At 32.7% G+C, this 54,930-nt stretch overlaps 2 protein-coding genes across 2 annotated transcripts; one reads left to right on the forward strand and one right to left on the reverse strand.

Moving 5' to 3' along the window:
• Positions 1-1,534: 1,534 nt before the first annotated feature.
• LOC129232551 (uncharacterized) lies at positions 1,535-23,456 on the reverse strand (the record flags this gene model as incomplete). Its single annotated transcript, XM_054866685.1, is given in 5 exon segments — positions 1,535-1,595; positions 9,333-9,476; positions 10,458-10,586; positions 19,030-19,246; positions 23,061-23,456. Coding segments are annotated over 5 exon segments (622 nt in total), but the record flags the coding sequence as incomplete, so codon positions are not given.
• A 228-nt stretch (positions 23,457-23,684) lies between these two features.
• On the forward strand, positions 23,685-46,592 carry LOC129232550 (COP9 signalosome complex subunit 5-like). Its single transcript, XM_054866684.1, has 6 exons — positions 23,685-23,931; positions 31,038-31,272; positions 36,733-36,861; positions 39,236-39,301; positions 42,206-42,403; positions 46,268-46,592. The coding sequence occupies exons 1-6, from the start codon at positions 23,798-23,800 to the stop codon at positions 46,502-46,504; spliced, it is 999 nt and encodes a 332-aa protein (XP_054722659.1). The 5' UTR covers positions 23,685-23,797; the 3' UTR covers positions 46,505-46,592.
• The last annotated feature ends 8,338 nt before the right edge of the window (positions 46,593-54,930 follow it).

Here is a 54,930-nt window from a genome sequence, read left to right on the forward strand (position 1 = left end):
AAAATTTGTATTTATTATCTTCAAAAGATTTCTGAAGTTGACGAACAACATCTTCATTGGTATTTAAAAAAAACATTTAGAAAAATAAATAAATATTAGCCGCTATAATGCAACGAAACATTAAGTTTACGAACATGCTGATTCCAAGGAATATAAGGCATTACCGTAATACACAAAAATAGGCCTAAAGGTGTTTTATAACTTTAAAATTGACATCAGGTTGTATAACGCCCTGCCAGGAGTAAAGAGCACTGGCAGACATCACGAAATCACGATGAATTACTACGTGCAACACATTGTGGCTATGTGAGGTGAGAGAGAGCGAAAAAAATCGCTAGAAGTATTTAAAGTCTTCACATGGCTTTCAAATTAAGAATATGCAAAATACAAGATGTGTTGCCAATGAAAGAAAGTTAAAGATATGTTGCCAATCAAAAAGTAACTCAATCAAAAAAAAACTTCACGGTTATAAGATACAATGAACTTGTGACTCGGTTTACCCAAAAGTTCATTCATTTGACTGAGTTATTGCAACCGATCGCACACATGACGTCACAACGTGATGCAATGTTTACATCGAAAAAGGATTGATTCTGCATGAGGCAAAAACATATTTTTAATGTTTTTTTTTTCCAAATTAAGTGATTCTTTCACTTTTGTGAAAGTTTAAATTAAAAATCTAACATACAAGTTATATCCGAATGCAGGCACATTTTTCCACATTTATCAAAATCTGTCATATCGAAGCTATTACCACTTTGATTTGTCAATGAAAAGTAATAACATAATGATGTATGTCTTTTCAGTGTATGTCATTTAACAGTGTGAGTAATAAAACGCATTAGATTTTTTTTTCTTTTTTGTAGTTTATAAACCCTTTGCTTTCTCTTCTAAACAGCTTAGTTCCTTTATTTTAAATCATCAATTTGATGCATTTAATTTTTAAAATACCTCCAAATGAAGCCTTTTAATGGATAAATTAAAATTAACAAAGAGCAAATAAATGTAATTGAATATTGTAATGCTTTTAGGTCTTTGCATGAAAATTCCTTATTGATGATATCGTCTATAACCTGACCTGAATAATGCCAAGAATCATTCTGTAACTTTTATTTAAATAAATGGATAAAACATCTCATCACGAGAATAACATTTTCTATAAAATGAAACCAGAACGAAGTTTCTAGGATGAAAGGTTTTGGTTTTAAAGAGGAAAAACTACGATTTTTTGCTAAAAATCGCTGTTTTTCTTAACTTTAGCCTCTTTGCGGCACGTGTTAATATTATCGGATTAAGCTGAAACTTTGCAAATCATGTTTTCTAGTCCATTGGCACATTTTAGGGGGGTGCCGCGGAAGAAATTCGAAAATCGATTTTTTGTGACCACCCTAATGTCACAGATTTAGCTCTTTGCTAAGATTATGTACTTTTAAGTAAACAAATTTAGTTCCCGACATTACTATACATTTTTTTTGAAATTAAACGACTTTTAAAGACATAAATAGCAATGAAATGCGTAAAAGTATACGTACGCTAGCTTGAGTTAAAAAATCTTGAAACTGCTCATCTGAATAGTCAACAGCACAATTATTATGCTGAAATAATATAAAATGTCAGATTTTTGTTTTGTTTTGTTTCTTTACAGACTAACTCAAAATCTAACAGAACCTTATGCAAATTACTGATTCACAACACAACTAGACTAATAATTTGATAATTAATACAATTAAGTTAAAAGAACTAAAATAATAATAATAATATTTTAAAGAATAAGCCAATTTCAAGTGGCACAAGTTAAAATAACTTCCATTTTACAAAATAATTGAAATATTTTCAGGATTCACAAGGATCGAAACTTTAAGCATGGCATGCAGTTTTCTGTTGAGTTGATGTAGCCATGTTTCCAAAACATAGGTTTTACTCATACAAGGTAGAAATTCCGAAACTTTAACTTGATCTTCTTTAAAAATTCATAAAAGTTATTCTAATCCAATTTTGAAAAGATACTTTCAGCAAAATATATATAATTTCTTGCTTAATTCAGTTATTTCATTCACACATATGAAATATGATGTGTGAAAGGTTCAGAGTTTGTATGAATTTAGAAAGAAAAAAAAATATAAGGAGTTCAGAAAAAAAAAATGAGTGAGAAAAATTAAACAGAGCACGTGCAATAAGTAATAATTGTATTTTAATCACTGTGAATAAGGTTACACAAATCTTTAGTTTTCTTAAAATAGCACACTAACTTCTATACAATTTGTTATGTTTTCCAGACCCACATATTTGAAACATTTTTAAAACATATTTTGAATAAAAATCGGGAAACATTTGTGATAAATTGTATTTGGCCAAAGCAAACACTTGCTGTAATTAAAATTATCATTGACTGGTTAAAATTCAACATGTAAGTGAGAGGCAAATGGTTATGGTCATATATACAGTCCCAAAATCTATACGTAAAAAAAATGCTAAATAACAATTTGGGCACTCTATGCCTAAACTAGAAGGTACTCAAACTGACCATCCAGATTTTTACAAACTTTCAAAAATCTTAAACTTAGACATCCAAAATTTATATTTGACAACTGATTTTCAAAAAAAAAAAAAAAAAAAAATCTATCATTCAATTCATGATTTATGAGTTATTCATTTTGTAATTTGCTAAAAAACACTCAATTATAATATTTTAAATAACTACTTGCAGACAGTGCTTTAAAAAATTATAACTTTTTTCGCTACTTAAAATGTATTACCAATCATTCTGCATGACTGGGGTAAAAGACGCTTATCAGCACTCATTCACGTTGGTCGAATCGACCGAATGTTTGGTTTCACTTTCGTCTACCTTTGGCGGAACTCCGTAGTGGATGACGTCACATGGAAGCTTCTAGAAGGAATCTGATAGCACGTGTGCTTAATGACAGCAGTGACGAGTGTCCGTTCACGTGACTCCGATATGCTCATGACATGGGGGATATTTAAACTGCTCGGGGCTTACGTTCTTTCTCTTTGATTATCTCTCATCATCATAGGCGGTTGCTAGGCCGGCATTCGAACTTGCTTGTTCGTGCCGCTCGCTTTTCTTGAATATGATGAGCTTGTGTTAGCTTATTTCCTAAGGGTTTTTTTCGTCGAAGTACTTAGTCGATAGTCATGCAGTTTATATTTCATCATTGCTGTATTAGTTATCTCGTGCATTAATAGCATATATATATATATATATATATATATATATGTATATATATATATATGTATATATATATATATATATATATATATATATATATATATATATATATATATATATATATATATATATATATATATAATGATTATGTTTTTGGCATATTTTTATCATTTATAGAATGTTTTAGCTATTTACATAATAATTGTTTAATAAAACGTCATTCAATTTTGAAATAGTTTGTTAGTCTTTTTTCAGAACTCACTCTGCAAGTATTAAAGGAAATATTGGGGAGATATTATTATATTAGAAATTCTCCGCAGCAATAAATATTCCTTTTCCTCTTTGCCTCCTCACTGCACAAGCTTCTTAGCAGACGTTGAAATCATTTTTTCAACATTTGGTGTGATTCGCTCTAAACTTTGTAATTGAGAAACTGACAATGCTGAGAACTTGTTTTTCGTTTCAAATATTTTAGTAATAAATGGAAACTAATTCAACCACATTCATATTGCAACTCACAATAATCAGTATTAACTTGATTTTTTTTTAAAAGCAGCAATATTGATCTTTTGAATGAATGCTACACAATTTGCAATTCAAAATTTGCATTCAATCCAGAGGGATGTAGGGTGGTTCAAAAATACATGTTAAAAAAAGTTTCGCTTAGATAACAAGACACCCCTCAATATTTCTAGACTTGTAGATAACAATATCCTGGAAGAATTTCAGCTTCCCATTTCAACTGAAAGAGGGCGCTCGACCCCCTCCCCCAAAGTTCATAAGTATGGGGATGGGGATTAAAAAATACATTGAAATGAAAAAACAATGCTACTTATTAAAATATACACAATTAATATTGCAATAAAATAATTATTTACATATTGCAATAAAATAATTATTTACCAAAAACAGCTGGGGAAATGAAATGTTTCTAAATTTGTGACATTTTCTATGCTACGGCTAGTGTTAAATTGAGGAGTCATTGAGCAACCTCTTAACATTTGAGTAAGAAGCTAAAACTTTTACAGCATAATGCTATTAGTAAGTCTAAAACAAATAGGTGGGTCTTGGACTCTAGCTGAAAAAAAGTTTTTTTGAACCACCCTAATGGGGTGCTTGAGCTATGGCACACCCAAATTTTCTGAAGTATCTTTAAAAAGAGAGACAGAAAACCAAACCTCCTAAAACTTAGGTAAACTTGAAAGTTTCAATGGCAGCCACACTATGAACCTCCAGATGCACCGTTATCCAGAGTGTTAGATTTTTTTTTAAATATCACATAAAACTCACAGTACTTATCCTTAGAAACCTTAGAAACGTTTAATTCTTTTTTTTTTGTATCTATTTTTTTTTTATTGTAAAATATTTTTTTTTTTGAAATTTGCAAAGATAATAATTTGGCAGAAAAAAAACGTTTTAGCTTTTATAGTAAATATATATATATATATATATATATATATATATATATATATATATATATATATATATATAATGATCAAAATTGATGTAAAATATTCTACATTTAAACAGCGCATTGCAGCTACAGTAGTTAAATGTATTGAAAATATAGTAAAGTATGTAGTTTCACATACACGGGTAGCACAGAAATAAGTGTATGTAACAACGAAGATAAACAACAATAACAACAACAATAATGAAAATGGAACATTAAAAATAAACTAGGAACATTGAAAACAAGAATTAATGAAATCATGGGTATTAAACTGCTGCTACGTTTACGAAGAGCTGGAGCAGCTGGCATATTAAATATTCTGCAAGGTTTCTGTGCGGGTCATATCATACATGCAGCAAAAATTAAAAGTAAAAGTATGTGTATTTGACTTAACGAACTTATATGTGTAGCTACTTATTAGGCTTAATACAGTAAGCAGGAAAATTATAAAAGGTTGTATATGCTTATTGTTTGGATAAAATGCTATAAATTTTACACGTATAAATAGTATGCGTAAGGTTTATTAGTAATATGCTGTCATGTATTACCAACCCCCCAGCTCTGACCTGCAAAATAAAAGAGAAAAATTACATACCACATCAGGGGCGTAGCTAAGGGGGGGGTTTTGGGGACAACCCCCCCCCCCGAAAAGTTAGTCTCAAAAAAAAAGAGAAAAAGAAGAGAGAAGAGAAAGAAAAAAAAAGAAGAAAAGGGAAAAATTCCAAGCGATTATATATATATATATATATATATATGTTATATATATATATATATATATATGTTATATATATATATATATATATATATATATGTTATATATATATATATATATGTTATATATATATATATATATATATATATATGTTATATATATATATATATATATATATATATATATATATATATCGTCGACAACGTCTATGTTGTTGTCGACGAACTAAAACTAAAACGAAACGACTATGTTGTTGTCGAAAATCAATTTTGATCATTATATTATATAATACTTAGCATTTAATGCTGCTATTGCGCTTACGCTTTGTATTATTCTCCTCACCTCACATTGGGTTTGCATAGTCTGAGTGTATTTTGTTCAATGTTCTTTTCGCATGTTAGGTTACACCTACAAAAAATTCTTTAAAAAATTTTTCACACAGAACTTTTTCTCATGGCTGCTAAATGTAAAAAGAAAAATTGTAAAACTTGTGCAGTTAGTGGAGACTCTGTCGTTGTTGTATCTAATAGTCACACCCCATTTTGAAAATTAAATAACGTGATATATAAAATTACATGTTTAACTTGCTTTCAATGTTACATCGGACAAACCTCTAACGAACTGCATTTACGCATTAATCTACATCGTTCACAAATTAACAAAGCAGCCCGGCCCTCTTTCGAAATTAACCATTTTAAAATTCATTCTTTTGAAAATATCAAAATTGATATACTTGCACATCATGAAGATACAAATGAACGATTAAAGGCTGAAAATGATCTTATACTTAAAAACAAATCACTCTATCCATATGGACCGAATACCTATCTTAATTTTTTTAATATGCAGGATATCAAAAACATTTTCAGACTTTTTTACAATTTTAATACTAAAACTCGAATTTCCAGAGGCCACAGAGTCTCACATAAGAACAGTAAAATTATCACTAGCATTAACCTGAACCTTTGGTGCAAAGAGGTCGAAGATTCGTTTCTCAAATTATCTAATATCAATCACGTCAAAAACTATATTTTCAAGTTAAAAACTTCCACTTTGAAAAAATTGAAACAGTATCTTTCTAAATTTAAATTTGTCAATGAACAATGTAGAGATTTGATCTCTGGTCTTATAAACTACAGAATCGGGTTTGAATTTACAGTTAAAGAAAATATTTATTTCACTATTTCCTTCCAACAGAAAAGTTTCGATAATATTCCATTTCACAAAATTATTAATAAGCTGGCAAATTATTTTCCACTAAAAAATAAACAAATCATAACTGCCTTTAAGTATTGCAAGCCTTTTTGCAAAAGTATTTACAATTACCGTGATGTTGCTTTTTCGCATACTGCTGATGATTTTCCATGTTTATGCAATCAGGACAATTTTAAGGATTTTGTCGATGCTGATCACAAGCACGTAATTACTGGTAATTTAGATATTATAAAAAACACAAATGTCAGATATTTGATGAATCTTGGTGCAAAATTTAGACTCAATAGCACTTGCAAATTCAGTAAAGCAGTTCATATTTTTAAAGTTAACATTCTTCGATTCATTAAAAAAGTTGCTTACTCCCACGCAATACCTTTTGAAGCATTCCAAGAATGGAAAGATCTATTAATCATTGAATTTAAAACTTTTTTCGCTAAACAAATTAACAACGCAGAACACCAATATCAAAATTTGAAAAAAGATGAAATCGAATGTATCAACAATTTAAAAAAATTCTTTGTCTTTGTTCCAATTGATAAAGCTGCCAATAATTATGGTATCATTTGCAAACATTTCTACGTTAAACAAGTCTTACAAGAACTTAACTCGTCTCTTTATTACGAAAAATCGAATCTTTCTACAGATGTGATTATTAAACAGTTTATTGCATACAATAAACTTTGCAAATCGAATTTTTCATACAGTTTTACAATTTCAAATTGTCAAACCCTGCCTTTCGTATTTATGACGCCCAAATTCCACAAATCACCAGTTAAATTTCGTTTCATTTGTTCTACTACAAAAAGTTTTGGTAAAAATATCAACATCAAATTACAGTTTATTTTGAAAAAAATTTATGATTTTCTGAAGGTCAAATTTATGCATACGAGCTATTTCTGGTGCATTGACAACAGTTTCGAAATCATTAAAAATCTACAATGCACACCTAAATCAATTTACACATTTGACTTTGAGAATCTATTCTGCAACATTCCCATCGAGGATTTATATACAACTTTGTTAAGACTTTTTGACGTATTTTGCATTGGTGAGGAATTGGGCATCGACAGGAATTTTTTCAATAGTCTTTGTCATTTCTGTTTCTTTAACAATTTCGTGACTTTCAACAACTTTATTTTTAAACAAATACATGGAATTGGCATGGGCACCAACTATTCCAGCACAGCTGCTAATTTGTACCTTTTTTTCTATGAATTTAAATACACAGTACATTATAATAAAAAACATGATATTTTTAGGTATATAGATGACATCCTTATCTTCAACAAAAGTATGGATGACATTTTCCCTTTAATCTTTCCACAAAATCTACAACTCACTAAAGCCAATGACAACTTTCTGTCTGCAGATTTTCTGGACATTTCTTTCAAGATTGTTGATTCTAACCTTATTACAGATATTTTTGATAAAAAAGATAACTTCAATTTTTACACAAAAAGTATGCCACATTGGTACAGCAATTTACATAAAAAGACCTTCATTAATATTATAATTGGACAGCTCAGCAGATTTTTTAAAATTTGTAGTAACAATTCTCAATTTAATAAACAAATCTTCAAATTTGCTGCAAATCTCTATTATTACAATTTTTATCCTGCCAATTTCACATTTTATTATCATAATTTGTTCAAGAAATCTTTTCTTCAACATGGACAGATTTAGTTTCCAACCAAACAACTGCGATTTGGCAACAGTGTTACTGGGTAACTTTGATGATAAAGAGCGCTGAAATCCTTTCGACAGGAAGGTGCTTTTTGGATGCCCTGCCCCAGCGACCTGTTCGATTGGCGAGGCATCGGATTTTTAGTCTCTGGCAAATGGATACCTGGACATAGACATTGTTGTCGACGAAATGTTTGAAATCATGTGGTATGTAATTTTTCTCTTTTATTTTGCAGGTCAGAGCTGGGGGGTTGGTAATACATGACAGCATATTACTAATAAACCTTACGCATACTATTTATACGTGTAAAATTTATAGCATTTTATCCAAACAATAAGCATATACAACTTTTTATAATTTTCCTGCTTACTGTATTAAGCCTAATAAGTAGCTACACATATAAGTTCGTTAATTCAAATACACATACTTTTACTTTTAATATTTGCTGCATGTATGATACTGACTCGCACAGAAACCTTGCAGAATATTTAATATGCCAGCTGCTCCAGCTCTTCGTAAACGTAGCAGCAGTTTAATACCCATGATTTCATTAATTCTTGTTTTCAATGTTCCTAGTTTATTTTTAATGTTCCATGTTCATTATTGTTGTTGTTATTGTTGTTTATCTTCGTTGTTACATACACTTATTTCTGTGCTACCCGTGTATGTGAAACTACATACTTTACTATATATATATATATATATATATATATATATATATATATATATATATATATATATATAACTTTACTAAAGGGTAAGTTTAAGAATACTATAAGATACTAAAATAGAAAATTATTAAAAAGTACTCAATGTAAAAAAAAAAAAGCAAGTGCTCGTCGCAATTGCTTATTTCAGTTTTCAAAAGCATAAAAGATCATTCTAATTAAAATACCATTAATACTGCTAATCCTTTGATATCTATTTTTTTTTAAGTTACTGCCTTCAAAATAGTTTAAAAAATATTTTTTTTTATTGGTTAGGATTTCATGTTTTTTTTACATATATATAAATGTAATGTAATTAACATCTAAATCCTTGAAATCTGTTCTTAAAAAAATAAAGAAAAATCTCAAACCTTATTTAGAAGCACATCTATGAAAGTTTTGCGTGAATTTTTTGTTGATTCATCTAATGAAGTTGATCCTTCAGATGTGGGTGCGCAACTCTCCTCACGACTGAATGATAGGGACTTAGTGTGATATTTTTCATTTTCTGATTCCTAAGAAAAAAATGAAAGATAAATATATAAACATATATAAATCAAATGAATCGAGTCATTCTATTTTTAAACATACAATGTTTCTCAGTAGAAACAGAATGATTTTCATTCTTAAGCAGGGTTGGCAGGTTATTATAACATATCAGCATGGCTGCAATTTAAGTGATGCTTCTAAGACAGAAAATATTTGCCCTGTCCCCCCCCCCCCCCCATAAATGCTGAAGAGAAAAATAATAATTAATATATGTTGCTGATTTAGATGCGTTAAAACTGGGGGTTGAGCTTTATTTAATTTTTAGCAGTAAGAGAATAGTTCTAAGTGTAGAATTGAAGCAAAAATCTGCAGAGAAGGATTTTTCAAAATTATAGCTCTGAAAACGTAATTTTAAACTATCTTTGGTAATGTGTTAGGGTGATAGGAGTTCAAGGTTTTCCCTAAAAATTCAGCAAAAGTGAAGGCTATTTTTGATGATGTTAGGGAAAGCAATTTTATATAAATGTTCTAATTTTATTTACAACAAAAGTACTTTGATAAGAAAAATTTAATCTTACATTCATTTTTAAAAAAAATCTGAAAGTATATAAGATTTAAAACACTACAAAATATGAACAAAATGGTTGCAATAAACATGGGCAACCTGATTAGTGATAAACAACTTAACTTCTTGAATTTTCATTTATCAGAGAGAAATTGAGCAATATATGCTAATGGAAATGTTGAAGAAAAAATGGAACAACACCAAAATCATCCTTCAAAACTTGCTGGGTAAAAGATTGCAGATATACCACTGGGTGACACAAAGGGTTAAGCATTCAGTGTTTCTCATACTTTATGGTTTAGGATTAGACCAATACTGCTTCATTTTCAGTCATATACTTCAATTAGGAAACCTTTCAGGCTTTGCATTATTCCCTAACTGACATTTACATATGCACATTAATGTAAGAAAAATTTATTCTACAAATGTTAAGAAAACTTACTGAGCTTGAGCTATTTTTCAAAAGATTTTGTGAAAGCTCGTCAGAAGGAATGCAATCTAATTCAGTCTCAGTTGACTGCAAATGATCCATGTCATTATTGTCCAACTCTTGAATAAAACTTTCACGCTTCTAGAAATTAAAAAGAAATGCTTGGAAAAGTGAAATGGACCATAAAATATTACCTTTTACTAAAGCAATAGATACCTGTTATTAACTGACTTCAGAATGAAGTACAGTCCTTAAGCTTTAATTTGATTTAATTTATTTCAGCTATTTTAATTTTAAAAAAGAAAAATGTTTCAATAACCAGAAAATTTGGAATAGAAATATTTTTTAGGTAATAAAATGATAAGGGTTCATAAAATATAGTGTTCCCATGATATATGTACAAGCTACATATATTTCCTTTTTTTTAATGAAAACATTTTGAAAGTTTACAATGAACACATCATGATTAAAAGAATTGAGCGTATTCATCAGCAATAATTATAATTTTCTATGAAATGTGACTTTCTTTACAAAATAATTCAAATGTTTTCCAATGTGCAGTTTCCAATGTTCAGTGAAAATTTTTGAAAAGCTAGATTTTAAATAGCATAATAACTTATACAAAAATCTTATTACAGGGAATACCAATACAATGAAACATCAGTTTCAATGAAATAAATGTTTTGTCTAGTTTTAATTACCATTACATTGTTTTAATTCTATTACAATGAAATTCTTATTACAACATACAAAATTTAATTATAACGGGAATTTCAATTTGTAGAAATGCAATTGTGCTATAGCAGTGATATTGCAATAGCAAAATTGCAACACTTCAATTTTAGTTGTAGACAGCTATGCAAAACTCAAAAGAGAAAAGTATAAGTAAGTACGTCAATAAAATAAATATTGTTACAAGTTCTGTAAATAGTAATTATTGTAGTAACGTAACCTGTAAACAGTTTCCCGTAATGAATATATAATCCTTATACATTCGGCTAAAGTATACGACCCCCCTATTTCTTTTTTGTTCATTGATAAAATTTGATAACGGTCTACTATTTTCGAGAAGCGTTTGGAATCTTGTGGAATATTTGAGAGATTTCTTTCGATGTTTATAAAAGCGTCCCGCGTGATAAAAAGTTAGTTTCAATTGAGAATTTGTACTGAGAGTTGATTAGCTCTGTTTATTGCGGGGCATTTCGCTGTGTTGTTTTCGTATTTGAAAGTAAGTACATGTGTAACCGTTGAGTTTACGGTGTTGAGTGATACTTGTTTAATTGCTGATGATTAATTTAGCAGTTGTTGACGCTCTTTCCTGTACATAGTGTAAATAAATTTCCTGTATTTTTAATCAAGAACTGTGTCGTCCTTTCAAGAAAGTTGGAAGCCGCACCGGATCCGTTACAATTGGCGCCCAACGTGGGGCTACTTCAGGACTTTCTTGGAGTAAGTGTGACTTTGGACATTTTTTCATAAAAACTTTTTGAATTTGGACTTTATTTTTATGGTGATTACTCGCGCAATGGATGAACAATTAAAACAACTTCTTGACGCAATCAACTCTGTGAAGAGTGATATGGCGGCTAATCAAGAACAATTAAAAAATGATATGGCGGCTAATCAAGAACAATTAAAAAATGATATGGCGGCGAATCAAGAACAATTAAAAAATGATATGGCGGCTAATCAAGAACAATTAAAAAATGATATGGCGGCTAATCAAGAACAATTTAAAAAATGAATTGGCGACTAACCAGGAACAGTTAAATAGTGATTTAACTGCTAAAATTACTACAAGTCAAGATGAAATAAAAAGTGACCTAACGTCGATGAAAACCATGATGGAGAATCAACTAACCACCATGGGAGATAAAGTTGATGCTCTGGAAGAAAAATTTGATACTGTGGAAGAGCGCATCGCCAATGTGGAAAATAAGTTGGAAGAAGAAGACAAGAAATTTACTTCATTTAAGGAAGAAATAATTAAGGACATGGAAAGGAGATTGGCGACCGTAGAAAGCAGCTCTGTACAGTTTGGCGCTCCCACATCGGTTGCTCGACCGTCCATTAAACTTGCCACATTCAATGGGAAAACTTCGTGGCAGGTTTACAAAACTCAATTCATGATAGTGGCGGAAACGAACGGATGGGACTCTGCTACCAAGGCCTGCCATCTTGCAGCATCCTTGAGAGGTGACGCAGCGGACATTCTTCAGACCCTTTCGGACAGCCAGCGCCTGGATTTCGCCGCCCTCACATCTGCGCTGGAGCTTCGCTTCGGTGAGAAGTGCCAGAAAGATTTCAGGCGACTCCAGTTGAAGTCCCGTTTCCAGAAAACCGGGGAAACCCTGCAAGAGCTAGCGGTGGACGTCGAGAGACTGTCTCATCTTGCTTTTTGCGACTGTCCTGCGGATGTTCGAGACAACCTGGCACTCAACTACTACATCGACGGGGTTCGAGATCCGGAAATCCAGAAAGCTCTACAGATGGCGGATGTCAAAGTCCTGAATTCTGCTGTTGTGTATGCGATGAAGTTGGAGGCCACCCAGCAAGCAACCCGCAAGGATCGTCATTCAATCTGCGGCGTGAAAACTGATGAGTCTGATCCGGTTTTGTCACGTTTGCTGAACTTGAAAAGCAAATAAAAGAAATTGCAGGAACCCTCAAAAGGATTTCGGCTCCCAAGGACCAAAATCGACAACCACTTAAGTGCTGGAAATGCGGCGGCGAGGGTCACGTACGAAGAAACTGTGAAGCTCGCCAAGAAACCAGAGGAAAGAGCACCTCTCCCTCTCAGGTCCAGGAAAACTAAGCCATGGCAATCTCGAGGGGCGGAGGTCGCCAAATTGGAATGAGCCCCATCTTAAAGTTTCCAGATTTCATCGACAAGTGGCGGCAGTAATGAACTGTTTGTTTACGCATATGTAAACGGGTTTCCCTGCAAACTGATTATTGACACTGGAGCCAATGTTACAATCATTAGAACAGATGTGGCTCGTCAATTTGGACTCAACATTCTGTGGACGCCGCCCTGCGTTACCCTCCAAACTGTGACAGGTGACAAGATCGAGATTGAAGGTAAAGTGAACTTAGAAATTGTGTTTGGAAATACCATTGACCATCATACCGCATTCGTTGCTGCTATCACAGACCCCTTCATTCTCGGATTGGACTTTTTAAAGAAGTATGACTTCAACCTCAACTTCAAGACTAATGAGCTGCACTCGATGAGAGAAGACATAGCCGTTTTCCCCACAGAAAGTGATGTAAAATCCGCTTATAAAATAATAGCCCAAACAGATTTATCGATTCCCTCAAGGTCAGAATCATTAATACCTGGCTCCATTGAAGAAAGCAATAGTTTTCGATTTGGACTCATTGAATACCCCCACTTCAGCAATAACCCAAAGGAGTGCTGGTAGCATCTATGCTTGTGGACCTTTCTAAAGATGTAATTCCTGTGCGAGTCGTCAACGTGAGTGAAAGGCCAAGGAATATCCGGAAAGGTGAAGTGTTGGCAACTTGTACTCCAGTAAACTGCATCATTAGAAGAATCAATTTCCCCAAGACTGTGTCTTCTGAGTCCTTGACATCGAAGTTAATTGGGAGTTTGCCGTTATCGAAGATCAAAGAACTGCTGCGGAACAACTGGTGGACGACTTCAAGCATCTGTTTTCATCTACATTGGAGGATGTTGGCCGTACGAATTTAAAGCAGCATAGGATCTACACTGGCGAATACCCCCCTATTAAACAGCATCCAAGACGACTACCGTTCGCCAAGAAGGAAAAGGTTGAGACCCTCCTGAAAGAGATGCAGGAGAATGATGTAATCGAACCTTCATCCAGTCCCTTGGGCATCTCCCATCGTCTTGGTCAGAAAGAAAGATGGTTCCACCAGATTTTGTGTCGATTACCGACGGCTGAATGAAATCACCAAGAAAGACAGTTACCCTCTTCCACGGATAGACGACACCCTGGACACTCTTTCCGGACACAAGTGGTTTTCGACCCTGGACTTGAAGAGCGGCTACTGGCAGGTTGAGATACATCCTGATGGCCGAGAGAAGACAGCGTTTACAACTGGACAAGGCTTATGGCAGTTTAAAGTGATGCCCTTTGGCCTCTGCAATGCACCAGCTACGTTCGAGCGTCTTATGGAGACAGTGTTAAGAGGACTTTCCTACGAATCCTGTCTGGTCTACTTAGACGATATCATCATCGTGGGACGCAGTTTCGAAGAACATCTGGCAAATCTTAGAAAGGTGCTGCAAAAGCTTAAGGAAGCCAATCTGAAGTTAAGCCCATCCAAATGTAATTTGTTCCGCCAGGAAGTGAACTACCTTGGTCACATCATCTCTTCTGAGGGTGTACAAACCGATCCAGAGAAGGTATCTGCGGTCAAGTGTTGGAGTCGTCCCGAAAACATCCATCAGCTGCGAAGTTTCCTGGGGCTCTGCACGTACTACAGGAAGTTTGTGAAGGGTTTTTCCAACATTGCACGACCTTTGCATCAGCTGACAGAAAGCAAGCAAAAGTTTGAATGGTCCAAAGAATGCGAAGATGCATTTCTACGACTGAAAGAGGCTTTAACATCAACGCCTATTCTCAAATATCCTCAGCCTGGAAAATCCTTCATCCTAGACACTGATGCGAGCCACGAAGGCATCGGAGCTGTTTTATCCCAAGAAATTGACGGCAATGAACATGTCATCGCTTACTGGAGCGAATGCTTATCAAAGTCGGAGCGAAATTACTGCGTCACCAGAAAGGAGTTACTGGCCATAGTGAAAGCTGTAGAACACTTCCATCATTACCTCTACGGCCGAAAATTTCTGCTTCAGACGGATCATGCCTCGTTAACTTGACTTTTGAACTTCAAGAATCCAGAAGGCCAGATAGCCAGGTGGATACAGCGGCTCCAGGAATATGACATGGAGATCAAGCACCGAAAAGGGTTGTCTCACGGTAATGCAGATGCTTTATCAAAGAGACCCTGTCCTGAGAACGGCAATTATTGTTCCCGAATCGAGAAACAGTATGGAACGACTAGCCCTACTGCCTATCAGGTGACAGTGACTCCAACATCATCAGAACCTGATCCATGGAGTGACGACCAAGTTCGAAAAGATCAACTTGAAGACCCCGACATAAAACCAATTTTGGAGTTCATGGAGAGTGACAGTCGGCAACCTAGCTGGCAGGACATTTCCATCTTCAGTCTTGCAACAAAAAGATACTGGGCTTTATGGAACTCGCTCCATTTACGGAACGGCGTGCTACACCGAAAATGGGAATCTGATGACGGCAAAAACATCTAGGAGGCAGTTACTACTTCCCCGATCAAGGATTTTAGATGTTAGTAGTGCGAATGGAGGACATTTTGGTGTCTTGAAAACCCTCAATAAAGTTCGGGAGCGATTCTTCTGGAGCAAAGCGAAGTGGTGCCATTCTTGTGATGCCTGTGCTGCTCGTAAAGGACCGAAGAAAAGAAGCAGAGGGAAGATATATCTGTACAACGTTGGAGCTCCTTTCAAACGAATTGGGATCGACATCCTGGGTCCTCTACCAAGAACTGCTGATGGAAACAAATACATTCTTGTTTCCATCGACTATTTCACCAAATGGCCCGAAGCGTATCCCATTCCAGATCAAGAAGCTACCACCGTAGCAGAGACTCTAGTCCAACATTGGATCTCGAGATATGGAACACCTTTGCAGATTCATTCGGATCAAGAGAGGAATTTCATCTCTGCTGTGTTTAAGGGCCTAAGTCAAATGCTCGGAATTGAGAAAACTGGGACAACACCACTACACCCACAATCGGACGGCATGGTGGAGAGAATTAACTGCACAATCCTGAATAATCTCTCGCTTATGGTCTCCAGAAATCAACAGGATTGGGACAAGAAGCTACCTTTGTTCCTGCTGGCCTACCGCAGTGCTGTCCACGAGACTACCCGATATGCCCCATCTCAGATGCTCTTCGGACGAGAGCTTCAGCTACCTTGTGATCTCGAGTTCGGTTGTCCTCTGGATGCGTCTTCATCGCCTGAGGAGAACATCCAGGATCTCCAGGCCCGGTTGGAAGACGTTCATAACTTCGCACGAGAGCGAATCAACATCGCGGCGGAGAAGATGAAGACCCGATACGACACAAGGTCTACTGGACATGAATTTAACGAAGGCGACAAGGTTTGGTTATGGAATCCCATCCGACGGAAAGGTCTTTCACCCAAATTGCAGTCGCATTGGGATGGACCCTACAAAGTCCTTAACCGACTGAATGACGTCGTAGTGAGGATCCAAAAATCACCTAATGCAAAACCTAGGGTTGTACATTATGATCGGTTAGCCCCATACTATGGCCATAGTTCATGAGTATGACGTAAACAACCATGGTTGATAACATAAAAGTTGTAGATAATTTTTTTGCTTTTAATGTTTAGTAATATTTCTTGTTATTATTGTGTTTCCTATGCATTATTGGTTATTATTTAATGTGTATATTTGTGAACTTGTGATAGAAGTTTGGCACCCTTTCTGGGGATTGTACTGCCTTGGACGTGCAGTCCTTAAGAAGAGGGCAATGTTACAAATTCTGTAAATAGTAATTATTGTAATAACGTAACCTGTAAATAGTTTCCAGTAATGAATATATAACCCCTGTACATTCGGCTAAAGTATACGAACCCCCTATTTCTTTTTTGTTCATTGATAAAATTTGATAACGGTCTACTATTTTCGAGAAGCGTTTGGAATCTTGTGGAATATTTGAGAGATTCCTTTCGATGTTTATAAAAGCGTCCCGCGTGATAAAAAGTTAGTTTCGATTGAGAATTTGTATTGAGAGTGTATTAGCTCTGTTTATTGCGAGGCATTTCGCTGTGTTGTTTTCATATTTGGAAGTAAATACGTGTGTAACCGTTGAGTTTACAGTGTTGAGTGATACTTGTTTAATTGCTGATGATTAATTTAGCAGTTGTTGACGCTCTTTCCTGTACATAGTGTAAATAAATTTCCTGTATTTTTAATCAAGAACTGTGTCGTCCTTTCAAGAAAGTTGGAAGCCGTACCGAATCCGTTACAATATTAAGTACAAAAATATTTATTTTGTGGCATATAATTTTAACGAATGAAGAATAAAGAACATAAAGTTCAGAAGAGACACAAGATGGTCTTCTGTTTTTATTTAAATTATTTTTTAGAATACAGTAAAATGATGTTAAATCAAATATCAAGGGACTGTTAATTTTGTTCCTTGCAATGGAATTTCTTAGTAGTGGAGTTCAATTGGAAATTAAAAATAAATTAAAATGAATAGAAAACTTTGGCAATATATGTAATTCTGAAGCAGGAATCTTCAAAGAAAAATGTTTTAAAATCGTACAAAATATCAATATTACATAATCACTAAAAAATTGGCAGCATAAAGTTTGTTTTTTATTGACTGAAAAAATTACTTACTATCATTGCAATGATCTTCAAATGGTACAACATACAAATTTATCGCGAAAAGTCCGTATTTGTTAATTTTTTTTTGTACAAGTGGGTTTGTAGTTGTTCATAATAAGAAGTTGAGTAGTTAAATAATATCAGAAAAAATGTAATGTGGTTCCTTTCTCAGAGAGGAAAGAAAATTGCGCCATTTCTAAACTTGCCAAGACTTCAACAGAGATAATTTTAAGAGTAAAATAAAATAAAATAATTATAACATCACATTTTTTCAGACTAAGAATGTGGGGTAAGTTGGTATACTCTTTGTGGGGCACGTTGGACCAGACCAACCTACCCTACATTATTTAAAAACTTTTTTTTTCTCTTAAATCTCAATAATTATAACAATATTCTAAGTAAAGGTTTGTCTTAAGTCTGAAACTGCAGCAACAAAAATTAAATGGAATGTGAAATAGAATAAAAATACAACAAAATTCTGTCTTAGAGAAGATCTCCCCGACCCTCCAACCAAAGATTGTTGAGATCAAATGCATGAAAGATTTTAACAGATTCATACCACATTTCGATAGTTTTGAACATTTGTTTCAAGGGAGTCTGCCTGCATAACAACAAATTGATACTGGATTTTACATCTCATTTTCGGCAACAAATTACCACAAATCCCCAATTTATGACATTACTTTGTTTGAATTGAAATTAACAATGATTTTCCTATAAAAAAAACTAAAAGAGTTCTTAACGAATAACCTTTGTGCTTGAAAATTAAATGAATGAATTATCATCATTTTAATGCACAAAAATTGCAAATTACGGTTGCAGAGACGTGTTTCGGGGTTAAAAAGGACCCCTTTTTCAATGCAAAGAAGTGGGAGCTTTTGGATGATAAGTCATTTGAGGAAAGCTGTCCTCGGATGACTTGTAGTCCGGAAACACGTGTCTGCAGTAATTTGCAGTTTTTGTGCACTTAAACGTTGGTAAATCATTCATTTAAAGAATTCTTTTCGAACATTGGATAAAAAGGGAATTTCGGGGTGAGTAAAAGGTAAATTTAGGCTGAAATTTGATAGAAAAATTTTCAAAAATAACAACTTAATTCACTTTATAGAAAGAAGTAAAATGTTTACCATCTGAAGGTGCTTTGGAATCCCATCAAAAATTTCTGGAACAGCATTTTTATGAAGTCGTATCTTGGCTGTAGATGTGCGGTCAAACATCTCTTCTGAAAAGTGTTTTGAACAAAGTGCGCTGTTTGTAGATGGTTGCCATATTTCCCCAGTAGTTGGATCTTTGCGACAAACAGCTCTAATCCACATCATCCTAAGCTTTGGATCCTTAGGAAACCTATAAAAAATACATTTCAATTAGGTACGCTGACACATAACAACTAATATGTATGCATAGAAAATATTTAGTTTTGCAATACTTTGATTTGTGAACACTTTTTTTTTTAATGCACGCCTCACTTGCTCTGATTATACACGCCGTGTACTTCTGAACATTTAGATTTTCCAAACCCAAACTATTTTTTGACATAGCTGAGGACCTAAAATTTCACTCCTAGCTAATCTTTGAAAGACTTAAAATTTTGTGAAAAAAAAAGAAGAGCTTATTTACTGAATAACTCAAATAATTCTGCTTTTAAGACAGAAGTAGTACTTAAAACTGCCTTAAGAGCTTTCTTTTTTTTCAGGGGCTCTCAGCTGGTAGCTCATTGACCTTCCAAAAAAAAAAACCCCCTCATTCAGCAAATTATGCTGATGATTCGGCAACTTTGGTGAAAATATTGCAACATTGAGATTTTTCCTTCTTTTTGAAAAGTTTTTTAACGATGCTAGTGTTCCTTCTCATTAAATGTTATGCATGTATTGTATGATAACCAGGGGCGCACATAAGGGAGGGGTCCAGGGGGTCTGGACCCGTCTCATCGCTCCTGATTTTTTTCCAGAATAATTTTAGTTTTCATAAATAAAAAAATTTACTTTCTTTTCTCTCTTCCATCCTTGTTAACATACAACGCCTTCTGACTCTCATTACTGAACTATTCATCGACTTCCTATCGTACAATTGATAAAATCAAAAGAATGCTTGGCAGCATACTGGTATCTAATAGGAGAATAGGGTTTTAACTCTCTCGACCCTCCCTTTGAAAAACTCCTGTATGCACCACTGGTGATAACGTAACATTCGGGGGGGAAAAAATCCCTATCAAAGATTAAAATTTGAAGGCACCTCTGTGTGGTTTCATAAACAGCAATGATAGCAAAGCTTTAGGGACAAAAACAGGATCATCTTCAGTGGGGGATACATGGGGGGCTCATGACCCTCCCCCCCCCCCAAACCCGCAACAGTATTGGAATGTCTGCTCAAAAAAACAAAAAACTTGACGGAAACCATAAGAAAATGTAAATATATTTTTGAATTCAATTTTTTGGGGCATTACAGGAAGGGCTGGATACAAGGAAGGGGAGGATTATGGGGGGTTGAGCCCCCCACCGTCTCAATCTGCTACAATACTTTGAAATTCGTTATAATTTTCATTGCATTTAAGTAGAGAAAATAACTGCTCGAAAAAATGAAAGAAAAGCCTGACCGATACCATATAAAACTTGAGCTTTCGCACAGTTTCAGAAATTTTCAGTCTTCAGAAATTTTTGCTTTATTCCTCTATTACCCCTGCAAAATCAATATATGAATTTATCATGTGCATAAAACATTTTTTATTAGATTCGTAGTATTTATGTATTGTGTTGGCTGGTGTGAATACTGATCTAGAGCATGTTCAGGTTGGGTCGATCCAGGTTTTATTTTTTAGGTCTGGATTTTGTGAAAAAGTAAAATATTTTTGTGAGTTTTCTTTATTTTTGCAAAAAAGAAATTTTCATGAATTTTCTCTTTTTTTTGGAAAAACGTAATATCAAAGCATTTTTAGTCTTCATACTTTATTGAGAAAGCCCTGTATGTATAATAAGTCTAGTAAGAGCAAATGATGTAATGCATAAAAAATATGCTTAAAATTCTTGGATTTAATCAAAGATCTTAAAAAGTGATGCATTCAAACAAATTTTAATAGCAGAGTATCTGTAGGGTCACTTTTACGACGCGGAATTTTTTGAATGGGGCCGCTCTTATGATGCAGACTTTTGTGAATGGGACCACTTTTATGATGTGGAATGTTGTGAAGGGGCTGCAAAGCAGACCCAATTTTGACCTATATCCACTCTGAGGTTGTGATACAATTTAACAAGAAAATTGTAGCACACATGACTTCATTCTTGAGCTTGATCCCCCTTAAAATGAAATCCTGCATTCACCCCTGATCATCTTGAAGTTTTTTTTATGTGCATTGAGCAGAAATGAAAGGTACTTGAATATTAAGAAAAACGTAACTGAATCCTAGTTCTACGAAGCTTATGAGAGAGTGGCCGTGGAGAGTCTGCTAGTACAGATTCTGATGTAGAATCACCTCCATTTAATTGGCAAACATAAAATTTTGCAAATATTTTACTGCAACCCCTAGAAAATTCTGAAGATGAATTGTGCTTAACAAACTGATGTTTAAAGATGGGATAAAAAGAAATATGAGCAGTCAAAAAATGTATATTTTCAAAAGTTTGTTTAATAAAATTTATTCTCTGTAAAGATTTTTTATAGTATTTAAATGTATTACATACAAATAATAAATTTTACCAAGCTATAAGTGTTATAGTCTACATCTATGACACACAGGGTTGGCTTTTTGCCGGCAGAAACTGGATTTTGCCCTGCCAGTGGCAGAAACTGGTTATAACCGGCAAAAACTGGTAGAAACTGGCAAAAACTAGAAAACGTTATTAATAGCTCTAGTAATTACTTAATGACAGGTAATTAAGTAAAATGAAAAATAGAACTCCATTTCGTCATTGCAAAAACTTAATATAATAGTTATTTAATAATTAGTGTAAAAATATATTAAATAACAAAACTGACATTTCCAAAGCAAAGTAAAATTTATCATAGTTGAAATTGCTATGTGTTAGAAATTTTAGCCTTGTAATGTTGAAAGTAACAAATTTTTCAGTTTGTTGTTTACAATTATTTTGTTTTCATTTAATATAAAGTGTAATATATATAACAAATATTTAAGTAAAAATACAGATTTGTTTTATTTCATTAAACTCTAAAATACAAGAACTTGCCATTTTACACTTAATATAACTGAATAAAGCTATTCTCAAAGAACTTAATCAAGCAGTTACTGATAATCATTTACTCGCCTATATGCTCCATCCAAAGTATTTGGGAGTAAATTTATCATGTAATCAAGAAGAAAGTGCCCGCACTTTACTCACAAATATTAACCCTGATTATGTACCTCATACCATTACTTTACAAAACAAATCGGTCCTTTTTCCCAAAACCTATTTTTCCAATCACGTTGTAACAACTACTCCAAATACCGCATGGTGGTCCAGTTTGAAAAAATGTGCTATAGATGAAAGTTTTGTGAATCTTGCTTGTTCTTTGAGGATAATGCCAGCTAGTTCTGCTGGGATTGAAAGAATCTTCTCAAATTTCTCCATTGTGCACAACAAATTGGGAAATTGGTTAGGTTTAGAAACAGCGTCAAAACTTTTATTTTGTTACAGGCTGCTGCAGTGTGAAAACAATGTAAAATTTGATTTTGAATGGTGATAGTGTTGTAAATAAATTGTATTTGGGTTAATATTTAATTAATTTTCTTATACATTTTCTACTGTATGTCAGGAATTGCATTTATGTCATTTTTTGAGTTTCTGCCATAAATGTGGCAGAAAGGGGTTTTTGCCATGCCGGTTTCAACCGGTTTCTACCAGTGGTTTTTACCGCCTCGGCAGAAACCTGCCAACCCTGATGACACACTATTACTGAGAAAGATAATAAAACTTATGTTTCAGCCCTTGAAACTTCAAGTTATCAAGAGTTGACTGCATTCAATGCTTCCCCAATACGTAATAAACAAGTACCTTTTTGCAAAAAAGGAAACGGTAGCAACACAAATTTATAAATGCACAAATTAACGAAGAATTGCAGTTTTTTCGTAAACTTGTACGTTGTTTCATCATATTCCAAACCAAATCAAATATTCTGCAGTATTTTGCTCGATGCCTCATCTACAAACTCGATGATTTTTACGTACCTATGAAAAGTGATTCCCGGATCTCTCTTGTTGATTTTACTAGAACAACCATAAGCTTCACATTCACCCATTACTTATTGACAAATGGGAATTTAGATTAAATAAAATGCTTCCAAAATGCAGCAGTTAAAAAGAAATAGATAATAGCGATTGGATCGTTATTTCTTGTTAGAATGAATGTTAATCCCGAAAAGTAAAAAAAAAAAAAACAATTTTAAAGAAAATTTTCAACACTAACAAAATTTGTTTTCCTCCTCCAAAATTATGGAAAGCATGCCTTTTTTGATGAAAAAGTTGAAGCTATAAAATTTTAAATATTAGTGACATTTTAAATTTAAAAAAAAACAGCTTCTATTTCTAATTGAAATCTTTGAACTCCAAAAAATGAAAAGTGAAACATCAACATCTTTGAGTCAGTTGCAGTTAAATAGAAAATCGTTTTTACTTTGCTTTTATTTCTTTTATATGATCTTCAACATGAAAGTTTAAATAATTATTAGATGAAACACAGCATTTGAGTTTTAAGTAAAGCTTGTGTTGATTTTAATTACAGAAATCTTGCGTTCTTCTGAATCGACTGTTGAATCGCTAAACATGTTCATTTCACTGCAGCTGTAACTGATTTTGGTTTGTTTTCGTTTTTCGTACTCGAATCCATTTTTAACAATTTCATTTAATAAAGATTCGTATGTAACCTATTATTTGCGTTGTGAATCTGAAGAACTTATAAAAAAATCATGGATGCTAATATGGCTCAGAGAACTTGGGAAATGGCCAACAATATGGAAAGTATCCAAAGTATTGATGACATTTATTGTTACGACAAGAAAACGCAGCAAGATATACTCACCGCCAAACCTTGGGATAGAGAGTAAGAAAAAGATTTAAGCTTTCATTTATACGTTATCTTCGGCATGGAAATTTTTTATTCAAAATAGTACTAGGTTTCAATTTTTTTTTTTTTTTTTTTTTTTTTTTTTTTCCCACATTGACTATAAGCAAAAAATATTTATTTTAATTTTCCCATTCTCGCTAAAAATTTCTACTCTTATTTTTTATTAAATGCGTGGTTTACATTTTATTTATTGAATAAAAGTATAGACCCATTTGTGTGATCTAAAACATTTTTAAGAACTGGTATGCAAAAATTTTATTTGGAATGGAGGAGGGCGGTTATAATAGGGAAACCTATAAAAGTTAAATAGGGAAAACTAGGGAAACTTGACCCAATTTTTGGTTTTTTATTTCCCTTTTTTTTGTGTATTCTAAGTATAAATGGTAAAAAAAATTATACGCATCAAGTCTGCAAATAGGTCAAGTGTCCCTAGAGCTAAGGAGACTTGACCCAGGGAGACATAACCTCCCTCATTAATGTAAGAAGACTCATAGATATTGAAATCAAAAACGCTAGTTTGATGGTAATTTTTTGTTTAAATAAGTGACACTTGAAGTGAATATACAAAGTGTTCACTCTTCAGGGGAAGCGTTATATATTTATTTAATTTTTAATTAAATCTTTTTCCATCAGCAGGAATGCTCATAGATATTGAAATCATAAATACAGGTTTGATGTTTTTTTGTTCTAATAAGTGATACTTGAAGTAAATATACAAAATGTTCACGCTTTAGGTGAAATGTTGTTATATATTTTTGAAAAAAATTGTTTAATTCCATATCTGCAGAAGAGCAGAAGTCAAATTCAAAACTTAATCACATCAAACCTAAGTAATATTTTAGTTATTTTACTAAGTAACAACTTATTGGGCTCTAAGATTATTAGTATTTTAGCAGGGTTGGGTTTTTTGCCGGCAAAAAGGTATTTTTGCCGGGACAGTGGAAAAAACCATGGCAAAAATGGAAAAAAACGTCAAAAATGGCAAAAACCTAATTTCAAATTAAGTAGCATTATATTGTTAATCAAGAAATAGTGACAATATAATATAAATAATGGACTTTAATATTTTAATTATGTCTCTCCATGTTACTTCTAATTTATAAGGTGAAAAATAAATAAAAAAGAAATGTTGGGATTGCAAAACTTAAGATTTTAAATGTTTGCTAAAACAATTTTTTCAGAATGAGTCAATTCCTTCAATGCTAAAACAAAGAATGGTTTACTTAACCCTTTCAGACGGAATTTTAAAATAATTATCCAAAAGTGTTTTATTTGGTAGACAGTGTACTATGGTAAAGAGTATCTTATAGACAAAATTTCAAGTTTATAGGTGAGGAATTAAAAGAGTTATGACACGTCCAATAATCCGGACATATGTTATAGAAATACATATTTCAGATAATAAAACGATGAGATACATCAAAAAAACATGTTTGTAAAATATTCTCTAAACAATAATAAGACATAATGTAAGCATTTGAAATGATTAATATAAGATTATATATATTTTTTTAAGTTGTAAAGAAACACTCGCTTTTGCGACGAGAATCCGTGGTTGGAAAAATAAGCAAATCCCATTCTCTTAACCCCTATTTCTTTATGTTGTCAATCCAAAATGAAAAATTCTTGTACAGATAATAATAATCAGACTGTGAAGAGTCAAATACGAAAAAAATCAAGTAACTTATTCAATTAAAAAATGATTAGCAGCTGTGTAAAGTTCATGTCCGGTATACCGGACGCCACGTCTGGAAGGGTTAAGCTTAGTAAATTAATGAAAAGATTGCATTCTAATTATATATATATACATACATTTAATTAATCACTTTTTTCTTTATCTCACTAAGATTTTTAAGCTATTCAACTATTAACAGAATATTTACTTGAATATAGAAAAATATTAACTTTTCCTCACTAAAGAAATAATGCATTTACATGCAGTACCTAAAGATTTCTGCACACTAGTCGCAACTCTTCAAATGTGTCCTGCAAGTTCTGCTGCAATAGAGAGATATTTCTCAAATTTTTCTTTTATACAATCAAAAATACAAAACCCTTTGTCAGTTGCTTCTCTCGCGAAACTAGTTTATTGCTATGCCATGCTTAAACAACAAATAGGTTTTGATGAAGATGGTACAGACGATGATGATTTAAGTGATATTTCAATCTAAAGAAATGTGTATTTTGCTTTTTAATAAATTTTATTTTATAGTTTTATCTTGATTAAGTATATTTTATATAGATATTTAGTATTCTGTAAAAAATGCTATAATAAACAAGCTAATTACATTTTCATTGTAAGTTAATTATTTTTCTTAGATGCTACAAACTGAAATTTTATGTTAATGTTTAAAAATTTAGAAGTTAAAATGCTCCATAACTTTAAAAGTAAGTTTAAACTATAAAAATAATTAAATTAAAATTTTATCAAAATCTTTACATGCTTTTACTTTTATATAAAAGGAAAAAAAAACTGTCCGTAAGTTGTTAACACAACATCTATTTTTGCCACTTTGGCAAAAACTGGCAAAAACCTATTTTTGCCGGGCGGTAAAAACCGTGGTTTTTGCCATGGTTTTTTCCGCCCCCGGCAAAAACTTGCCAACCCTGTATTTTAGTTATTTTTTTATTTGTCAAATAAAAACAATTTTTTATATCAAAATATTGTTATATAGTTATTTATCAAAAAAATAAATAAATAAAATCATGCCTTCATATTCACAAAATTAGAGTTATTGCCTAAACAAAATCAAATCGTTAGGCTTAAATCACAATATTTTATCAATTCACAAAAATAAAAGTTCAGTGAAAAAACATCAAATTGAACGAAAACATATTAGTCTTTGGATGAAGTCTTTCTAAGTTAGCTTGCGTCAAAACTCTCTAGGTCGCTTTTGGGGGGGGGGGGGGGGGGGGGGGGGGGGTGGGAGGGGGGAGTCCTCCCATATATTTTTAGCCACTAAGATTGAAGTTATACAATGCTGTATATCATTTTATATAGCTAAAAAAGTAACTAAAACCTGTAACTTTTAAAATTCATTTCCCTCAAAACTGGAGGTTAAAACCTTAAAAATTATAAAATCTTAAAACTTTACTTTTAAGGTCTAGTATCATTTAACACAGAATTTCTTGAAAACCACATGATGATTTGAAATGGCTTGACCCTGCAAAATACTGTTGTGTGACTAGTCAACCATTAATATTTGAGTTAAATTTTTCCTAAATATCATTTTCATGGAAAAAAAATCCTTATGGGTCAATTTCCCTACACTTGAAACCTCCCTAGTTTCTCATAGATTTTAAATACAAATGTTTTTTAAGAGATTCCGCCCCCCCCCCCCATATTTATTAATACTAGTACCTGTAGGACTGAGCCTCCCTTGGTTTTAAAAGAATTTTTTTTTTGTCCACTCGGGTTTTTCTAAGGTTTGATACTTTTTCAAATATACTTGAAAAACATCATGTAAATGAAATATTAATGTTCTCACCAGTCATTGGATATGCTTCCGAGATAAGAGAGATATACACGTATACACTTCATCAGCATTATAATTATTTCAGCTATAAGAAGCTTACTACTGAATATAGGGATCCCTTCCGTCACAGGACCTCTAGGAAAACTGAGAGCTGGTTGTGTTTAAATATTTAACAAAGTTTTGCCAAAAAAGTAGCTTCTTTGACCAAACATGGCGACAATAAATAAAAAAATTTAAAAAAATTAATTTGAATTTTGTCATCTTGAATTCAAATTATGTTTTTCGCAATCACGAGTGTGTGTTTGTATGTGTGTGTGGTGGGGGGGGGGGAGAGGGGTATGTGCATGTGTGTTTGTGTCTGTGTGCAGTCATGAGTGTGTGGGTAGTTGTGTGTATGAGTGTTTGTGGGCGTGGGGGCTGGGTATGTGTATGTGTGTGTGTGTCTAAGCATACGTGTTTGTGTCTGTGTGCAGGCATGAATGTGTGGGCAGTTGTGTGTGTTTGTGTATGTGTGTGTATGGTGGTATTTGTATGTGTTTGTGTGTGCATGTGTGTTGGTGCGTGTATGTATGCGTGTGTGTGTAGGATATGGACGCAACCTGGAGACGGTTTTCGCTAGAGGAGCAGCATCCTGAGGCCAGCTGACGCGACGGGTGGTGCCGCGCCGGTGGGAAAAATGATAGGACATCAAAACAGTCAAGTGAAAGCAATAAACAATCGTGATTGCTCAAAAAAAATTGCTAGAATTGAAAATGCACTGCGACCTTCTTGTAACACTAAAGTACCAAACAAAGAAGATTCTGACTGCAATTAAATCAACATTTTGCATCAAACTATCTGTTACATTTTCGTTTTTTCCTATATACAAACTTCCTGTCATTAATTAAAAGATTTTGAAATTGGAGCCAATTTTACTGTGGTAAAATCAGTTCTTTAACCCAATACTTCCTTCCATACTATGTTGCAATTCAAGATTTTATCCCAATCAAGGTTTTCATTTGGAATAAGTACTTTTAGTATAGTTGGCCACTTTTACGCCGAGAAATGCTAGCCATAAAAACTGCTGATCCACAAACCACTCCAACAATTTCAAAAGTGTCCAGATATATGTTTTTTGAAATAAAATTTAGATGCCTAACATTGACTTACATAATGCTTTTGAATTTGTTTTTAGCCAAGTGTGATTGAAATTAGCCAAAGTGGTTAATATCAGCGAAGCCTGGCAACCCTAAGCAAGTTTAAATTTTAAAGCGAGCAATGGACAAATTTTAATTGTTATAGTAATTGCAAATCGTCTGTTTTATGTGTCAATTAAGTTTTTTTCAAGACTTAACTTAATTAGACTTTTCATTAAAAAAAAATTTTTTGTAAAAAAAAACTGTGTTTTTATTGAGAAAACACTGATGTAGATGAACAATTTAATCCAAAATTTCATCTAAATTGTTAGAGCCCGCTTCCCATATATGAAATATAAATATATGTACATAGGCACACTCCCACAAAAATTGCTCGTTTAAAGATATAAGATTATTTTATGAATACTTCTAATTGCCCAGACCTGTTCATGAAGGTCGGGCAAATTACTTATCGAATTCAACATTTTTCGTAAGCTTTCCACACGATATATCTTGATTTGCTAGAATTTTAGATTTTCTTCTAATTTAAAGTAGTGTGCAGCGTTTCTGCAAAATTCTATCTTGAGTTGGAAGACATTTGTAGAAAATCTGCAGTTTCTGCAGAAATCTAGACTTCCTGCAGAAAATTTGTCTTAGTTTTTCTGGAACTGATGTGATATACCCCACTCTTGGCGACTTTTTCCTGTTGGCGCCAAGAAAGCATCGCCAGGAAAACGATGTATGACGACATACGTCATACATAGTTCTTAGCGATGCTTTTTTAGTGCCAACAGGAAAAAATCAGATAAAAAAACATGATCAAAGCACTTCAGAACACAATATATATAAAAAACAACATAAAACCACAACAAAAAAACATCACGAATATACGCTTCAAAAATACCAGAAACTAGAAAGTTTTTGTACACAAAGAACAATTGCTAGAAAGTATTTAAAATGATTAAATTAACAAATTACTATAATAGCTCACCAATGAGATATGTACCAATAGAAATAAAAGCTATTTTTCCGACATGCATTTCATCGGACAAAAACTTTTCTCATACTCTGCTAGAAAAAGAGCAAAGCTATTCGAATTGCGATGTTTAAAGCGGAAAACATCTCCAAAACCAATAACATTTTCAGCCAAAAAAGCGCTTAGTTACTCAAATTTCAATGTATGAATAGTAGATATGTCTCAACAGAACATCCTTAACATAAACAAGACAAAAATACCATACATTTATTTGCTATCCAGACATGCTTTCAAAATACCTATTATATTTTACATAAAATAACACCTTTATATTTTTATAAAATGTTGGAGTCAACTTATTTTCAGAAATTCAGTACCTAAAGGAAGCACGTTAATAGAATGTCTAAATAATTTGTGGCATCGATAAGAATTAACTTTTAGAACAAAATAACCGTACTATTTTTGTAAAATTAATTTACATACAGTAAAAATAAAGTTAAAAACTACAAGAACCCCTCAAGGATTTGTAAAAACAAAGAATTTCGGAAGTGAGAGTTTTTTTTTTTAATTCTAAAATAAAGAACTTACCTTTTTATGGTATAAATCCTCACACTCAGTCTAAAACAATACATCATATGATAATGACACGTTACAGATACACAACACGTTGGAGTTAACTTTTAATTAATGTTCAAGTTTGAAGAAACTGGCATTTTCTAATGTTTTTACTTCAAAACACTACTGAATTTAAACTAGCACAAAATAAGCTTTCCTGTAAGGTATATTGCACGAAACAACACGTATCTCTCCTGCGTGAAACCGAGTAAACAACCCAAGTAAACAAGTTTGAACAGATCTAAGATTGCCTTTGGGTTGCTAAACACAGATTACTTTTGCCAGGATGCCATGCTTAAAAAATTATCGCCTCATTGGTGAGAAAAATATTTCAATTTTGTGCAAAAAATCGGATGTCGCCAAATGGTGGGGTATATCACATCTGTACCGTTTTTCTCTCACATTTGAACAGAATTGTTCTGCAGCTCAGGCATCTGTTCTGTAATGTACGTCGCAAATTTAGTAGTATTCTGCTTTGGGGAATGTGATATATGAAATTAATTCAATCTTTGATACTGAAGCTACTAATTTGGTGTCTTGGGCCCATGTCTTCATTTATCCCTGATAAGAAAAGCAAAATTGGTTTATTAATTTTTGGTGTCAGAGACAGATACACTCGTCAAACTTTTCACCCCCTTCCTTGTTGTGTTGCAGGTTAAAAAAAATTGACAATAAAAAAATGGCGAACCAAATGTCTTGAATTATCCTAAGCTGCTACCATTACTAAGTGTTCTGCAGTAATTTTCAGATTAATTATGTTAGTAAAGATTTCTGCTTATAATTCTTTTATTGTTTTCTATTAAAAAAAATATTATGTTGGGAACATCCATTTATATATTTAATAGCTACCCTTGTTGTAAACACTTACTCCAGCTGACATTTTTTCTTTATTCTTTTCAGCCCCCATTTCTTCAAAGATATTAAAATTTCTGCTCTTGCTTTGCTGAAAATGGTAATGCATGCACGTTCTGGTGGCACTTTGGAAGTTATGGGTATGCTTATTGGCAAAGTGGACGTTACAACAATGATTGTTATGGATTCTTTTGCATTGCCTGTTGAAGGTACTGAAACGAGAGTGAATGCTCAGGCACAAGCATATGAATACATGGCAGCTTATACAGAAAGTGCAAAGCAGGTTTGTATTGAGATGGCAACCATTAGTTTTGCGATTTTTAAAAATAAATATTACTACTATAGTGTTTGAATTATTTGGGAAAAAGCTATTATTTTGCAGAATTTCAAGTTGTATGCCAGTTAGTTCCAGCAGGTCCCATTAGCTTTTCTATGTCTGGATATGAGTGGATATGAGTTTTAATTAATTAAAACTGGTTTAGATGAAAAATTATGAATATTGAACAATCCTTCAGATTATTCATTAAGTTATCGCCCTAAAGCATGGGCTAAGGCGGAAATACACTGCCAGCCCTGTCAATTCCAGCCGAGGACTGCAGTTTCGTGCTTATTAGCACTCTTCAGCCCGGCATAGGAGTGACTGTGCTGGAGGTGGAAAACCTCTTAAGGAAGCCAAGAGTGCCAAACAAACTGGTAGCCAATACAGAATTAGCACTGACCAGACGAGTAGGATTGTTTTTCAGAGAAGAGGAAGTTAAGTTTTGCATTCGTTCATCTTAGCATGTTAAAAAAGGATATAACTCTTAGAAAGTTAGCAAAGGTAATCATACTTAATACACATTAGGGTGGGCCGAAAAAACTTTTTTTGGAAATCTGTTTTTGGATAGTGCGGAAAAGTTGCTATATGGGTCCGTTATTACCTATAAAAAATTTCGCTAAATTTGTTTAATATTTAGCCGTCGCTATGTGACCTTGAAAAACTAAAAAAAGGGCAAAAATGCACTTTTTTTCAAAAAAAAAAAAGGGGGGGGGGTCAAAAATAAAAGTTTGAAGCTAGTTTCAGCAAACATTAGAAATATCTGTCAGTGAATTAGATGAAATCCTCAAAGACTTTTATACATTTTGCAGAATATTTAGCTACGCTCCTTTAAGACTGAAACATGGGAGAAATGAGAAAAAAAAAATTAATGTAGTTTTGAAATAAATTAATACTGAAATGTTACGCAATACATTACTTAGAAAAAACAGTGAAAATTCAATCAATTCTATGCGACATTTGTACGCCAATTTTAAAAAATGCACAGACTCAAATAAAAGATAGTTACATAAGATGGTAATTTTTTTTAATCTTCGGTTCCAATTGTTTTTTCTGGATAATAAACGGCGCTCAACTGCTTCTATTATTCCTAAGATTATTTTATAACTATTTTATCCTGAAACATAGCTTGAATCAAGAGAAAGCACAAAAATTACAGATGACAATTTTAAATTGAATTATCCGCATTCAAGAAAATGTAAGCGAACTGATGCGCCATCAACAACGACAAGTCAAATGAGACTTTCTATGCCTCATACAGCTTTAGCAGCGGATCTAACTGGCGCTTCAATTAGAGCAGTGACTAAAATTGCTACAGAAGTTCTCGCTGATTTCGAATAGTTTCTCCTAAACAAAGCAAAAATACATAGTCGATAAAAATAAAGTACGGAGGGAAGTCTATAAAAAAAGGAGCGAGCTAAGAGAAAGGGATTTAAGAGCAATTAAAGGGACAGCTATAAAGAGTTTGTATTTTGACGGCCGCAAAGATGACACCCTTAAAAAGATATCTGCCACCAAAAATTAGCATCTGAAGCACATGTAGCACTGATAGAAGAACCAGGTAGCAAGTACATTGGTCATTTGTCACTAACAGTTGGTGAAAGTGCAAAAGAAATTTTTCAAGGTATTATAGGCTCTGCAAAAAAGTATATTATGAGCTTGCTTAACTTATCGGTTACTGGATGCGACGGAACAAATGTAAATACGGGATGGAAAGGTGGAGTAATTCGTGTACTTGAGACATATCTCAAAAGACTTTTACAGTGGAACATATGTCTGCTGCATACTAATGAGTTGTCACTGAGGCATCTTATTCTGGAATTGGACGGTTGCACAAAGGGGCCACTTTCATATTCTGGAGCTGTCGGACAACTTCTTAGAGATTGTGAAAAAAAATCCGGTGGTCAAATTTGATAAAATTGACTTCAATCTTCTGGTTTTGGACATGGAAGATATAAAAAATTTAAGTACTGAACAACAATATTTGTATAGAATCTGTCTTGCCATAAAAGATGGTAGTTGTCCTTCTAGCATGACTGACAGTAGCCCAGGCAAACTCAGTCATGCGCAATGGCTGACAACTGCAAACCGTTTTTTACCCTTGTATATAGGCACTCCAACTCCATCAGAAAATCTTACAATGCTTGTAAAGTATGTAATGTTAGTTTATGTTCCAATGTGGTTTGAAATAAAAATGAAACCGAACTGTCAGTATGGTGCCGGTCAGTATGGTCAGTATGGAACTGTCAGTATTTTTGGAAAATGATTTCTCTTGCAAGGCAGTCTCCAGACAACGTTAAGTGGATAATTTTCAAAGTTCTCTCAAATAATGCATATTTCGCTCATCCTGAACAGCTACTGTTGACAATGTTGTTTGATTCAAGAAAATACATTTGGGAATTAGCTGTTAGGCGCATTCTAAACTCTAGAAATAAGAAGACGAAGAGCTCGGATGGTGTACGATTTTTTAAGCGTCCTAAACTCAATTTTGAAGCAGTTGATTATGTTGATTTAGTTGATTCGGCAAACTGTGTTGTAACAGAGCCACCTCTTACAATGCATCTAAAAGACTAACAATTGAAAGAAATGTGTAAAGAACAGCTTACAGAGTTCACTTTCGAGAAATTTCCCTGTCACACGCAAGCTGTGAAACGTTGTGTGAAACCAATAACCGAAGCTGCAATAAAAGTTCGAGGTGAAACTGCACGAGATGGATACATTCGTGCCAAACTTCAAGCTAGGAAAGAATTTCCATCATTTGATAACAAGGGAAAACATTATTCCAAAAAATAATATTCATTATGCATGAGGTATTATAAATCAAATTTGAAGATTTCTTTTTCAAAATTTTATTATATCTATATGTAATTCTTGAAAATGTATGATACTATTGCGTTATAATGATTACTAGTTAATTTAATTAATTAGTCTATGATTTATTTTTGAAAAATAATTTTCACAATGTTTTTTAAAGAAATTCAATATTTTTTCATTTTTCTTCAATTTTTGATGTCGGAAATAAGCGGTTAAATGCTCATTAAAATCAATGAAACATTTTATGGGCTCGAACTGGCTCATTATAAAACATTTTCTGTGCATTCCTGCAAAATATTTGTAATTTAGTTTTTTTTTAAAAATTTCGACAAAAATTCATTTTTATCTTTTTTTTCGGATTTTCAGTGTCAAATAGCGCCGGCTAGATATTTTTTAATATCCAAGAAATTTTTTGTGAGTGCTAACTAGCTCACTACACAACTTTTGCGCGCTATCCAAAAATTGATTTCGAAAAAAAAAAATTTTCGGCTTATTTCGGCCCACCCTAATACACATGCAACTATATCTGTAAAAAATACTACTTCCGTTGTTAGTATTAGAAAATCAAAATTCTCCGAGCATCTGAAGAAATGCATTTAACTGAATAATTTTCTTCGTGAAGGAGAAAAGAAAAAGCTCCAAAATAGGATCAGTTCTTACTCGGAAATAGCGTTGTTAGACCTACAAGAAAGTTTGCTAGTTTACACTACAAGAACTGAGCCAATACATTATGAGGTATTTATTGCCTATTGATACTGATATTCATTGTTCGAGACTACAGTGGAGGCCTTACACTGTTGTCCAAAAGAGAATTCGTCCTGAAAATTTTGATTTTTCAATACCAACTGCAGGAAATTTTTTTTTACCAAATGGATTTGTGCCTGTTTAGTCCAATTTGGCATTGTCCCCTCTCTAACTCTCTAGGTATTGTAGCATATTTCGTACACTGTAATGGAAGAATGGAAAATGTCTTTTCTCTCTCACAGAAACAAACTAAAGATTTTTTCAATGTTCCCAACTTTTCATCCAGAGTAGTTTTACACAGTCAAAACTGACATCCAGCTGGCAACCAAGTTGAAAGTCCCCCCAAAAATATCTTTGTCCCGATTAATTCGAACACTATAGTAGTTTTTAAGCTATGCAACATTTTATTCTCTATTTGCCATTTTGCTTGTATTTTTCCTTTTTTATTCTATAATGAATTTTTAGTAGTATGTAACAGCAGAACTCTCATAAAACTGAATCATTGCCTTCTGTTGAGGGAGTAATATAACAATTACAAGCATGCCATCTTTTATGCTTTAAAAGCTACACATTTTTGCCGTTCTATATGTATCAGTCCCGATTTCTTACGCATTTAAAAACCTCTTTATGCATCTCTACCTCTATAAAACTCACCTGTTTTTGTTTGCTATGTAATTTTAGTGCTTGGACATTGCTAATTTTGTGTTTGCTATCATTTTCAGCTCTTAATTTTTTACTCTATAGTAGAGGACTTGCAGCAGCATATAAACCTCACTCACTCTTAAATTCGATCCAGTTGCGTTTTAGTTGGTGAAAGAAAATACATCTCTCATAATTTTCAATAAATTCAATCCTGTGTTAAGTTTACAAAAATTTTATAAAACAAAATTGGTCTAAAAGATTTATTAAAGACGTTTTGGATGGTGACAGTGTATCACAATAGGGGAATTGTGACTTGTAAAATTATGCATAAGTACAAAAATGTTGAGAATTACTCATAACTCATGAATTTGTCCATTATTTTTTGCCTTGCTTAAAATTTTAGCAATCATATCAGTTATTTTAGCTATGAAGTAGTATAGCTTTGTCGATCCTTTGCAGTCATATTCAAGCATCATTCTTATTTTTGGGTAATCTTAATTTATCTAAGCAAACATTCAAATGGATGATATAGTGGTGCTCACTTAAGAGTTTTAATGTTGCAGAGCTGCCATTTGCGACAAGAAAAGAGACAAAAGCTATTATTTTGAATCAAAGGCGACTGCTATTTTAGTCAAAATATGCCCAAAAACTACTATTTTGCAATTATTTTTAAAAACACATATAAAAACTCCTGCCTTTTTGTTTTTTTTTTCTTTTAGAGTGAAATTTTTTTTCAAAAATTGGAATTTGCTTTTAAGTTTACTTCCTACTTTCCAGATAAAAAGAAATCCGAAGCGTTTTCTTGTGTTTACTTTTTGAAAATAAGTGTTTTAAAAAGTAGGAAATAGTATGTAAAAGTATAGTATGGTAAGGATATTTACAAAGGGTTGTGAGTTATGGCTTGAGTTGTTTAATTATGATTTCTATGTTCACTTTTGAGAGTTGTCGGAATGCTTTTACTCTTAAAACGCTCAAACTTGATACTGATCCAGATTTTCAAAAACGTGAAATGAACGAGGAGAATATCGGTTTTATTTAGAGATCCATATAACCAGTAAAACTTTATTCTATATTTTGCTCTCAAAAGTTTTTATTTCAGTAATTTATTCTATAAACATCCAAGCAAAAGTTGTTAAAAATGAAATATTTAATGGCCTTGAGGGAGGCAATGTAATTTTTTATTTTACTTTACATTACTATATTTTATATTATTGTTCATTTATTTAGGTTGGACGATTGGAAAATGTCATTGGTTGGTATCATAGTCATCCTGGGTATGGTTGTTGGCTATCTGGTATTGATGTTAGTACTCAGATGTTAAACCAGCAGTTTCAGGAACCTTTTGTGGCAATAGTGGTATTTTTTCCTTCCTTTATTAGCATTTTATTTTTTTGTATAAATTTATTATAATGCTCATAAACCTCATTTATATTAATGATATTCCACTTAAAAATGTAATGTAACATAAAAACAAGAGGTGTTGAGTATTAAGACCAGCTCACTGTGTGACTTTTTCCTTCATAATTTAATACTTTTTTCATACTATCATGATCACAATTTATGAACCCTTCTCCATCAGATGGAAACATTATTATAATAAATTCCTTAATCAACTCACATTTTTGGTTGTACATAGCATAAAATTGAGATACTGCTTAAATTTAAATGGAAATTAAAAAAAAAAAAAATGCTGATTAATTTAAATACCAACTCAATCCAAATTACTTTTATCTTTACTAATAATAAAGCTGAAAGTCTCTCTGTCCAGATCTCTCTCTCTCTCTCTGTCTGTCAGGATCTCTGTGACGCACATAGCGCCTAGACTGTTCGGTAGATTTTCATAAAATTTGGCACAAAGTTAGTTTGTAGTATGGGAGTGTTCACTGTAAAGCGATTTTTCGAAAATTTGATGTGGTTCTTTTTCTATTCTAGTTTTAAGAACAAAATTATCATAAGATGGACGAGTAAATAACAAAATTCTCATAACGTGGAACCGTAACATGGGCACAAGCCAGTTGGCGAGAAAATTCACCATACATTATTTGTAAATATACAGGCGAACCAAAAGACCTTTTAATTTCCTAGTATGGGCAAAGCGGTGTGGGTACCATTAGTCTGTAAATAAAAATGGCAATACTACTAAGTTAAAAAATTGAACAACTATGAGTTTACACCAAAGATTTTTTTCAAACAACTACCAAAATATTTTATAAAAGTCAAGTCTGCAGAGCACAAAATGTTTTGTCTCTCCTGTAAAATTAGCTGAAAAGATTTTTTTAAATTAATTAATTTATTTTTGGACACAAAGTGCCTCAATTGTGAAATGCAGGGGGTAGAATCAAGCTTGCCTATTTCTCAAGTTGTATAAAATGTCCTAAATCACAGTGGTTCTTGAGTAGATGTAAGAACTGTACCCAGCAATTTATTTTCCAATGCATGTACTCACTCTTGCACATGCATATAATGCCCAAGATTCGTACAATCCTCAAAATCCTTAAGATGTCCTAATTTTTATTTCTCACTTTTTTTATTATTTTTTAAGTACTTTAAAAGAATTTATTATTTTGCTGAGGTCCTAAATATTTTTTCTCCTCTCTTTTTATGTTTGAGGCTAGGCACATAAAAACATGCTTATGTGCCCAAAAATTTTAATTTTTTAGCAATCCCAATTGTGCTGTAATACATGAGAAAGTTTTTGCCATCTTTTATACCTCTGATATCCTGAAATCTACATTTTGAAAAGGGGATCACATGGAAGAGTGTTTCTTCCCCTGTTTCAGAAATATAAAGTTCTGATGAGAATCTTTTGCTTTCCCTCAAACATTCGTTATCTGTCAGCTTACAAGGTTTTGTTAAATATCTGAAAGTTAAATACAAATAGCATTTTTTTTTTTTTTTTTTGTTGTTTAAATCCCCTTATCCTCTCCTGAAAATATTGCTTAAACCTTTATTAGTAATAGATCTTGGCAGCTCCATATGCAATTTTTAAAACTGAAGAACTTTACTAGAACAAAAGGAACTTACATTAATTACAGCAAATAATAGCTTCTTTAGGAACCACTAATATTTATTTTTCTAAAATAGATTTAAGTTATATAATTGTATTTTTTATTTGACTAACTTGTTTTTATACGATGCAAACTGAAAAATTCAAACTTCTACAATCCGTTTTTAAATGAACAGTGCTAAAGTAAGAATTAAATATTGTGGAAAACATGAAAATGAAGGGAAATTAAGAAATTTAAAACTGGAAATTCATAATTATCTACTTGAGTGCAATTATTGTAAAGTGAAGTTGTTTTAAAATCAAGATTTCAAGAATAGGCTGGTTTTCATATCTTGATTTTTGTCGTATGCTGTTTCTATTCTAAGATAACATAGAAGTTTTACTTCTCAGTTTCTTGTAACTTTATTATATTGAATATGTTTAAATGAGTTTTTTGAGTTTTTGCACTTTCAATAAACTGGAAAACTTTTATTTTCTAGAATTCTGCATTCCCGAATATAGTTAAAATTTAGTGCTTTTCTTTGTGTGTGTTTAATAATTTTGCAGATAGTTTGAATTTTGTAGGTCATGTGTGCTAATAATTTATGAAGTTACTTTAATATTCCTTTGAAGATTTGATGTGCATGAAAATGTGGCCAATGTTTAGTTAATAAAAATGGAGTTTTTTTGCTATTTGTGTCATCAAAGTATTATCTTTTATATGTTTCTTTTTTCTTATTTTAGATTGATCCAGTTCGAACAATTTCAGCTGGCAAAGTGAACTTGGGTGCTTTTCGAACCTATCCTAAAGTAAGATATTTTTTGTGAGACCTATTAAATTCAAAAATAAGTTACTTATTCATATAGAAAGTAAGTGATATGTCCTTAAAAAAGCAGTGTTTTTTAAAATGGTTCTTTACAAAAATAGATTTTAAGTCACCTTTTCGGTTTCGACACATATTGCTAATCCTGAGGAGGTTGTTCATATACTTGCAAAGACTAATATGACCCCCCCCCCAAAAAAAAGGTAAATTCTGACTGCGCGCCATATAAGAGTGAAATGAATGGCAACAAATTATTTTCTGAATTAGGAAAAGAACTACTGTTGCACAATACAATGTTAAAAAATAAATAAATGTTTCTGTTTCTGTTAAAAGTGGGTTTAGGAAGAGCTTAGGAAGTGGGATTGTAAATGCACTAACTAACAATAGCTTGCTCCACACCTGTATCTCTCCCCACCCACCCCACCCCCGTCCTGCTGCTGTTAACACAATGTTCTTCATTTTTAAACTTCTGCATAGAAATAATATTTATGTTTTGTTCAAATCAGTTAATGGTGAGTGTTTGGAGACATGTGTTTCATAATACGATTCAACTTATGTAGCTTACTCCGTGTAGTTTTTGTTTTTACTAGTGCAGTTGAACTTGGTTAATAGGAAATAACAAACTGAACTTGACTAACAAAATGTACGTTTTAGCCATGATTTCTTATTAACCGTTGTCATATTGAAAGAGTTCAACTGTATTTTGGTTATACAGCAAGAAGCGTATAACAAAAAGCTGGAGACACAGCAAAATGCTCAATAAACCAAGTCCTTCAAACCAAGTCAAGATTAAAATAAGAATTTCTTGTCCTAAAATGAGAGACAAGAAATTCTTATTTTAATCAAATATAGAATTCTGAACTGCTTCTGCTAGACAAGCATATGTCCATATTTTAATTAGTTTTCTTGTCTGAATCTTGTGTACAATTCTTTGCACATCACAATTTTAAAAGAAGGGTTTGAGATAGTCTTTTTTTCCTTTTAATTTTGTAGAAATTATTTTCATTTAGTTATTTCTTGTTTGCATTATTCCCTTTGTTAAATCCGAAGAAAGTAAAAAAAGAAAAAAAAGAAAACTGGTTATAAAAGTCTTTTCCAATACATTTACAACATCCTGCCAAACAAATATTCTTTTTTTCTTGTTAAATCTGGAACCTCATCATAAGTGTTCCAACTGTATAAACGTGATTAAATCTTTTTTTTACTGAGTTTTGATATGGCGAATTTTTACATGTGAAATCAAAAATTAAATCAGAGAAAAACTACAAAATTTTTGTTCTTGTTGTTTTTATTAATATGAAAGCTTTTAATAAATCTTAATTTTCCATACGATTGGGTTATCAGTTGAAACGCACCATGACACTGTTCAAATCTTACCTTTTAACCATCCAAATTTTGTTGGTTTACCTCATACATTGTTCCTATACTCAAAACTTGGAACTTAGGAACTTGGACTTTAAGAATTAAATTGTTTCCTTTGTGTGCCTTGTTCTAATTTGGTGATAAGTTTAAATTTTATAAAATCACTTACATAAATAAATATAGGACTTGATACAGACTATAAATCACTGGTTGCTACAAATCAGAAAGTGCAATGTAGTGGAGAAACTGTTGGTTGGTTTAGGATATCATGTTGGTGGTTCTTTTTGTATTTTGACTGACACTGCAACATGGTTGTGTTATTAATTCCTTGTGTCTCTGCTCATATTCCAGAGATTAGACTTTCAAAAGGCTCAAATGTATCCATCATCATATACAGTAGATACAATACTACTTAATCAGTGTTAGCTCCTCATTATGTACTACTCCGAACATGTCTCTCCAATTTGATTCATGTTCTACCTTGATATTGATATGGATGCATGGACATTCTTATCCTGTGATTTTTTACCCTTTAGATTGTGTTAATGAACCCACTTTCCAGTACAAGTTAATTTTCAATATGTACAGCCTTTCCTCTTTTGCCTTTGGAGCTACTGTTCTTGTGTGGAAAAATCTCCTTATAAAACTTTTTATCTTCAATTATTGGGGATCTTTATTTCCTTTTTTTAAAAGTATTTTTATGCTTTTGAAGCATAGCAAAATATGTTGTGGCAAGAATGAGCCTTTTCTGATTGGTAATGGACTTGGTCCTTTTAAATTTTTTAAGAAATAAAAAAATTCTGCTTTTTCAAAACAAAAAAAAAAATCAGTTTGTTTCATTTTTCTTTTTTTTTTTTTTTTTTAAATACTTTTGACAATATCATTAATTTTAACTTCATATTAGTGTGTTAAAAAGTCCTTCAATTTTAATCAAGTTTTCATGCTTTTTTATGTATATAAGTTGAAAGCTATATTTAAAAACAAACTAACATGTGCTTCCCTGAATATTACATGCAGTGTTTGATTCTTCAGTCCTTTTGCATCCTGTAAATCTTACCATAATTTCAAAAGTCAGAAGAAACAGACTTATGTGGCAGTGAAAAGCAAAGGGATTTAAATGTTTTTTTTTTTTTTTTTTTAAGTTTTGAAATAAATGCATTTAAAGTTCAGATCCTAGGTAGGCTGTCATTGATCCCAGCCCCCCCCCCCATATCCTGCTGTCTAGCAGCACTTACCAGATATGCTAGTTATATCTCTTTCCCCGATATAGAAAAGAGGCTCTCCTACCATTTGTTCAGGTTATCTTAATTTTTTTTATAATTTTTGGCATTACATCCCTTTGCTTGTCACTACCTCATATACTACCTTAAATCAGCATAGTTTTTAATTGCAATTATTTATTTTTTTAATGTCTCGTCAGTGTTAGCTTATGCGTTTTCAGCATCTTTAAGCTATTCCTTAGTCTCTTAAAATTTGCATTTCTTTTATCTGTAGTTTCATTGAAATTGTTATTATTGTTTTTTTGCAGGGATTTAAACCACCTGATGAAGGTCCATCAGAATATCAAACCATTCCATTGAACAAAATAGAAGATTTTGGAGTACATTGTAAACAGTATTACTCTTTGGATGTTTCTTACTTTAAATCCAAGCTAGATCGCAGACTTCTAGATTCTTTATGGAATAAATACTGGGTCAATACTCTTAGTTCATCCAGCTTACTTACAGTAAGAATTTCTAATCTTTCTTCCTAAAGTCTGCTTATTCATTTGTAAATTGTTTTTAATATGAAGAAGTACGGTTTATTTGTGATGATTAACTGATACAAACCACCTTGCTACCAGCCATAGCAATTTTTTTTTTTTTTTAGTTGTTTAACTCTTTAGAGCATTATAATTGTACATAGATAATTTTATGTAGTTGTTGAAATATCTGTTTGACAGTAACGTTTCATTTCTTGTTTTTATGAATCTTCTAGTAAACTGAAATATATTCTCAAGATAAAAATAAAGTCTTTGTATTTATGTAACTCTTACAACACCAGTAAAAAACTGAGCTGTACTGCCGTGCTAAGCGCAAAATTGGTATCTGCAGCTGAGTTCAAAATGAGAAATTCCCGTTTAAAGTTGTGCATCTCCATGTATTTGATTCAGATGAAACTTTTTCAGAATTTTTTTAAAAATGTTTCCCGTCGACAAATGACTATGAAACATTGTATTAGAATAAAATATGTGACAAAGAACCATCTGGTGACAATAATTCAATTTTGAGAAAAAAGTGCAGATACAACATTTGTGCTTAGCACCGCAGTGTAGTTATAATACTAATTAGTAACGGTGTAAGACTTGAGCTCTCTGTTCGTAACTTTGTTTGGCAAGAGTGAAGTGTGTTTCTGATTTCTTAGATTGTGACAATGGTTTTGCAAGTTCATTGTGTTATTTGCTGTTTCAGATGTGCTGCCTGTAAATATTTAAGTTATGCGTAATAAAGTATTGTTTAAAATTTATAATGAGTTCTACGTTGAGCATTAAGAATACTGATCACTAGTTGAGTTTTAATCTGTTTCAACAATCAGAAATTGTACATGCTGTTTTTCACAAATTAAATTGTTAGTTCTTCAAGGTTGCTCCCCCCCACCACACTCCTTTCTCACAGTGAGTTGTTTAGCTATTGTTTTAATCTTGTGTCATCAGAGTGAGTGACACAAGATTAAAGCATTAGAAAAGGATGTGAGTAACCATCTCACAGCCCTCACCCTTTTTTCGAGGCACTTTAATTCAGCCCAAGAAGCAAAAATGAATACATCATCACCCCAGAGCAACAGTAAGATGTCCTTCTGTTGTTCTGAGGCAACAATGGATATTTTTAAAATTCCCTGTATAATTTTTGAACCTATTTATTTTACTCGTATTACATTCCATCTTATGTCTCCAGGGTTCGTATGCCATTGAAAAACCTTGAAAAGTGCTTGAAAAAAAAAATTCACTTTTAAGTGCTTCTAAAATTCTTGAAATAGTTTTAAAGCCTTGAAAAAGTTTAGTGCTTGAATTCTCTCAAAAATGATTGGATTGTGCTTAAAAATGTTTAAAGAATGTGTCACCAAAGCAGTTTTCTGAACATGTGTTCAATTTGCAACATCACGAAAAATTGCTTCCGGGTTAGAGATTTCAATCATTGAGAAGGAATACTAATGGAGGGAGCCATAGCAAATGTCTCAGTGAAATAAGCTTGAGACTCAATGTTTCCCAGGTCAGGTGACTTGTTTGGCTGGGAAGTTGTCCCGTTTTGGCACGCAATCGCTCTTTTGGCATTAAATATTATTCAGACGACGCGACGGCGCTTATTATGAAATCGGGGCTACAAATCAGAGCAACTCTGGCTCCAACTCCTTTCCGCATAATAAATAAATAAATGAATAAATAACGGATACAAATACAGGCCAATCATTCAAACTCCCACTCCCCACTTCTTTCCGGATTTTAAAATATAATGTAATTGCATTTTTCATGTATTTTGATGTTTATTCTTTTGAAATGACGGGCTTGTACAAATAGTTTAAAGTGTTCTGTTATTGACTGAAAATTTATGTATTCATATGTATTGTAATCAATGTTTTGAAATGATTTCATACGCAGGCATACTAGTATTTAAATTGAAGCATAAAAATAGCAAATCTTTATTCTTGCGCATCTGCTGTTCACAGGAGCTTGGCGAGAAGATTCTCGCCAACAAAGCAAATGTACACAAAATGCTTAAGAGCCGTTAAAATAATTACTAGTTAAGCAAAAAGTGTTTTTATGGAACTAAAATGTTATTTGCACTCAAGATATACAATGTTTTATAACTTTTATAGGTAAAATAAGTACAAAAATTTAAAAATTATAGGCAACTGTGGAATATGTACTCGTTGAATGCATATAAATGTTATTTTTTCTTTATTTAGAAGTAAAAAACATTTGCACATGCTAGGGAAAAGTTACTGGACCTCCTGGTGTGGCTTTTTCCTCACAGTTTACAATGCTAGAATACTGCACTATTACTATAAATCTAATTTTTCCCTTCTGCAGTTAAAGGTTGTTTTCATGCATGGCTTCAGCTAATGAAAACTTCTTCAGCGGTTACAGTCAACTCGAAATTGCTCCCCAAGTCACATGGTACTGTTGCCGAATCAGGATAGTAGGGTTGCACTCTCTCCATCTATTCCTTCTCAATGATTTCAATCCTTTTTCACCTTGCAAATATTTTAATATTTTTTTCAATCGGAAGGTATTTTGACATATGTTACCTTAGATTAGCTTATTTTTTGTTTAAGTTCGATAATTAGCAAAGGAATTATTTTGGATACCATGACAGCATTGGACTTATGCGGATTTCGCTTCGCGAAGAATTGCTCTTGGTTTGAAATTTCAATATTTTTGCATCCTGCAAATATTGAAATATATTGTCTTATCAAATGTTATTTTTGGATATGCTACCTTAGATTAGCACATTTTATGTTTAATTCTAACAGAACTTAGATAATTTTATTTTGTGGGAAATACGCCAACCTTGAACTTACTCAGACTTTGTGCATAATAATTGCTTCTAGTGCTTGAAATATCAATATTATTGCATCTTGCAAATAGTTAAATATTTTGGTTAATCAGTGTAATTTTCACATACTCTACCTTTAATTAGCATATTTTCCGTTTAATTTTAGTAATAAATAAATTTATTTAATGGGAAACATGCCAATGTTGAATTTGATTCGCAAAAAATTGACTGCTCTTGTTTGAGATTTCAATCCTTTGGCATCTTATAAATATGTTTATATTTTTGGCAATTAGAAATTATTTTAACACTTGCTACATCAGATTTGCTTATTTTTTAAAAAACTAAAATTAATAACTTTTGTTTTGTTTAATTTCATACTTATTTAATTTTGCAATTTTGCTTTTAATTATTACTGGTTGATTTTCGGTTATTACAGATTTTTTGTATTTTAGTTTAAAGTTTGTATTTTAAATATAAAGTTGAATTATATAATTTTATGCAGTTGAACTACATTATTTTCTCGATGTATGCTAAAATAATTAAGGTATTTAACATGGGTGCTTGTGTTTTGGTTGTTCACTGGAAATCCAGTACTGTTCGCTATGCTTTTATCTCACTACCTCTGATTCCTCCCCCCTTTACTTTAAATGTTCAAAATTACTACTTTAGTAGGATTGTGGGCACTTGCGAGAAGAGGCTAGAATCAGCAAGGGGGTAGATAGCTTAAGGAGGTTTATTGATCTTCATTGGGACCCAATAAATTGACTACGACCAGCCTAGCTAGGCATTTTGCCTGTTGCTGTTCATCACATTTGTATTTATATGCACAATATTTTGACTTTTTAAAGCTAAATTTAGGATTAGAACACATCTCTTTTTTTCTAAAAAAATGTTTGTTTTGAGAATTTCTGAAACTTTCACTGTTGAACAGAGTAAAAAGGAAAGAGAATAGATAAAAGCATTTACACTTGCACATTATTATTTCATTATTTGAATTTTATACTTTTATTTCTATTATTCATTTCTGAATTTATTTCACATGTATTATTTTTTTTTAGAATGCTGAGTACACAACTGGTCAAGTATCTGATTTATCTGATAAACTTGAACAATCTGAATCTCAACTTGGACGTTGTGGCTTTGTTTTGGGAATGGATCCTCATGAGAAAAAAACAGAAGATAAACTTGCCAAAGCTACCAAAGATAGTTGTAAAATAACTATTGAAGTTATTCATGGACTAATGTCACAAATAATTAAAGATCGCCTTTTCAATCAAGTGAATCGCAAATTCTAATTGGTGATATTATAATTAATTCCTTTGCTTGAGATGTAATTTTGTATACCTCACTCATTGCTTTTTATTCAATAAAAAAATTGTCAACTTTTTCATGTATACTCAGAATATAGTATTGTTTTCTCAGACAAAACATTCACTGTGTATGTGTAGGATGTCTGACTGAACTCTCTTTTATATAGCCATGAAATTTTGCAGCCTGTGGTGCAAACAATGTTTCAATGCACTTTAATAACATGACAAATTTTTTAAATTTATCTAAAACTCATCCTTGTTAAGGAAAAAAAGGTTCAAATTGGAATTTTAAGTTTTGCTTCCTTGTGTTTGATTTAACATTAATTTTTCTTAGAAAAAATTATATTCCTGAAGTAAATAACATTGAACTCAAGATAAATAAATAAATTTGTGCATTGAGAAAGGAGTTCCTTGTAATGCTGAAACACATGTCTGCAGTAATCTGCAATTTGTGCTTTCTGATATTATTTCTTACTTTATTAAATTCAAGGTTGTAAAAATTCCAATTTTTGGCTTGACCCATTTTAACCGTAACAAAGAAGAATGACTGACAAAAATAAAGGATAGAAAGTTTGAAAAAGTTTAAAAGCAACTTCATTTCGAAAATTAACTAAAAAAATCTGGAAAGGACAGAGAATTTGCTTTTTTCTCATAGTTAGGAAAGAAAATTTTAATTGAAAATGTTAGAAAAGAAACACTACCAAACAAAAAAAAAGAAAGAAAAGAATCGCAATAAGGTTCATTCAGCATCAGTTTTCAAAAACTGCTGTTTTTATTAGTTAAAACTATCACCAAACACAGTAAGCCTTTGGAGCTGTTTGATGCAGCAAGCTGATGGAACATAGTTTCAAAAAAGTAAATTAAAACGAGGGCATTCCCTATAATTCAGATTTCCATTGGATAAATCAATTTTTCATCAAAGTTAGCATAAACACCAAGTTTTCCTTGAATTTAATAGTTTGGCATAGAGACTACTAAAACCACAAATTATCAGATTTGAAAAATTAGAGAGACGTGGGAAAATATCACTAGTCTTTTTGAAGCTAGTAAAGCATGGCCATTTTTTAAGCCTGCTGTTAAAGAGGACTGACAGTTTTGTTCTTAAGCAAATCCCAATCATACAATAGGGAAATTTTAGGTTTTAAATATATATTTTTTAAAGTTCAAGTGCTTTAAAATATGCAGCAACAATAATTCAATTACACATTAGCAGGGCTCAATTTTGTCCTACCTTTTTGTAAGAAAATAAGGAAATGCCTATACTTTTGAGAGAAAAAATCTCCCCCCCCCCCCTCCGACGCACACACTTTTTAGCTTTAATCTTTTTTGCAGGAATATTCAAATTTACACTCTAAATTCAAATGTATTGCACTAATAAACTAAACTTCAGACAAATATTAGGAATATTATGGACAAAATGGAACAGTTCTAAAGAAAATTTTTATTTGTATGAAAGCTGCTGTTGTATGCACTTCTTATTAACCCTTTTTAATTTCAATTTATCAAAAAAAAAGAGTTGTCTTAGCCATTAATTTATGAACGTTGAGTAAATGCCAGGTTGTGTTAAAGGTTTTTTCGTATTTTCCCTGTCCTGGATTGGCAGTCCTGAATATGACATGTGCAAATTACAGTTTCTGCGCAACTGATCTAAAATGGTAGAGCAGAGTTTGAACTTGATAATCCTTATCAGTTGCTGTGATTTCTCGTACCTGTGTAGACGTTGCAGTCTCTTGATATGGCGGATGATAAGCTGGCAATTCGTGTTATTTAGCGCTTCCCCTAGAAAAAGAGGTCTTAACGCAAGGGCAGCAGCAAGAGAAACTAATGATGTTGAGAGTCCAGGTTCTGTGAATGAGTGCACTGCTCAAAATTGGTTTAAGTGTTTCAAGGAAGGTGATCCGACCCTCGAAGAGAAAGCAAGATCTGGATGGCCATCTGTTGTCTGTAATGAAGTTTTGCTGGAAGCTATCCAATGTCCGCCGAGCTCTAGCACCCGAGCATTATCATCAGAACTTGGTCCTACCCAAAGTACCATCAATCGATACCTCCACCTACTGGGGCTCGTGATTAGACTCTGTCTAGAAGTTCCTCATGAATTGACTCCCTCTCAGTAGCAATAGCGAGTGAACCTCTGCAAAGAACTGCTTTCCAACCCCCCAAGATCTTCGGTTTTGGCGCAGAATGATTTACTGGAGATGAAAAATGGATCTTTTTCCGAAATCCAGACATGGGAAATTAGTGGCAACATCCCTCAAAACCCATTGTCAAACGAGGTGGCTTTGAACAGAAGGTTCATGCTGGGCGTGTGGTGGAATTTCGAGGGAGTGGTTCACTTTGAGTTTGTTCCACATGGCCGTGCTGTGGATTCAGACCTCTACAGTCAACAACTGCAAAGAGTATACGACATTCTGAAGGCTTGGTATTCAGCACTAGTCAACAGACAACGTGCACTCCTGCAACATAACAACACTCCAGTACACAGAGCCAGATTGACTGAGGAAAAATTTGAAGACCTGCAAGGTAGTCTTGCCCCATCTAGCATGCAGCCCAGACCTTGCTCCCTTGGATTATCATCTTTTTCATCCTTGGGCCATTTTCTGTCCGGACGGCAGTTTGTTAATGTGAATGATGTCAAGACGGAGTGTCGCAAGTTCTTTGCATTGAAGCCACCCGAATGATACAAGCATGGAAATCAACTTTTGGCACACAGATGGCACAAAACCATACTTCATAATGGAATTTACTTCGAGGAATAAATCTTTAGTATTGTGTGACTGTTGTGCATTTCTTTTGTTGGCGAAAATACGAAAAAACTTTTGACTCAACCTAGTTCTTTCATTGTGCAAAATACAGACCCCGAAGAGTTCCTATTTTCCCTACTTTTTAGAGCTCTCTCTTTATTTTCCTACTTTTTCCTTTTTTTCCTACTTTTTCTTTCTTTAGTATAGCAGTTCTAATTGTGCTTTGATTCTTATTTTTACAATCCGCACCGATAATTTTCTGCATGTTTCAATTTTGAAGAGCAAAAGAAACAAGTGGATCCTGAGCATTTCATTGACTGACTGCAGTAATTTCTGGAAGGAACGGCACGGCGTCTGTGTGTTTAAAAGTTAAATTTTCGTAAGTGACTTTTTTTGCCGTTGCAGCGTTTATGATCCACTTTTTTTTTTATTGCCCCAACTTCAGTCCTACTGTCTTACCGAAACAATAAACAAATAGATACTGGCATATTCTGATGTAATTATAAATTATTTACCCGTCAATTAGAAGCTTTAATTAAAGTAAACGGCCAACTGTTCAAAAAGTGCGGGAAAAGCCGAATCTCCTATTTGCCAATTTTTTGTATAGATGATTAAAATTGAAATGGACCTCTATTTCAATAGAAAGGCGAGGTAAAACCTTAAAAGGAACATAAGGAAGCAATAAATGAAAAACTTGTACACTGTACATATATTATTGATGTTAGTACAAAATAAAAGCGACTGATAACAAAAATTCACAAAAACGGACCACTTCAAAAATAATCGCGGAAACTAACTTTTTTCATATATAAATATTATAATTGTTCATTCTAAATCGTAAACACAATTATAAAATGTATAAAATTTCATTTTCTTTACTTGCAAAGAGTGTATTTGCAAAAAAAAAAAAAAAAAAACACAGCAAAACTAGAATGGCAAAACGTTCCTGATTTTTGTAGAAAAATCGGAAATCAATTTACATGCGAGATTCGGTTTTTATTTCTTCACATTTTTAAAAGTTGGGGGATAGAGCCGCAAGCAAATAAGTATCGTATTTTTTTTCTTTTCAATGGGTATTTTCTACTCTGATACATCATCAATATCAAGGAGTTGCTCATCATTTTTAAGTGCTGCGTTTATGGCAATGCGGCATTTCAGAACATTAAAAAAATTTCTGAATTTTAAAAACTTACTCTTTTTGGGGTGCGGAAATTATACCGATGCGGTGTATCTACTGTAAGTTATTGTAGTCAAGGTGGCCTGACCAAAAGGAGGGGGGGGGAGAATGTGATATATGCAGGCATTTGATCCCAGGTGCTCCCCCTCACACGATTTTGTGAACAGTTTCCGAATGAATATTTTTGTTCTATGGTGAGGATTGAGAGAAACGACATACCTTCCCTTTTATGCCCAGAGAAACATTAGTAACTGATCTTTGTCTTTGATAAGAATGTCATGTTTACCATGCATGGATTTTTCCTTTTTTTTCTGTGACAAAAATTTTGGAACCAGAAGGAAGTAAAAAATCATCAAACCAATAAAATACTTTTTTTTTTTTTTTTTGCGACTGCTATAGTGCATTTTATCCTTTCACCTCTTAAACTTTTTATTACCGTATTGTTGAAAGGTGTTTCTTTGTTTGGATTTTCATATTTTTGTAATTAATATCTTTGTTTCTACCAGTTTATTTTTCATACTTATGATTGTCAATTTGTTTCTTTCGTTTTGTTTTTGCGACGACTCGGTCTTTCATTAAATCCCTTTAATACTTCAAAAGAACTGTTAGTTTATTTTTGGGGCAGTTTTAAATCAAAAATACTGTTAGTTTATTTTACATTAGAAATAAAATTTACGCTAAATTTGTTACCTCTTGACGCGTGTAGTTTCTATCTCTTCCTATTTTTTCTTACTTTTTTAAGTGATTTTTCTCCTACTTTTTCAATTTTTGATTCCTTATTTCCTAGTTTTCCTCCCCAAAAAACAACTTCGGGGTCTGAAAATAGCAATAGCATAAAATTAAGTACTTGAATATGTTCCTTCATTCATTACGTTTTAAAAGTAAGTATACTTCTGGTTAAAAATCCAGAAATCCAAATGCCTGCAAAACCAAGGACTTAGGGCATGGTACAAAATGCTTTTTAGTCTGGTGCAAAATAAAATCTGATGAGATTCAGAAGATAAATGTTTATCTATACTGCTATTATGAAGAGGAAATATCTTTTTTGTTTGTTTTGACTCCAAAACTACTGGACTGATTTTAACCATTTTTTCACCAAAGAACATTACATTATCAAAAACCGTCTGCCCTGTCTTGTGGTCAGAGGTTTCTGGCTGTGATGGGGAGGGCCCGGGTTCAAATCCCTGCTCAAGCATAGATGAACTTTCTCTCTACTGTCCTTGTCCTTTCGTTGTGTGAATGTGTAGTTGTGCTGCGAATTGAACGGTTGCCAACCCTATAAACGGGTCCTTATGGCATGTGTATACTGTGGAAGTTGAACTTCACGCCAAATTAAGGTACAGTTGGACAAGTGAAGCTGCGCACCCCAAATTGCCAGCGTAGCTGGTACAAGACAACAACAACAACATTATCAAGAAGAAACGTAGGCTATAATTAAATTCTAAAAACCTTGGTGTGAAAAAGTGATTTTATGTTTTATGTGAGTTTTAGCAGTTTTTAGTACTTTTAATCTGATAGCCCCCGAACCAATTGCGCCAGAAAAATGCTTTTGTACTAAAATGTAGGAAATTTAATTTTAAATATGATAAAAAAAAATAAAAAAAATCGCTGATAGAGAAATTTTTGTATTTTTTATGAAGTTTTAAAACATTATTTTGCATTTTTTTCTGAATTAGATTTTTTCTAATCTCATACTGCAAAAAATATTTCAGCCCCTTTTCTAAAATTGAACTATGTAATAGCCAAAATATTTCGTCCTCTTCCCTAGAAAAACAAGAAGTTCCGTCTAGAACTATACGAGCCTACTTTCCCGTATACCCATATTAATTTCTAGTACCTGATCAATATTCTCAAAAATAGCTAAAATCGCAAATTGTTTCAAACATATTTTTTCTAATTTCTAAGAATAAAGTATTCCTCACACATCTAAAAAATTAGATGCGTAAAAAAAAAAAAAGCAAGCAGCACCTTTTAAACAAAGCAGCTAATACACTTTTTTCCCTTAAAAATATTCTTTAACAGCTTTCAAAACGAAAAAATAATAATTAAAATTAATAAGCTTTTTAAAATAAATGCATCATATCAAAAAAAAAAAAAAAAAAAATCGTGTCTTTTTCCCCTGTTGCCAAAAATAGTTTTTTAAATGAATTAATGCACTTACCAAAATAAATAAAAACAATAAAATGTCAACTTAAAGAATAACTTTTCATTGTCAAAAAAACAAAAACAAAAACAAAAAAAAAAAAAAAAAATCGTCTGCGCAAATCGTTATGTAGAAACATAAATGACTTCGAGTTTATTCGCCGAAAACTGAATACCTAAATTAAAACTTTAGCGTGAAAATAAAAACAAATCATATCAACAATAATTATTTCTCAGCTAAAACCATTGCTGCGGAGTCGGAGTCGATCTCATTTCAGGATAAAGGAGTCGGAGACGAATATCCAAGAATCGGAGTCAGTCATTTGTCCTCCGTGTATAATTTTTTGCCAAAGCTACGAAGTCGGGGAGTCGGAGTCCGATTAATTGTCGGGCACAGGAGTCGGAGTCAGGTGCCTTTAAATTCTCGGAGTCGGAGTCTGGAGTTTGGCGTCAAGAGCTATTTCCAACAAAATTTGTTTGAAATAAATCCGCCTTCAAGTACGGAATCTACATTGACATCAGTTTCCCCGTGGGCGCTAATGTTAAGTTTTTTTGAACTGTTCAAAATTGAACAAACAATAGTTCAAATCAAAAAGTGAAATATGGGAATGAGGTGTTCTCGCCGAGATCTTTCGAACAAAAAAAGTTTGTTCGAATCGGACTATTTATTCAAAAGTTATTAGGGGGGGGGGGACAGACAGACAGACCGACAGACATTTTTTCCCATCTCAATACCCTACTTTCCAATTTTTAATTTTTCGATATTAATTATTTTATTTATTTTTGATTTTTTTTTTGTTTTGTTTTTGTTTTTCGCGACATTTTTAAGATGCATTAAGCCTTCTTTCGTGCTTTTTTCTCCTTTTTCTGTCTTTTACTGGGAAAGTAGGCTAAAAAAGGTTTTCAAAAATATGCAAGTTTTTAGATTAAAAAAAAAAAACTTTTAAATACAGAACGAAGACAAGCTTCATGACGTAACATACTTTTTCTTTTTTTCCTTTCCTTTCGAACGACTTATTCGTTTTGAAATACAGTGAAACCTGTGTAAGTTGACCACTCGCGGTGCAGTACTTTGGTGGTCAACTTAGACAGGTGGTCAACTTATAAAGGGCAGTAATGATTTTTTTTTTATTTTTGTCATTTCTAGCACCATGTATTCATTTTTTGAGTAATTCACCCTTATTCTTTCTGATCAACTCACTTTCATTGTTTAACATTATTAAAAGTAAAACAATAATTAAAAATACTATTCAAATAATTTTTTTACTTTTTTCCTTGTTTTTTCAACTGTATTAGACACTGTAATTTTAGAAATTCCATATGTGCCGGCTAATTTTCTCTGGCTTTCTCCATTTTCAATTAATTTTAATATAATATTTCATACTTTTTATTAATCTCAAGTTCAAATAACTTTCTTTTTCAAGCCTCTTTTTGTACAACTTATAGCAAAAAGAGCAATAAGCGTGACTCTCCCAGTTCATAAAGGCAAAATTAAAATGTCCTATCTCTTAATCCCTTCCACCAGAAACATGTAACTTTACTTATTAGCAGACGTACATCTGCGTACCCGCAGAGCGTGGGGCCCGCGTCCGTAAAAGGGCTAACGGCCCTAGAAATTGAAGAAAAAAATAGAAAAAAAAAAAAAACTAGCACTGAGACTTATTTACTTTACAAATAGACACTGCTGGCCACTAGGGAGGTGCCCTACATATTTTGTTGCAGGGGGCCAAAAATATATAGATCCTGGCCTGCGCTTTTTAGCACAATTCCTATGTTGCCACAACATACTGCAACTGAAAGAAAAGACTTTGAACTTTTCTACCGACACCTATTTTTATTGAACAGAGTACAAAAAGCTATCTCAAATAGAACAACAAATGAAAAACAAGTTTGGAGAATAAAGACCAGCATAAGCTTTATGCTGCTGTTTAGTTAGTAAAATGCTAGTGTCTTATCAAAGCATTAACAAAATTTTTTGGAAAGCTATCAAAAAAAAAAAAAAAAAATAATAATAATAATAATAAATAAATAAATAATAAAATAAAATAATTTGCTGAAGAAAGTTTAAAAAAATAAACCAAGTAGTCAACTTACAAAGGGTTTTTTACAATACTTCAAACCAAATTTGGCGTACATTAGTGGTCAAGATAGACAGGTGGTCAAGATAGAGAGGTGGTCAAGTTAGAGAGGTTTTCCTTTATTATATGAGATAGGACTAATTCCGTTCCTGACAGAAGTGGTCAACATAGACAGGTGGTCAACTTACAAGGGTAGTCAACTTTACAGGTTTTACTGTATATATATTATAAAATGTACAAATGTTTAAACGTGTTAATGTAATTAACTTTCTG

This window comes from Uloborus diversus, unplaced genomic scaffold (genome assembly GCF_026930045.1).
Source record: "Uloborus diversus isolate 005 unplaced genomic scaffold, Udiv.v.3.1 scaffold_1261, whole genome shotgun sequence".
NCBI classification, from domain to species: Eukaryota; Metazoa; Arthropoda; class Arachnida; order Araneae; family Uloboridae; genus Uloborus; species Uloborus diversus.

Excerpts from the sequence above, each read along its gene's own strand:
- LOC129232550 (XM_054866684.1), top strand. The coding sequence starts at position 23,798 with ATGGATGCTAATATGGCTCAGAGAACTTGGGAAATGGCCAACAATATG. Across the intron at positions 31,273-36,732 it reads ATACAGAAAGTGCAAAGCAG|GTTGGACGATTGGAAAATGT; the intron begins GTTTGTATTGAG and ends TCATTTATTTAG. Across the intron at positions 39,302-42,205 it reads CTTTTCGAACCTATCCTAAA|GGATTTAAACCACCTGATGA; the intron begins GTAAGATATTTT and ends GTTTTTTTGCAG.